Raw genomic sequence first — 72,089 nt, 5'->3', positions numbered from 1 at the left:
AATTATGTGAATTAGATATTTGTAGCATTGGTGTGAATCACGGAGAGAAAAGAAAATATAACCTTGATAGAATAGAAATTAATTTATTAAAGGAAGTTACAGCAAAAACGAATAAAGTAAGGATAATGAAGCCCATTAAGGGGGTTGGGCTCCTTATAATGAATACACTTGATTATTCTAGAAAAATGAAAGAGTTTCTAAGTGGTAAAGCTTATATTAAAGTAACTATCAATGAATTGAATGGAGCCTACAGAAAAATTAGAAATGAACTTCAGAATTTATTTATTGAGGGCTCTATTACAATAGATGAATATAATTATCTTTCAGTTCAACATCCCATGACCCTGGTTATGTTTGGCCTCACAAAATTACATAAAGATATTCAACAACCTCCTATGTGTCATATTTTGGTCCATCATATACCCTATAGCTGTGTAAAACTGAAGAAGTTTGTGTTTGATGAACCCAGATTTGTAGATATTCATGGGAATTTTTAAAACTGATCAATGAGATTACTTTTAAAAAGCCATACATTCATTACCACTGACATCAAGGATTTATATACAGTTATTCCACATGAAATAGGTGAATACAAACAGGAGAATGAGATAGGACAGGATAAAGTGAATCTTTTCACACAAATGATGGAAATGGTACTAAAAATAATTTTATACTTTTTGACAAAGAAATTTACTTACAGCAAGAAGGTATTGCAATGGGGGCAGCCTGTGGTGGTCTATATGTAAATATTATTGTTTTAAAATGGGAAAGAAAATATATGAGTCCTCATATTTTTCTTTTTCTGTAAAGTATATACCCACTTTTTCAATGATGTATTTATCCTATGGGATGGGCCAAAAGAGAAGATTGATGAATTCATCACATATATTAATACAACTACAGAATTTTAAAGGTTTACCCATAATTCTGATTTAAAAATAGTAGTTTTGGATGTTTGACTTGTAAAGGATATTCAAAATAGCAGGTTTTTATCTAAAATCTTTAGGAAAGAGACATATTGTAATGTTTTTTTTATATATTTCTCAAGTGCTCACCCATTTAAACAGAAGAGGGTGGTAGCAAAAGGACATTTTGTCTGAGCAGCCTGAATGGTGACCACTATACAATCATTTTTTGATGAATGTGATTTTTTAAAACATGTGTTTTCAAGAAGAGGATAAATGTTTGAATTAGCAAATGATGTTATGTTAGAAGTTATTAATAAAAGAGACAGATGTTATTTTGTTCCCTTATTAGGTGAAAATTGAAATAATATTAATAGCAGAATAGGAACAGATAGTATTGTGAAGGGAAGTAAGTTACAAGCTGAACAGAATTATTTTAAGAGTTCTTTTATTATTACTTATAACCTAGATTGTTATAAAATTCAGAATATTTTAGAAAAAAAATGGGAAATACTGAGAAATGAAAAAAGTATAAGAGTACATATAGGTGAGCAACCGAATATTGTATATCAAAGGGGTAGTAACCTTAAAAAATTTTTTGAAAGTAAACATAGGATAAATAGAAGAGGAGGAGTTATGAAAAAATTGGGTTTTGTAATTTTTGTAAGTTTATTTTTGAATGTAATGTCATTTGTATAAATTAAAGGGGAATTAAGTTACAAGGAAAATATAATTGCACTATCAAAAAATTAGTATATTGTGCTTTATGTGCAAAATATCAATGTTTTTATGTGGTGAAAACAGAGAGGAAGTTAAAAAATAGAATGTACAAACACCTGTGTGATATACAGATTAAAAAGGAAACCAGTGCTCTTAGTAATCATTGTGCTGAGGAGAATGACCATTTATTTAAATGTATTGTCATTGATTGTGTGGAAGTAAATGAAAGAGGTGGATCTTGGGCCTTACAACTTGAGAATCCAGAATTGTACTGGCAATTGCAGTTAAATGCAATGAACTGGCCAGGGTTGAATGACCGAGTTTCCATTAGTTCTTTGTTGAAACTTATATCATTGGATAGATAGATTTTTAACTGGTATTATAAATAATTTTCATATGATTAATAATGTCTTTTAAGTACAATATTTATATCTTATTCTGAATGATTTTTAGATTACTCAGTGTAAATGGGAAATTTGATTGGTTTAGAAGGGTGTGTGTGAATATTCTATATGATGATGTATGCTTAGAACTATTATTTAAATTTTAGGAATGTGGATAAATCATGTCTGATGAAGTTCTTAAGATTAAGAATGAACGTGCTTATTAGTAAATTAATTTTGGCTTATTGTGATTTATTTGGCGAGTCTTGTTAGTTTGTTCTTGTGGAGTGCCATTTTTGATTCTAGAAACTTCGAAATGCTGGAGATGTGGTCAAATAACCAAAGCAGATTGATACATACATTTGTGGATTTTAGAAAAGTTAATAAGTATTGGAAAGACATAAATGGTTTCTTTAAGGCAATATGGACAGATAAATGTAACCTTACAAGAGCATCAATTTTCATGAATGTTGTAATACCTCCTGCTATAAGTAGTAAACAATATTGTATGTTCTGGGGTCTCCTAGTGGTTGCTAGAAAATTAATTACTAGGAAATAGAAATTTGACTCAATTCCATTATTCACTGATTTCATAGAATTAGCCACTATTCAATGTAATAATGAAAAAGAAGTAAAATTAAGATGGTAAAATGGTATTATAAAACCTTCTTGTTGGGACAGATTGGAGATAACTGTTAAATATAATGAAAATCAGTTTTGAATTTCAGTTTTTGATGATTTGAAAAATATCTATATAATGCTTGATTGATGTGGTGGGAGCACTTCTACTAAACAAAGAAGCCTAACTTCTGATTATCTCCAGAACAGAAAATTAAGAACTGTTTTGCACATGGTTAATTTCTGTGTTGTAAGTAAATTATTTTGTTTCTTTAGAATAATCTGCCCTGTTAAAAGTACTTAACAGGCCTGTAGGTCAGGAATAGTTTCAGTGATAGAGAAAGTACTTTAATGATTATGGCCTAATTAGAACTGTATTGCACTGATATGCTTACTGATTACATTAATGTTGGTTCCTTAAAGCTACTATCACCTTGGAATTTAGTGTGGCCATTAAGGCTTGATTGGTGTGTTGGGAGCTCTTCTGCTAAACACTAAACAAAGAAATCTAGCTTCTGGTCATCTCCACAACAGAAAACTAAGAGCTATTTTGCACTTAATCTCCGACTCACTGTAAGTAAATTATTTGACTTTTTGTATGTAAATAACTTATTGATTAGATTATTGTTGGTTCCTTAAAGCTATATATCACTGTTCCTGGAATTTAGTATGGTCATTAAGGCTTGATTGGAGTGGTGGAAGCCTTGCAAACACACTTTAGGACCTGCAACCATGGATAGTTGCTTTCTTGCTATCTCTACATCTAGCTTGGTGGACATGAGCATCCTGAGGGAATGTAGCAATTGCCTTAATTACACTGACAACCACTTGTCTTTGACAGACAAATACAGAATGTGAGAGCTGTAGTCACACATTGACACTGGAGGCCAGACTTTCACATACAGACACAAAAAGCAACAAATAGGTTGTCAATTACACACACACACCAATCAGAGCACCCACAAAGGACCAGACACATTGACCCACATATGAGAAGGTGCTTACATGTAACTTACCCAAACCTAAAAGGTCTCTCAGGTGCAGTCCTCAGAAACTCCACATACATATAAACAATACAATTCCCATTACAACATCTAAAGCCACATGTCATTGTGTCTTAACTGCCAAGTCCATAAGGTGAAACAATCCAATATTTTGGTCATAGAAAACTCCATTGTGAGACACACTTATGTATCTCTTACCAGGCTGGATAAGGAGATTGTTACAATTAGTTGGCTATCAGGGGCATAATCTGCCAGATCACTCAGGGCACTCACACCCAGATACCAGTACGACTCTGTCATGGTCCATGTGGGCATGAATGATCTGAAATGTACCTCCTTGGACAATATGAAGTAAGACATGATTGAGCTCCCAGAATGTGTGTCACAAGCAGGTATGAGCCTAGCATTGAGCAGCATTCTACCATCTCTGAGGATGACACCACAATATTAACAGAAAATGATTGACTTTAACAACTGGCTTAGCTACTGGGGTCATTATAAAGGGGTCCAACACTTGTCAGCCCTGGAGGTTGACAGGCAACACAGCTTTGCCAGGGATGGTCTTCATCTGTCATCACCAGACTTTCAGATATTGGCTAAAACATTATCACCACTATGATGTCTTTTTTAAGCATTGCCAAACAGTCAAATCTTCTAACATAGCAAAAAAACTACTCAGGACAAGCTACAGGTGTTACTGCTCAATGCTAGGAGTCTCAACAGGAAACTGCACTCCCTAGAAGCACTTTTCACCCTGGAGAATGCTGACATCTGTGCAGTTACTGAAACATGGTTCAAAGCCACAGAAATCACTCTGGCTGGGCATGGCTATAATACCTTTCATACATTTTGACCACCCACAGAACATGGAAGAGCAAAAAGCAGAGGGGTCTCTATCTATCTACATAAAGGATAAGCACACCTCAAGGCTGGTCAAACAATATGACATACTTGAGCTACTCCATGCCTAACTAACCATGAGAAAAATCCATCACCATATTCTTGCTAGCTTCAGGTCCCCCACCATGAACCAGGAAATCCATGCATCATACCCAAAGTTACTAGAAACATTCACCATCCAGTCCAATACCATTCACCTGGGTGATTTTAACTACCCCTCCATTAACTGGGAGGTTTACATGGCCACAAACATGCAGGCCCAAAGATTTTTTTGACTTTGCAAACTCAAATGTTCTGGAGCAGCTAGTCTGCACCCCCACTACTGGTACCAATATCGCAGATCTGGTACTCACAGATATGGGTGAGCACTGCACCCCCCCAAATGTGATGTCTTCACTAGTAAGATTAGATCACAATGCGGGCTCTCTTGAAATAAAGGTAAAACTGGACCCCCCCCCCCACCTAACTCCAAAAAACTAAGAACTTTTCTAATGCAAACTACTTCCTATTAAATGACAGCATAGCTAGTTTCCATGCTTCTCCAAATCCAGAAAACACAAAAGCCTATGCAGATGCATACATAAAAGCCCTGTATGACCATATAAACAACTGCATAGAAATGGCAGTAGTGAATCAAAATAAGCCCAGGTCAAAATCCAAAAGCAAGCCACCCTGGTTTAATAGGTTGTACATCAAAAGAAAGAAAATCCTGTCGAGAACTAAGAGGGAATGCACACAACATAACAAAAAGTCCCTCATTAATCTAAACAAGTGAATGAGGGAACTAGTCAAGACTCTGAAAGCAGACTCTGAGGCAAAAATAGCCTCCAAAGCTAAGGGTAGCCATAAGGCATTTTTCAGTTATGTCCGCCGTCTTAAAGGCAGCAACCAACAATGTGCAGAATCAGTTGTGGACAACATCACTTATACTTAGCCAGAAGATATACCAAATCTGCTGGCTGATAAATTCAGCTCAAACTTCACCTTCCTATCACCCCCAGTTCTCCCCCAAGAAATAGCCTTCTCATTCCCCTCCCAGTTATCAGTAAACAGCAGGTTGCCACTTTGATCTCTAAAGCTAAAAACATTGCTTTGATGGAGCCAAACAATATACCAGATTACCTCTTAAACAACTTGAATCAGGACCTATCAGGCCCATTGGGACCTCAATTTAACCACAGCCTTTGGACTGGCTTTGTCACAATAGAGTGGAGGACATAAACAGTCACCCCTCTATGCACAATGGGGCACCATCAACTGACACGGGTAATTACAGACCCCATACGTTTGACAAGTCTTATACGCAAGACGATGGAAAGAATAATCATGGACTTCCTAAATAATGACACAGGAAACCTCCAAACACTGGACCCAACCCAATTTGGCTTTGTCAAGGTCAGGTCATACCTACCAAATTTGGTGAACTTTTTTGAAAAAGTCACTAGGGCCATGGATGAGGGTAAATCAGTGCATACTGACTAACTTGACCTGGCAAGGCATTTGACACAATCCCACATTCAGGTATTCTAAATAAACTCACAAAACTGGGCATAAATCCCTACACCACCAGATAGATAGCCAGTTGACTCATAGAGAAGACACTTGTGGTTAAAGTGGGTGAATCCAGATCCAACAAGATGCCAGTTACTAGTGGTATGTCACAGGGCTCACTGCTGGAACCACCCCTGTTCAGAATATACGTTTCTGAAGTCAAGGGTAATGTGAAAGGCCTCTGGATGACAAAGTTTATGACTGTAAACTGGGGGCAATTGCTGAATCCCCCAGCAATACAGATATCCTTCAGAAGAACTTAAATCAGACAAATGATTAGTGCCAGTGCCATGGCCTAAAACTAAAAGTGAAAAAAAAGCATTACAGTACCCTTTGGGAAGCCAGAGACCCCTGCAAATTACAACGATAATAGCACACCCCTAAGAGTAGATACAGAGGTGACAGACCTAGGTACACAGATAGAAGCCTGAACTTTGACTGGCATGTGTCCACAGTGATTATGGTCCCACTATACTCAACCCGCAGACAAATAATCGAGTACAATGTGCCATTTGGCATGTACTTGACTAGGGACTTACAACAGCTGGAGTGACCCCACCCACAGGCTCCTCACAAAGAAAATAAAGGGTTTCTGCAACATGTCCTATGTAGATAAACTAAAAGCCCTATCCCTTTACTCTATCTCCTACTGACTATTAAGGGGTGACCTATGCCTGACTTACTTGTTTGCTGGTAGACTCTCAGTATGATGATTCTATGTAAAACACAAACCCACCCCTGATGGAGCTGTTACACATCCACAAGACAAACAGGACAAGGGACTCCCAGTCTACAGATGTAAACCTGGTTAGTGGCTCAAGCAAAACATGCTGGAGAGACAGATATGTGCCACAGAGATTACGCCTTCTTTGGAACAGGCTTCATATTCACATTAAACAGAGCCCCTCCCTAGCCCTCCTCAAATGCAGTTTGGATTAATGGATGGGGAATTGCAAATTTACACCTGGGCTATTGGCTGTGTCCTCTTTCGACAGGGGCAATTTGTAAAATACTCAAGGCACATGCACAAACATATGGCATCTTCTAGCCCATAGGAGCCATATATGGGTAAAACTGGGTTACACTGGCTAGGTTTGTAAGGACTCTTAAGCCATTAGTAATCTCCTATGAAACTATGTAAAACATTTTTGAATCTTCCTTTCTCCTTTATGTGTGTGTGTGTGTGTGTGTGTGTGTATGTATGCATATATCTTCTTCTTTCGGCTGCTCCCGTTAGGGGTCGCCACAGCAGATCAACTGTTTCCATTTCTTCCTGTCCTCTGCATCTTGCTCTGCCACACCAACCACTTGCATGTCCTCTCTCACCACATCCATAAACCTTATCTTAGGCCTTCCTCTTTTCCTGTTACCTGGCAGCCTCATCCTTAGCATCTTTTTCCCAATATACTCTGCATCCCTCCTCAGTACATGTCCAAACCAATGTAATCTTGCCTCTCTGGCTTTGTCTTCAAACCTTCCAACCTGGGCTGACCCTGTAATATACTTATTCCTAATCCTGTCCATCTTTGTCACACTCAGTGCAAATCTTAACATCTTTAACTCTGCCACGTCAAGCTCTGACTCCTGCCTTTTTGTCAATGCCACTGTCTCCAACCCATATAACATAGCTGGTCTCACTACCCTCTTGTAGACCTTCCCTTTCACTCTTACTGGTACTCGTCTGTCACAAATCACTCCTGACATTCTTCTCTACCCACTCCATACTGCTTGTACTCTCTTCTTCACCTCTCTTCCACACTCACCATTACTCTGAACTGTTGATCCCAAGTACTTAAACTCATTCACCTTTGCCACCTCTACTCCCTGCATCCTCACCATTCCTCTATCCTCCCTCTCATTCACACACATATATTCTGTCTTAATCCTGCTGACCTTCATTCCTCTTCTCTCTAGAGCATATCTCCACCTCTCCAGGGTCTCCTCCACCTGTTCCCTACTCTCGCTACAGATCACAATGTCATCTGCAAACATCATAGTCCATGAGGACTCCTGTCTGATCTCATCTGTCAACCTGTCCATCACCATTGCAAATAAGAAAGGGCTCAGAGCTGATCCTTGATGTAATCCCACCTCCACCTTAAACACATCCATCACTCCCACCGCAGACCTCACCGCTGTCACACTACCCTCGTACATATCCTGTACCACTCTTACATACTTCTCTGACACTCCTGACTTCCTCATACAATACCACAACTCCTCTCTAGGCACCCTGTCATATGCTTTATATATATTTATTGGTGCTGCGGTAGCGTTGTCGCCTCACAGCAAGATGTTGTCCCGTTCGATTCTCAGCTAGAGCGTCTTCTGTGTGGAGGCATGTGTGAATGGGCTTGCCTTTGTTGAAGGTTGTGCGTCAGGGCTAGTAACTCGGCACATAAAAATCCACTACCACACATTAGCGGACTGGAGTTCCGCTGTGGCGACCCCTGACCGGGATAACCCGAAAGACACAACAACAATTGTAAATATGTTAAAATTAATAAAATTACTTGGAAAAAAAGAGAACAGGTGGTGATAAGAGCAAGAACTATGGAGGTACTATGTGTATACAAAACATTGTAGGTTAAGAACTTATATAAGGAAGAGAAAATATTACAAAGTTTAAGTCATACATGAGAGATGCTATGTAAGAAGGTCAAGAAGTAATGCAAGTTTGGGCATAAAAGTTGACTATTTCCATATGATGAATGGGGTAAGGTGTGAGCAAGTTGGCTGATTAAAGCAAATTACATGTCAGTGAAAAGAAATCGACATGTGGATAACCAAGACTAAGAAGTGAAAGCCATACATTTATGGAGAGGAAAGCATTTTTCCCCAGAGTTATCAGAAATGACACAGGTCAGGGGCAATGGACCTTTGCTTATGTAAATTATAATTGTATTTATTTTTATTTATTTTACATTTGTTGACCAGGATAGTTCGACTGGATACATGTCCATTTTCAGTGGAGGCCTGGGGAGAAAAGCTCCAAGGTAAGTAGTTAAGATTACAGATACAATATTACATATTGCAAATACAATATTTACATTGATTATATACTTAAACAAGTTATACAAATTCCACAGGTTAGAGATAATTCCGAGTGCAAATCAGGATAAGTAACACAAATAAGCTGAATTAACAGTTTTAACTCATTCTAGAGGAGAGTTAGTCAGGCTTGATACCTTGACATAGCCAGTTAAGTGTCAAATGTTGAGTCTGGTCTTAAATTGACACAGGGTAGAAAGTAAAGTAATATCAGCTGGGAGAGAGTTCCAGGATCTACCTACAGAGTTGTCAAAGAGAGAGTCATATGCTGTGTTATTAATTTTGCTAGTCTGAACTAGTAGTCTGAGGATTGAAGCGGTCTAGGATTGTTATAAGGGGTGATAATATTAGTGCAGGAGTATTGTCCAGATTGTAGAGAATTTTATAGGCCATAATCAGTTGGTTATACTGGATTAGGCTGGGTGGTTCTAGCCACATAAGCTGGTTTAGATTGATACAATGATGTGTCCTAATGGCAGTACAGTGGCAAATCTGACAATATGGTTGTAGCAGATTGAGAGTTTAAGAACAGACTTGTTTAAATTAGAGAGTAAAGGGGATGCATACAGAAGAGTTGAAAGAAGGTGAGAGCAAGCTATGGCAATTCTAGCAGGAGGGGTTAGGAAGGCTTTTATCCTGTAAAGGGACTCTAGTTTTTTATTGATGGTTTTGATGGATTGCTTAACATGCAGGTTGAATTTAAGATCGTTATCTATAATGACACCAAGTAGTTTTGTAGAGGGGTCAGGGGAGATTGATGTGCCCTCATTTGATTTTATGGTAAAGGTGAATGCAGCAGACCTATGTGTTGGTGAGAAAAGCAACATTTTTGTTTTTTTGGGATTTAGGATCAGACAACGATCAAAAAGCCAGTTTTCTATTGTGTTGAAGGTGGTCTGGGTAGCTGACCATAGCTCTGTTGGAGATGTGGCCGAGCAGATCAGGGTGGAGTCGTCAGCATATTGGATACAGATGACTTTTGGGATGACAGTATAAAGGTCATTAATGAAGATGGAGAACAGCATAGCCCCTAGTATAGTATACAGACACAGTGCCAATCAGCACCAAAGAAAATGGAAACAATTTTACTCAGGGAGGCGATACAAGAGTACCCATGCAGGAGGCAACATAAATAAAACAGCCCCAGAGCACAACATACCCACACTCACTTATTACGAAATATAACACCATTCAACTGCTGCTAAAACAGCACAACACAGCAGAAAGTGGAGTGGTGCTTGTTGTAGAATTGCTTAATATTATGTAGCCTTATACCCATGCTGCACACCAAGGGGGACAGCAGGAAAGTACCACTGTATGTTTTACACTAATTAGTTGTTACTTCTGTTCTAAACAGCTTAGCTGCTGCATAGAGCAAGCCTCTGTGAAGAAAGCATTCTAATGGGGTGCTCCAAATATGTTTAAATATTTTTGACAAATCCAAGCAAAACATTTTACCTCAGTGCAATTACACAAATGATGGCAATTGGCCAGAAAGCTTGATAGCAAACTTTTTAATGATTAAATGAAAGAAAAATCAATTTAAATTGAAGTGGATTAATAAACAATTGCTTCAGATACACAGAAAATTAACTGGCCTAGCCATTCTTTAGTTGAAAAGGGGCAAGTGGAAAATAGAAGAAAGAATTCTGCATTTAAAAGTGAATGAATACATGCAGCTGATCAGATTATTAACATTTTTAGTGGCAATCCTTCAGAAGGGGTCATGTTTGGCATTTTAGTCACAGCAGACAGAAGTGCACTACGAGAGTTTCCAAAATACAGACCAGTGCAAGATACCTATAAATAAGCATATGCATATGCCTAAACATATATGTATGCTTACACTTGTAAAGTTAAAGAGGCAAGAGAGTGGCTACTACCAAAGAATTACAGCAAATTTACAATAAAATTATTTAATTATATAAAGCATCATCTGCACATATTATGCACTACAAGTCTCTCAACCTAAACAAGTGTGCAAAAATGGTCAGTAAAATTAATGACAACAGCATCACACACAACAAAGTGCAGCCAACTTAATGGGGAAATCCTGCAAGTGTATATGGCAATTTCTTTTTTCATTACTCACATTTATTTTCTGATAATCAGAAAAAAATCTAGCTTTGAATAACAATCCCAGACAATGAACCATTTCAAAGTTATGTTGATTTCTTCGTTTGGTAAACATGGCAAACAGCTATTTGCTGCTTGCCTTAATTTAGCCATACCAAGCGGTTCATCATTTTAATTAATACTGGATATACTCAATCATATAGTAATTATCTAACAATGCAGAACAAATGTACTTAATTTCTGGCCAAGCCCTACAGCATCTGTTACACGGGTGTGTTCTCAAAATTACAGAACTTAAACTTGATCTTGGATTCAGCCCAGTGGAAAAGACGACTCATTGTAAAGACAAGTCATTTGCCTGGTTTAAATCTATTGCTTTACAAAGTCTATAACAAAGTTCTACTCTATGTGAGATCCATGACTGTAAGGCACGGTAAAAAAAAATCAGTTAAATTAAAGCAGTTATCTCATCCTAACTTTACCTACAGAAACAAAGCCTCAGTTCTGCATACTCAAGACTACAAAAATGTTCTAAATGACATTGATTTAAACCTCACCGTATTCCAAAAAGATGCATTAGTAGTAATTCTTTCCTTAATCATTTCTTTCATCTTTCTCCATTTTACTCTTACCAGCATTCATATAGCAACAACGCTTTAAGAATATAAAGACAACACATTTGTCTCATGGTGAATGTGTATGTTTGATTTATAAAGTACAGTTGTGTAAGATCTTACCATAACAGTAGATGTGCAACTGACCTGATGTTTGCATTGAGACAGATACTTGAGAAGAAACTAGAGAGGAGGAGGAGAGTTCAACTGAGCATTTCCTGACTTGGAGAAAGCATATGTATGACAAGGTCTGAAGAAAGCTGATCTGGGCAGTACTGTGGTGGTTTGATCTCCAGAGACACTGGTAGAATTAGTGCAGGCTATGTACAAGGACCCAATGAATCAAGTACGAACAGTGTTCTGCCTTACAGAGGGGTTCCCAGTAGGTGTATATCAGGGTTCAGCTCTGAACCCACTGCTGTTCATACTGGTGATGGACTACATTAGCAAACAGGTTGGAGGGGGTGGATCAACAAAGCTGCTGTATGCAGACGATGTGGCAGTACAGGCAGACTCTGAGCTAGAACTTTAGCAAAGGATAGGAGAATGGAATGCAAATCTGAAGGCACATGGGATGAAACTAAGCACAGATAAAATGGTGGTAATGGCCATAGGCGCCGGAACCATAGAGCGAGGGGGAGGGGGCACCCCCCACACTTTTGCAGCGGTAAGACCTATAGGTGGACCCATGTGTGCATTGCACGCTAATGTAAATTCAAACACAAAAGTGCAGAAATAACTATGTTCCACATCAAGCCTGCTGCTGTGTTCTGTTTATGCAGGCTGGAAGGCTCCATTTTATGTGTTTTGGTTTCCCCCAAGGCTGTGCTCCGTTTATGCAGGCTGGAAGGTGCAAGAGGATGATCGTACAGTAAAACTCAGCACTGTCAAGACAGAGATAAGACTATTTTGTTCTGCCGCTATTGCTAAGTAAGCGGTAGTGGATGAGTCATAACAAAAGAACTGTTTTCCCCTTCTGTTAATTAAACTCCCACAACCCACGTGCTGGTGACCTGTAAAGGCATTTTAATGAGCTTTGCAAATTGCTTTAGAATGGCGTACAAGTTTTCAGAATTACAATTGATGTTAATAAGCGGCTATGGTAAGAACGAAGCTTACAGAGTTGCAAAATATAAGCGGAAATGTACACATTAACTTTTTTTGGAAGAGGGTGTTGATGAATGCACCAACATTTCAGCTCACTGTTGGTACCTTGCATAACAAAATATGCCTCACAAAATAAGACTTTGTGAGCTTTTTTCTTGCATCCTTCTCTCCCGTCTCTCTGCTACACATTATGTTTTTTCACCAACATAACACTATGTCCGTTGTTAAAACTGGCGTTAGTTTCAGTAATTCTGTATTTGCTGGGAGAGGTGTCTCCACATACAGTATTACATTTTGTCACTTACCAAAATGTATGATGTACTGGGATGGGGAGCACAGGCCAGTTGGCTTCTTTCTTGTTACATGTCAGAACAACATTTACTAACACGTGAGTTGATTTCAGTCAGTGTCATATTGCTTAACTACTTGTTTTGGAAATGGGGAAAGTTTTTTTGGAGTTTAGAAGACAGTGTAGTAAGAAATCGAGTGTTTGTCACTGTACTTTAACAATAAATCCTTGATTGTCATCACGGACATTCTTTAAGATGTTTAACCAATCCAAAAATGCTTTACAATAATTTGCACACTTCAGTCATTCAGCCTGTTGGTTATACACGCGCTCTCAATTGTCCCTCATTTTGATCTAAAATTTTGGTCCGTCCCTTCTCCTAATCCTTCCTAAAACTGGCAAATTTAGAAGAGGTGATGAACTGCATTTATGATAATTGTTAGAGTTAGATGCGATTCTTCAACTTCAGAAAATCCATGTTCATAGGTTCATACTAGGCTATCTGCCCTAAGGCATTTATAAACCTAGCCAGTGTGTGTTTGGCTTTCGCCACCCATTTTAAATTAATTTTGCTATGCCCTTTTTCGAGGTTAGTATACTGTGCCTCTGTCTAACAGTGACACAAATTTCACATTCTTTTATTCTGCCAATAGTTGAAGTTAATAGTATTAATATTTTCAGGAGTGTTCCTGAATATTTTTGGATTTGTCCTATGTTCTGGAGTTAAGAGATTGAGAGCTATGTTTATACATCCAACCCAGGAAGTCATTTGATATTTTGGCGAGCAGCAGTTCTGAGAATGGAAGTGTGTGCCATTTGGAAATTTTGGTAATAAGCATTTTTTTTCCTGTGGAGCTGGTGGTGAGAGTTTATAGCACTGAAATTTTGTGTGTTCAAATTAGGTTTTGGATTTCATGTGATGCATGTGTAGTACCAGAGTTCCAGCATTATTTCCTTGCTTACTGTAGTTGTGTCAGTCTATCTATAGCTCCATTAACTAGTCAACTGTTGACTGATTCAGTCACTGCAATTTGAAAAGAGTACTTCTTGATGGAGTCCTGGTGGTGCAGCAGTTAGCACTGCCACCTCACAGCAAGAGGTTCTCCGGTTCGATCCTCGGCTGGGGTGCCTTCTGTTTGGAGTCTGCATGTCCTCCCTGTGTTCGCGTGGGTTTCCTCCCACATCCAAAAGATATGCTGTAGGTGGACTGGACACTCTAAATTGGCCCTAGGTGTGAGAGTGTGTGTGTGCCTTCTGTGGAAGGTTGGGTACCGGGCTGGCAACTCGACACCGTAAAACTCCACTGCCAATCATGAGCGGACAGGTGATTCACTGTGGCGACCCCTAACCGGGGAAAAAGCTGAAAGAAGACGACTTCTTGATGGAGTCCTGTTATATGAGGTGTTTTGCTCGTGTTGCCTGAAGTTCTGATATGCTTGTGCATTGTGTTAGGTTGTGTTCAAGACCATGGCCTGGGAGGTTAGGAATGGGAGTTAAGGCATGGGTGCAGCCAAACATACACCAGATAAAATGCAGTATAGTACTTTAGTTTGTTTGCAAATCTATTTAGCAATACACATACTGAGTTTTAAAGAGTTATAGTACTGATATAAAAATTAATAAGTAGGTTACAGCAGTGGAAAGCAAATCCACAAATGGAAAAATGGTCACATGTAGGCAGCCAATAGAGAGAGTATGAAAACAGTGTATTTTTTTGTATTACTTTCTGTTTAAAAATGATTAACTTACTAACTTACTAACATTGGTTATGTGTGCCGTATGTTAGTTCTGTAGTTGATATAGTTGTGTGTGTGTTGCCCCAGTTACTTATGACTGGTGTGTGTGTGATGCCCCAGTTACTTATGACTGGTGTTAGAATTAGGCTCAAACCCTGTACCTTAGGTACAGGAGGCTGCATTCTCTACCTACACCACCACTTACTTGTGATCCAGGGAGTTAGGTCTGTTATATTTTTTGGAAACACATGGTAACACAAAACACTATTGTAGCAACATAATTCTAAGATTATACAAGCAACATTGAAAACGTGTCCCTGGTTTTAGGCCTTCAACCCCCCAAATAAATGTTGGCTTTTTCCAGATTTCTTCTGCTGTGAAATTGAGAGATGTAGTTGTGTCATGTGGGTGGTGCAGTGGTAGTGTTTTCGCCTCACAGCAAGATGTTTTTGGCTTGATTCTTGGCTGGGGTGCCTTCTGTGTGGAATATGCATGCCCTCCCTGTGTTTGTCTGTGTTTCTTCTGGATGCTCTGGTTTCCTCTCATGTTACAAAGACATGCATCTGGAGCATTTCTCCCTAAGCCTCTGCTGAAAATTGGCTTTGTTCCAAGTTGGACTTTCCTAGTAAACAAATGTTAAATAAATAAAAAATGTTGAGAGCTTCAGGGGAAGAGAAGTTTAGTGCTGCTTATTCCGAGTCTGTTTGCATTGTTAGTAGCACAACAGGTAGTTGCCGCTACCCCTACAGTATGCTTCATTTGTTTCATTGCTTACTAGAAGACTGTTCAAAACTACAAATTTCAAACACAATCTAACAACTGGTGGTGTATTATACAAGGAACATAATTTAACACAATCAGAAAGGTGAATAAAAAAATGCACACGTATGCTTGACCCTAAAAATGTGTTTGAAAACAGCCCAGAGGAAGGTGAAAGGCTCAAAATTATGGGCAAATTTTAAGCTTTACTCTTGTTACCAAAGCAATCGATGAAACACTTCACACCACATAACCTTGATTTGGCCAAGCATTTTGACACAATCCCTTACTCAGGTGTAGTACAAAAGATGAATAATGTAGGAGCAAACACTTGCATTACTATCTGGATTGCCAACTTGGTCACAGGATGCAGGAGATCAAAACAGGGGAAGAGACCAGTCACCAATGGGTCCCACAGAGTTCGATGCTCAGACTTTTTCTGTTTGGCATATACATCTCAAAAGTAAAAGGGAATACCAAAGGGCTTTGGCCGACTAAGTTTGAGATGACTGCAAGCCAGTAGCAGTTATTGAATCCCCAAATTACTTAACCGTTATTGAATCCCCAAATTACTTAACCATCATGCAGGAAGGTTTGTCCTAAACAATACCTGGTGTCAAAATCATGACAATGCCCTCTGAGAACTGACACAATTGTTTGGCATTTAAGAACTTGTGTGTACAGTGACCTAACTTTTGACCAACATGTGCCCAGAGTCATAAGAAAGCCTTTCTATATTACACAGCTTATAAACAAATTGATTGTGCCTATAGAGATGTCGTTGTCCCCATTTGCAAAGCTCTCATTATGTCAATCATTTTGTATAATGCCCACTTTGGCATGCATCTGTCCAGCCCCATATAACAAGTGGAATACCTTCAGAGATACCTTATTTTAAAGGATACAAGTCCTAAACAATAGGTCTTGCATGGACCACCTCAAAGATTTATTACTATACTCAGTATCCTACAGAAAGCTTAGAGGTGAAATGTCTGGCATACAAGGCATCCTCCGATCTAATACAGATGGACCTACTGAACATCAGCAAGTCAAATGGCATCAGAAATACTCAGACCAGGTATCTAAACTGAATGTTGTGGAGAGATGGATATATATCACAGGGGCTACCACTGGTCCAGAACAGATTATCCATAAAAATAAAACAAAGCTCATCCGTCCATATTCAAATGCAACATGGATCTAAGGATGAGTAATAGAAAATGTACTCCAGGATTGCCCCTCATGCCACTAATGGATAGAGGCAGATCCTAAATGATGAATCCCTTATATGGATCCCCCAAATTATCTATGGAATGATCAGTTATTCTCAATTGGGCTAATATACAATTATCAGCCATGGGATAGGCAAGACCAATCAGAAAATGTTAATTCAAGCACCGAAAGGGAATTGGCTAAGCTTAAAAAGTCCTCCAAGTGAACCTATGTTGAAGTAGTAAGTAGTTATAAAAAATTCCCCTTTTTAGATCACTAAGTGCCCCTCTCATCCTCCACCCCTCCAGTCTTCAGCAACTTCCAGCACCTATGGTAATGGCAGCAAATTGGGGAAATCAGAAGAAGCTGAGAATAGAGATAGAAGGAAAGATAGTGAAACAGGTAAACAGCTTCAAGTATCTGGGAGGAGTAGTTGAGGAGAAGGGTAGTCTGAATGAAGAGGTCAAAGCTAGAATCAGAGGGGCTGCAGCCAACTGGCATAGAGTATTAGGTGTAGTCTATCACAGAAGAATGCCAAAGAAGCTGAAAAGTAAGGTGTACAAGACAGTGGTGCGGCCAGTACTACTGTATGGTACAGAAACCTGGGCAGTAAAGGCAGAACAGTTGAAAAAGCTAGAGGTGATAGAAATGAAGTGCCTGAGAAAGTTGATAGAATGCACACTGTGGAACAGACAAAGAAATGAGAACATAAGAGAAGAAGCCAAAGTAGCTCCAATTGCAGAAAAGATCAAAGAGAACAGATTATGGTGGTTTGGGCACATGTAGAAAAGCAGAAGACAATCTGGTGAGGAAGATTTGGGACAGACAGGAAGAAGGTAAGAGGAAGTGAGGATGTCCAGCAAAGAGGTGGATGGATTGTCTGAAAGAAGATCTGCGACAGTCAGGCATTAGTGTTGAAGAAGGCAGGAGTTTGGCACTGAATCAAGACAGTTGGCGACAGTTAACACATTACTCCAACCCCATGTAGAAAAATGGGAAAAAAGTGGGCTGATGATGATGACTATGATCCTGATGAGGATAGCTGATCATCCAGCCAGCATGCTAAAGCCTCTGCATCTTCAAGACACCGTACCTCAGATATATGTCCTATGTCCAAGGTGTTAAGGTACATAAGTGATGTACAAGCATCAAAACCCAGGAAATGAATTGCCCCAGAAAACCAGAGCAGCCCAACAGAAAAATAATAACAGATACATCCAGGAAGAAAAGAAGGAGAAAAAAGATGCAAGACAGAGCCCTCTGCCAGAAGGAAGGCAACAAAGAAGAAAAGAGAAGGGGGAAGTGGGGAGGGACAGAATACTGCAACAGTGAGAAGTAAGACACTTACTGTTATGGTAATACCTTGCAGAAGTGTACTATGCCCTTCCTTATCACTGTTGCAATATCCTTTACAACTGGGAGAGTGCAAAAGTTACTGGAGAGGATGGGAGGAGTAAGTCAAAGAGGAGGCCTTGAAAAACCATGAAGAATGGTCCTGACACCCCACCCCCGACACTACTAAGTAGCAGCTTCTAAAATGGATCTATTACCAAGACCCTTGAAAGAAGCAACAACTCTGGTACAGCGAGCATGAACGAAAGAAAAAAAGCTGTTTGCCATGAAAGGGATAGAAAAAGTAAATGGTCTTACAGATCCAGGAGGAGATGGTTTGCTTAGAAACAGGCAAATCCAGTTTTCTGGAATGAAAAGAAACAAAAAGCTGATCAGACTTCCTGATATCTTTTGTCTTATATAGGTAATACCTAAGCTGTTTATGTAAATCCAAGGTATGAAGAATGCTCTCACTAGCATTCTATGGAGAGGGGAAATATAAATTGTTTGATTCAAAGACAAATTATTATTAAGGAATAGTATGAAAACAGATCCTGTCTTTGGGAAAAACTAAAATAGGTGGGACTGCCATGAGTGCCTGAAATTCAGAGACTCTTAAGAGAGACAGCCACCAACAGTACAGTGCAACAAGGCTGAGAAAAATGCAGGTTCAAAGGGAAACCAAGTTAATTTTTCCAGAACAAAATTAAGGTCCCAAAAGGGAGTAGGTTTTCTTGGGGGTTTAATATGAAGGATACCTTTCAAAAATAGTCTTAAAAACAAGAAGCAAGAGGAGTATTCAAAGGCAGCCTAGCATAAATGGTTGACAAATGAGCTTTAATAGCTGAATACACCAGGCCAGAAGTGAGAAAGTCACAAAAATAAAAAAGAACCATAGGAATACCCACAGAAAAGGGGTCCAGCTCATGCTTGAGACACCAAACGGAAAATCTCTTCCAATTATCCACATAGGATTTTTTTATTAATGGGTTTTCTGACCTCTAGAAAAACCTGAAGCCCATCCTCATTAAACTGGTGTCTAAAAGGAATCAAAACCCCATCACTCAAAGAGTAAACTGAAGAGTGAGCAAGTGAGGGTGAATGAGATACCCCTTGTCCTGTGTTAGAAAATCCATCCTTTGAGGTAACTTGTGATGAATGCCCCTGGCCAGATGAAATAAGAGGAGGAAACAGTACTGTCAGTGCCAAAAGGGGGTCACCAACAAGATTTTGGGCCTGTCCCACATGATTTTATGCAAGACCTTTGGTAGCAGAGGACGAGGGGAGCTAGGCATACAGAAATATCCTCTTCATAAAAAGCCATGGCACCCACTTTCCAAGCCAGAGGACATGACACTCTGGAACAAAATTGGAGAAGTTGTCTGTTCAGAGGCGAGGCAAAAAGATACATTTGAGGAGTAGTCCACTGATGTACAATGTTCAGAAATACCTCCCTGTGAAGCATTCATTTATGAAGATCTCCCCCGACCTGCTCAAAGTGTCTGCCACAAGACTGCACTCTGAGAATGTAAATCACCTGAAAAAAACAACTGATGGCAGACAGTAAAATCCCAAACCTGAAGAGCCAGCCTGCAAAGAAGGTAAGACTTTGCATCCCTTTGTTTGTTGATGTACCACATGACTGTGGTATTATCTGTGCAAAGCCTTAAAGGACCTGGAACCCAAAGAGATTGGAAGGCATGAAGGGCTAAAATGAGTGCTCTCATCTCTTTGATGTTGATATGATCTAACAGTTGTTGAGGAGACCAAAGTCCATGGACCTTGAGGTCATTGGAAGAAGTTCCCTAATCTTGATCGGATGCATCTGTGTACAACTCCTGAGTGGTAAGAAGACCCTGAAAAGGTAGACCTGGATTCAATGAAATCTGGTGAATCTACTACTGGAGCCTGATCTTGAGACAGGGCAAGAGATGAACAGGAAAATATAGAGGATGGCAATGTTAAAGCCAGTCTTGAGATACCATTGAAATTTTCTCATATGGAGTTTGGAGAAGGGAACCATGGAAATAGTGGATGCCATGTACCCCAAAGCTTACAGAAATTCCCTTTTAGAAAGCAAGACAGGAGACAGCATCTGGAAAGACAACATCCTGAAGGAAGGAACTTAAAGTGTTGAGAAAGGAGAGATCTAGAATGTACCTACACGACTCCACCTTCCTTGGAACTAGAAACATCATGGAGTAAAAAACCCAGCCTTGCTGAGAAATAAGAACAAGCTGGATGGTTCCATGTATTAAAAGATCCTGAAGAACCAAAGGAAAATGAGGCAGTTGCCAAGCAGGAAGTTGAGGAAGGCCTGAGAATGGAGAAAGGGACTTCAAACCATAAAATAACCATTTTGGATAATGGAAAACACCCAAAAGTCCATGATGATCTTTTGCCAGAGTTAACTGGGATGATTGAGGAATCTGGCCAAGAGGTAGAAATGGTTGAATATCAAAAGAAAGCAGATTTGTTAGGGAAACATGCTTTTGACCATTAGTATCCTAAGAAGGCTTGGCAGGAAAAAAACTCTCTTGGATGCACAGTGACCTCTAGAAGGCTGTCTAAGTTGCTTACAGACAAACAGAGGCTTAGATGGACAAGTTTTCTGAAAATTAGGAAGAGATGAAAGAAATATTTCTTTTAGATCCTGCATAACGACACACTTATCTTGTAGGGTCTTGAAGAACTTAGCAGCTGCAGTGCCAAAGAGATTCTGGCTATCCAAAGGAGAATCCGGTAATTTAGCCTTAATGTCCTCAACAGCAGCCTGTAGGTGCAACCAAGAATACCTGCTCATCACAGATCCAGATGCAGCAGCCCTTGAGGAGGAATTGGCAACATTATAGCTGCATTTAACAGAATGATGAGCCACCTTAGAATCAGAACTCAAAAGGCAAATGGCTGAAGTCTTTGACTCAGAGTTAGGCATATCAGTCAAACTGCCCCAAGCTTAAAAGAGCCAGAACATACCTAACCATATGAGGCTGGTAGTCAATGGCCCTGAAAGCTAAGGTAGCAGAACCAACTTGGTGAATGTCTTGCAGACTGAATTCAAGGTAGCATTTGGTCTAGCAGCAAAGAAATTCTGAGGATTAGGTGCTCGTACATCACATATGTACTTAATGCCTTTGACATAGAACATACGCCTGATGTAAGCCACCTGGAAGGTTTAAAGACTTTGGTATGCTGGTTGGATGATCGGCTATCCTTGGCAGGATATCCCAGTTGTAAAGAACAGACATATTTTTGTCTCCAAGGAAATTATGTATGTACATCTCTTGCATACTGTGTTGGTTTCTTTAAGGATTAAAAGGTCGTCAGTGAACATGAGACAATTGCTACATTGTCTCAGGATGCCCATATCTATCAAGCTGGCTATAGAGACAATTGGAAATTGCATATCCATGTTGTCCGTGCCTGTATTAGGGTGGGCTATTAGAGTCCGAGGACTGGGTTTTACAGTGGTCTTCTATAGTGGTCTCTAGGGTTAGGGCCTACAGTTGAATAGTGCTACAGTATGGTATTAGTGCTATCTGATGCACAAGCTAACTGCTCTGAGCTTGATTTTGTGCAGTGCATCACTAAACAGTACCAGTGCTAGTTTTATAGGTTAACGTCTGTGTTTTACAACTCAGATAAACCAGGCCACCACCTATTGCCACGAGATAGAATATCCCAGTCCTCTTAATGTAAAACAACAAAGGGGATTACTTGAGTGTGTATGGTAGCACAAAACATCTTTAATAAACTAGCTAGACAAGTTGATTTCAAGTCAGTCAGACCAATGGTCAAGACATTTTGAGCAAATGCAGTTATTTTAACCTTAAACACAAACATAAATGCACAAATAAAACAATAAATAAGTAATCAATCATTAAAACAGCTTCTGGAAGTGGGATTTTTAAACACAAGTACTTTGCTTGTGCCTGGATGGCATGTGATGCAAGGAAATCACTTCAGAGGTTCAGGCAAGGATACCAAAAGTTGCCGAGCTCTGCGGGAATCAAGCTAAGAGCCTCTCAAACACTCCAAATTTATACAGGCACTTAAAACAAAGGAAACCGTGTAGACTCCGTTTAGCAGTGTCAAAATTCCAGGAATACAACAATTAAGTACCAACAAAAATGCAAAGTAGCAATTTACACAGTAATACTGCCAGTAAAGCTTCTCAAAAGTGCAGTTCTTAGCAATCATCAAACAGTACAATATCGGGGATACTTGAAGAAAATATCTAAACAGCAAAAATGGACAAATAAAGCAGCTAAACGAAGTGTAAAACAGTAGAATAAATCTTTTCTCTGCCAAAGAAGGCACAGGATTTATTCAGTGGCAAGGATGCTAAGCAGATGGTAGCTTTGTGAAAATGATGATTTGTAATAAAGAAAGTTAGCTAAAGAGCAATACTTGTTTATCGGTAGACTGTCAGTATGATGGATCTATGTAAAATAATGGGTGGGAAAAGTACTTAATCAGCTTACACAAGTCACAACAACAATCAAAGAGGGGATGCAGGGACTTTGGAAGTCAGATTACCTTAAGTGGTGAAAGCCAGAGCACTGGCTTCTAGAACAGCAGCAGCAAAAGACTGGGAGGGTTGGGGAAAAATTCAAGTTGATACAAGAAGCTTGACAAATCTGACACTACAGCTTGCTGTCTACAGTATATCAAGTTAGCATGTGAGCCAAAATTGCCAGGAATATGTTTTGGATCAGTGATATATAGACTTAATTAAATAAAGACCAGGACAGCAATCCATAAAACAGATCGGTACAAACCAGAAGGTAGATTGTAAATGCTATGAACTCTGACTGTCTCAGCTAAAGTACAAAACAGTTTACTTACAAAGTTTAAGTTGATGCAAGAAGCCAGAGAAATCAGACACTACAGTTTGTTGTCCACAGTACATCATGTCAGCGATTTACCTTCGTTTTGTCACACATAGTATGTACGATCATCCTGCTGCGTGACCCGTATTGCCAAAATACGGAGAACATTGAGGAATCAAATGTCAAAAATGGTTTGCTGAAAAGCCATTTCCGACATTTGATGTGTGTTTCAATGGCAAAAAAAATTTGCTTATTTGCCATTCAAACACATGGTGAATCGGTGCTGTCATTTTTTGCAGCCGTACTTTCGGCGTTATGCATGTCGGACACATGGCATACGACAAAACAAAAGTAAACCCATGTCAGCATGTGAATCAAAATGACCAGGAATATGTTTTGAATCAGTGATCTATAGACTTAATTAAACAAAGATCAGGATATAAACGAATATGTAAGACAGATCTGTGCAAACCAGAGAAAAAAAAAAGCAAACAGATCCAAGAGCTTTTACAAATCAACCACGTTTTCACCAAGGCAGATTGTAAATGCTATGGCCTCTACTTTTAACAATATTGTTTCAGCTAAATACTGTCTCTTCAACTCCTACTTTTCTTACCTCTACTGTTATCATTTCCAACTTCTTACATGTACCTTCTCACATTCTTCTATTCATTTCCTTTTATACTACATCTACAATATCACTACTACAGCCTCTTAATGTCTTTCTTAGCTCTAAATCTTAGTCATTATCTGTGTGCTTAGCATTTTATATTCATTCATACTACTATGTCAACCATAGTTGTATTAGCTGTAAAAATCGTCCCAAAAGACGTGAGCAGGCCCCCAAGAATTATTTGCAAAAAATCAAAGCGATAGAGGCAATTTGTAGTAAAAGTTCCAAGAGTTTATTATGTTAGCACTTTTGTAAACCAGTTACTTCAGACACATAAAATAACAACTCATCCTTCTAATATATATACTATAGCAATCAATCAATTAAAACTTTAAATTTCCCTCCAAAATTTCTTAAAGAGATATACAACAAATAAAAATGAACAACAGATAAAAAGAAAGACAAACATAAAAATTTTGCATTACATTAAAAATTCTTTAGCCACAAATTTAACCTACTCAAGAGCACCTATAAGGGAAAAATATATGTCATATTTATTTTATTTCCTAATGCCCTTCCTTTTTAGCACTGGTTTCAGGGGTACCATATCATTTAGACCTAAATCTCTATGTGCTCCCAGCCTTAGAATCCACTTCAGTTCTGTGAATTCTATATCATTAACTATATCTCCTAGTCTTTCACTAATTTGTTGTACCTGCAGGACTTGAAACATGAAAATGTGGTCCTCACCCATGAGCAAAGTGTGTTTGGCCAGGGCACTATGGTCATCTCCCTTCCTAATACAGTAGAGGTGGACTCTTATACGCTCTTTAAGTTGACGATTTGTCTTATCCACATAAATTCTAAAGCAGACTGTACAGTAAAGCTAGGTATATCAGGTTCTTACTGTTGCAGCTTGCTTGCACTCTGATCTCCCACAAAAAAAACTGTTCCTTGGTGCCTATAAAATCTAGCGGTATCTATATACTGGCAGTAATTGCAATTGCCACACTTCTTTGTTCCCCTATCTATGATCTCCAATCATCTAAATATCTTAGGGTAACATAATTGTTGTTTAAGACTCATAATTTTCTTATGAGTAAACTTGGGATATTCTCCCACTATATTTTGTCTCCTCACTCAGTAGCAAAATATGCCAATTCTTTTTCAACACATCCTTTACCTGTTTGACATCCTGTGTATAGGAGATAACTACTGGAACCTTATTATCTTCCTTTATTCCATTAACCCTTGTCCATGCTCTATTAGAATAATATAGCTTACCTCTACCTTGTCTCTCTGCTTTAACTTGGGCATAAGCTGCTTCTATCTCTTGGTAACTGTAACCCCTGTTCTCAAAGTCCAATTTCAAATTCTGTAAAGTATGATCAAATTCTTCATCCTGATTAGTAAGACGTGAGACCCTTAGTCCTTGTCCTTTCACTATATTAAAAAATATGTGTGGTGGATGCATGCTATTTCTCTCTAAATAGGATGGATAGTAACAGTCCTTTCTGCGCATTTTAGTGGTGATCCCTTCTTTCCCTTGCATTACTGTGACATCTAGAAAGTTGATACATTCCCTGGACTTCTCGATTGTAAAGTGCAAAAAATTGTTACTATCGATGTCAAGCAAGTATTCATTTAACTGTCCCTCATTCCCTTTCCATCCAATGAAGACATCATCCATAAACCGCCTATACATCTTAATACATTGATTTCCCCTCATATAGATGAACTGATGTTCCCATTCATCCATCACCAAATTGGCATATGTATTTGCGCAGCTGGCCCCCATGACACCACCAGCTGCTTGCCAATAACATAGATCATTAAATAAGATGATGTTATGCTCTAACACAATTTCTACAAGCATACATATAAAATCTATTTGTTGAAGTGTGTGTGTACCATGTCTTACTAAGGATGCTCTCAACAGTGCTAAACCTTCTACATTAGGTATGTATGTGGATAAGGAAGTTACATCCAATGTTACTAACCAATCAAATACTACACCATTTGTCCCTCCACATATTTCATACAGGTCAGTTAGGAATTGTTCAGTATCTTTACTGGCTTAAGCTGTTTATCTACATAAATGGAGGCTGGCTCAATTAGCCAGCCTGCTCCTGCTACTATTGGCCTAAGAATTTAATCATACTTTACAGAATTTGAAATTGGACTTTGAGAACAGGGGTACAGTTACCAAGAGATGGAAGCAGCTTATGCCCAAGTTAAAGCAGAGAGACAAGGCAGAGGTAAGCCATATTATTCTAATAGAGCATGGACAAGTGTTAATAAAGGCATTGTGACAAAGGTGATATTGCCAGCACAGCTATCTGGAATGTTGTAAATAATTATGTCATTTGTGAATATCAACATGATCTATATAAGATGCTTGTGTTACAACTGTATTAGAACTGTATATCAAACTGTTCTGTACAGACAAGTGTGTTAAGAAGGTATTTTATAAAGTGCTTGTGCTTAAGATGTAACCACAGTGTGCCCTGCTGGAAGAGAACAGAAATGTACATGCTCTATTGTAACTGTTTAAATGTTCGGTGCTTTCAGACCCAGTTTGCAACATAGTTTCTCCATCTGCCCCCTCTAAATAACCTACAAAAGATTCTCCAACCTGAAAGAATGATTCCTGAACACAGTGCCCACAAACCATCTACCTGGAGTCCGTTCTACCTCTGCTTCAGGTTAATACCTCAAAACTGCATTTAAATAGCATAGTCTGTATCTGACTGTCCTGGGTCTAAAGGCACCTCTAGTTTGTTCCTTATAGCAATCTGGCTCCCTCTAAAACACTAAATTAACCTAGCTGCCTTAGCATTCTATACCTGCACAACCTAATTTAAATCAAACTCTGCACATTAAAATGGAATTCTGACCCCTATCCTGTAACAAAGTATCCTGCTAGAGTACAACACATATATTAAACTCAGTCCATACCTAGATACTATTTGAGTTAAAACTTCAGCTTAAGAGTCTAGCATAAAACAGAACTAGATTAAACAATCAAGCATTTATTTATAAAACATAAGCAGTATTTATTTTACACTAACTACTTACCATAGCCTAACACTTGAAGTCAGTATTAGCCTCGATCCACTCGCCCTCACTGCATTCAGGCTTGCTTCATGCCCCTCACTACCCCCAATTCCCACCCACCCCCAGTGTCCACACCTTTATAGGTACTAAACCATTCCCCTGTGATTATACCCTATTAGTCTTACCATCCTAATCTTTCCTCCCTACCTTAACACCCTATCAGCTCTAATTATCTTATATCTCAACCCACTTTACTACCTTACTACCTTCTTACTAATCATCTGACCTTTGTCTGTTGATGCATTAAACAACAAATATTAGCCACCAAACTCCTTTATTCCATTATGTCATACTACTCTTTACTACCCATTCTGCTAGCCCCTTATGTACTCACTGTGTATGAAAACCAACAGCTTAATGGGTACCAATTCCCTGCAGGCCATACCACACCCCTAGCTGTAGAATATACCACCTTTAGCAACACTAATAACTATGGGTACAACCCCACATCATTTTCACTACTGCAGCATAACAACCCACAGCACATTAGCACTAAATCCAAACAATACTACAAATTGTTAAACTCCTAAGGCTCATTACTGAGTATCGACTGAGCCTTATACTCAGTGGTAATATACACCCCAACCCATGCCCATCAACCCCAAATATATATATCCTTACTACCTGCAACCTAAATCACAAAAATATAAACAGCAGATCAACTAACTCTCTCCTGGTATGTCATCTCAACATCAGGAGCATTAACAATAAGATACCAGATCTGCATGCCCTGCTAGCTGTCTACTCCCCAGAGATTCTCTGTTTATCTGAGACTTGGTTAAAACCCTCCACTGCTGACAATGAAGTGTTACCATCCAGGTATAATGCACACAGGCTTGATTGTGTTTCCAGGAAGGGGGGGAGGAGTAGCTGTACTCTATAAATTTGAGTTGAACGTAACCACATAAGTTATTCAACCACCTCAGATTAATAACTCTGAAATATTAGCCACCAAATTGCAACTCAACAAAAATAAAAGCATCAACATCATCTGTATGTATATTCCCCCAGGCAATAATGTAACCACACTTGAAGCCACTCTTCACTGGCTGTCAGGTCATTACCCCCAAAAAACCCTAATTCTAGGAGACTTTAATATTGACTGAGGTTTTTGTTCCACAGAATCCCCATCTATCCACATCCACCTGCAAGCATTTACTCAAACCATAAACACCACTACCCGACTAGGTAAACCTAACCAAAAAGAAAGTATACTCGACTGGATACTCGTTAATAGTAACCCCCAAATATACACTGCTGGTACCCTCCCCGATGAGCTAAGTGACCACCTCCTCACTTACATAGTTGAGCATAAAGCCATTAGTCCACAACAACCCTTACTTATAAAAGTCAGAAGCAAAAAAGACCTTGACCCTGTCAAGTGCCAATTGGAACTTAGCTCCTGTAACTGGTCTATGCTCAAGCACCTCCCCTTAGAGGAGGCAGTTACCTATTTTAACAATAAATTTCTCAAAAACCTGGATCTACATGCACCTGCCCGCTTAAAGTGAACAAAAGGAAAAAAACACACCATGGCTCTCTAAAGAGTCTAGACTAAAAATTACCAGCAGAAATAAACTCTGGACTACATGGTGCACCACTAAGGACCCCCATGATCATGTTAAATACTGACAAGCTAGGAATGAAACTAAAAGATTAATCTTACAGGACAAAAACAACACTACTGTAAATTACAGACAGCTAACCAGAACAATCCTCAGAAGTTCTGGGCTGGGCAGAACAAACTACTTCATCCTGGAAAAACATCTATACCTACCCCCGCTGCTGCCGCCACCGCTGATAAACCCCCAGAGGAGGTTGCAGATAGTTTTAACTATTTCTTTACTGAAACTATTCAAGCCCTAGCCACCAAGTTGGTTTCCCTTCACAATCCTGAATTACTGAATGCTCAAAATTCAGTAACTCGAGGCTGTAAAGTCAAAAATGCAGAAGTACTAATCTGCATAAGCGCAAATTCAAAAATCTTGAATTCGTGTTTATGCATGTCAATTACGGGACAGGAAGTGTATGAGTTGGGATGTTTTACGGAAGTGAAGGTAAGTGTATTTGTGTGTTTTTTAAGTTGTGCGTGTGGATTAGGGTAGGGAGGTGGGAGTATGAGTGTGAGTGTTGGAAGTGGCTATGTATGTGTGATTTGTTTGTGTGTGTGCAAGGTACTTTAAAATGTCTGTGTGTTTTTTTTTTTGTGTATTAGTGCGATCTTGGAGTTAGAATATATAAGTAGGGGGTGTGAGGGGTGCAGGGGGGCTTGCCCCCCTGCGTACATGTAGTGTAGGGCTTGTAGTGTATGTTATGTGGGTTGTGTGGTGTATGTGCTCTGTATGTTCGGGTTTTTTTGTTTTTGTGCTTGTGGGTTTCGGGATTTTTGTTGGTTCGACTTTATAATTTTGAGTTACTGAATTTCGAGCATTCAGTAATTCGATATTATGAAGGGGAATCACCCAGTTACCTCCCAGCTCCCCTGGCCCTGACATTACCACCATTAAAAATCATCTCACATTTAGCTCCAAACCACTTCACTTATCCATAAATTGATCAAAAAATTAAAACCCACCACAGTCTCTGCTGACCAACTCCCTGCTGAGTACCTGCAAATAGCAGCAGATGCCATTGCCTATCCAATTTCAATTCTAATCAACTACACCATATCAGAAACTAACATTCCCACCAAATGGCAAACATCCTACGTAATCCCACTACATAAAGGAGGTCCCTCAACTGAATTTTCCAATTACAGACCCATAGCTATACTCTCTCCTCTAGCAAAAATCATGGAAAAATGTATACAAACAATTCATGAACCACCTAATCCAAAATCACCTCTTAGCTGATGCCCAGCATGGTTTTCATCTACACCATAGCACAACTTCAGCCCTAATGACTTTTACCAATATCATAAACAATAACCGTAACAATAATCTCACATCTTCTGCCCTCTTCTTGGATCTTTCTAAGGCATTCGATATGGTCGATCACCAACTTCTTATTCGTACCCTGCAAACTTTCTGTCTAGATTCTAAAGCCCTTCGTTGGTTCACATCATACCTTAATGGGAGGCAACAGGCTGTCCTCTGGCAGAACAAGCTCTCTAAACTACTACCAAACACCCTTGGAGTACCTCAAGGTTCCATATTAGGACCCCTACTGTTTTCCATATTTATTAATGACCTGCCGACCATCATACCAAACATCAGCTGTATCCAGTATGCTGATGACTCCAGGCTGATCTGCTCAGCTACATCTTCCACAGACTTGAGGGCTGCTACCCAGTCTACCTTCTGTACCATAGAAAACTGGCTCTCCAAGCGCTGGCTACTACTTGATCCCCAAAAAAACAAAATGCTCTTGTTCTCACCAACCCCAAAGTCTGCTCCCTTCTCCTTTACCAACAATGCAAAAGATGGGACAGTTATCTCCCCCAACCCCCATACAAAATTACTGGGTGTCATTATTGACAATAACTTAAAATTTGACCTACATGTGAGTCATACAATCAAGATCATCAATAAAAAACTTGGGTCACTCTAAAGAAATTAAGGCCTTCCTTACCCCACCAGCTAGGATGGCCATTGCTCGCTCCCACCTTCTTTCAACACTTTTATATGCCTCCCCCTTCTCTACAATCTAAACAAATCTAAACTTAATAGACTCTCAACCTGTTATAACAACATTGCCAGGTTCACCACAGGCCTGTCATTTAGAACCCACCACTGCATCAACCTCAAACAGCTTGGGTGGCTAAAACTTCCCAATCTAATCCAATATAATCTGCTGATATTGGTTAACAAAATCCTCTATAACCCAGATAATACACCAGCCCTCAAACACTTTATTCTCCCCCATAACAATCCAAGACTACTACGATCCTCAAATAAACCACAAATTCAGACAGTTAAAATTAACAATGCAGCTGGGAATGCCCTCCTCGCAAACAGCAGGTAGAGCCTGGAACGTACTTCCAGCCGATATTACTTTGCTTTCCTCTCTAGGGCAATTTAAAGCTAAAATCAAACATCATCTGGCATTAAACTGGCTATGCCACTGCAAAAAAGCCTGGCCAAATGCTCAATATGATGATGATTTATCCATTTAACTAGCTACTGTTAAATTTCTCCTGACTACAATCAGGGGTAACTTTTATCCTGTAATCATGTCTTTTCAAGTTTACCTTTGTATTTGTTAGAACTACCATATGTGTAATTATGTCTTATCAGTCATTTAATGTAATTGTATTCATTGGAGCCTATCTCCCCGGGCCTCCGCTGAAAATGGACATCGATCCAGTCGGACTATCCCGGTCAACAAATGTAAAATAAATAAATATATTTTAACAGTAGAAACTGGAATACAGGAGGTTAACTTCATAAACATAGCTGAAATTAAATTACTTTATACGCTAGGCCAGAGACATAGTCTGTTCTAGGGAGCTTTCTTTATTGTCCTTAGGGTGAAATAATTACTAGTCTTGAAATATGGAGGAATGTAATTGTTTTATGACTTCCGCCATCTGACAAAGATCTGATGTCTATGTATTTTCACAGGAAGATGCTAAATACTGCCAGATTCCAGCAGTGAGAGTTTCACCTGGGATAGAGTCAGATGACAAAAAATGATGTCATTCTGCACGCTATCCCAGCAGTGATATTTGAGATATTAATTTGAGAAGTCTCTTAGAGATACTGGGCATTCTGTATTCAGTCATGGACCTGACAAGAACCATTCATCACATCTGCCTTTCTCTGATGAAGTAAGTTTCTAGGGAAGAGTACATTTCTCTTGGATATAGTCAGGAATATAGCACAGCTTAGTTTAGATATTAGTCTTTGAGACTGTCCTGCAATGTTGTTTTAAATATTTCCTGTGATTTTGAACTCTGAATATGTACCAAGTACTTTCTTGTTCTTTCATTATTTAATATTATATTTAAACCTTTCATTGTGGCTGATCTGTCTAGAGATATTTAAGTTTTTAGAGCACTTGCATATTTATTTGGTGACACTGTGTGGGCAACTCCTAATAGCCTTGCTTTTGATCAAACTACCATTTGTATTAATATTAATATTACACAGTAAGATTGGAACCCTTTAAGGCCTTAAAGTAGGTGATAACAAGTTGGTTGGTGCCAGTGATAACTACCTTACAGTCTGGGCAAAAGGGGGCATAGCTAGTACGCTTGTACCAGCCTTTCCCAGGTGTGTGTGTGTCAACTACTATGGCAGGGACACAAAGAATTGGTTAGAGAGAAAAAGAGTGCTGGAGGTCTTTGCTTGGCCACTCAGCTATTTCAACTCTATAGCTGTGCCAGTGGGGAGTCTTACTGTGGATCGGAATAAAGTGGGAGAAACCAGCCCAGGACTAACTGTGGTCTCTGTATGCTCTTAAGTGAAATTGCACTTGGTGCAAAGAGCTGCATCTGGAAATACTGTGGGTGTACCTGTTATACTCCCAGTGTACATCCGCCACTGGTGCCAGTGGTGAAGACTGAGTCTCCTTGATTACTGGGCCCAGTGGTGGGTCATCGCATATTAACTGGTGAGCAGTGGTGGGATATCCACATATTGGGAATCAGTGATGTGGATATTGAACAACTGTAGCCTGTAAACAGTGGTCACTAAAGAAGGTGTTTGTACTCTCAAGCAGCCACATGGTAGACATTCAGAGTTCCATACCACAAAAGTTTTATTTATGGTTTTCTTAGCTTAGTCAGTCAGGGAGAGCAGGCAAGGATGCCAGGGGAGGATTATGGCAAGCTGACAAGGGAACAGTTGGCTGAGATGTGCCAATCCAAAGGACTGCTGCATGCCATCCTGACTGAAGCAGAAATTATTGCAGCCTGAGTCACAGCTGCATCACAGACCAGCAACCAGGAGGACAACCACACCGGCCTTGGGAATGAAAAACTCTCAGAAAATGGACACTTCAACTTTGCCTCAGAGGACTTAAAAACCCATCTGAAGTTAAAGAGACGAACTGGAGGCCAAATGGTTGGAACTAGAATCAGCAGAGACACTGCATTTGGAGGCTGAAGAAAAGGAGAAACAGATGGCATTATAATCAGCAGAGTGACTGAGATGTCTGGAAGCCGAAGAAAATGAGAGGCAGAGGCAACACGAAAAGGAGATGCTGACTCTTCACCAGGATCATGGAGGTACTGAGGAAGGGAATAACCGAACCACAGAAGCAATAAAGGTCAGTAAATTTCTTCCACAATTTAGAGAGTGATAATTTTAATAGTTTTATTAATTTGTTTGAAAGGGTTTTTAAACAGTATAATGTTGACCAAGGGCTCTGGGTATGGTTCCTGACCCCTTTACTCCATGGTAAAGCTGTAACTGCTGTTTCTAAATTGTCTGATACTGATTGCTTAAATTATAATACAGTTAAAAATTATTAGAGTGTTTTAAGTTAACACCTGAAGCTTATAGAAAAAAGTTTTGTAAGCATAGATGTAAGGCAGATGATGAAAGTATGTGTGAATATATTGCTGAACTAAGTACTTATTTTCATAGGTGGGTGAGTGGGTGTCAGGTCAGCCCTTTTCAAGGGCTGGCAGACCTTTTGATGAGGGAACAAGCCCTTAGCCCTTTGCCTGAGGACATGAGAGTCTGGTTGGCAGATGGGGAATGCAATAACGCAGATGAGTTGGGGAAAAAGGGAAATCTATACCTAGCAAGCAAGGCATCACTGCACAGGAAAGGGATACCCACTTCTGCTCATGGGTCTAAAGGAACCCATGGTGGGCAGCCCAAACCACCTCAACACAGTCTGTCAGTAACAGGGGAAGCCACTAGTTCAGGTACATGGCCAGGATCAAGAGTTAAATGTTTTAAATGTAACCAATGGGGCCATGTAGCATATAGATGTCCAAGGAGGCAAGGTGGGGAACAAAAGTTGCGGGAGCTAGTAAGTGGGAATGCCAGCGGTAAGTTGTCTGGAGACAACAAGGGTACCAAACTACCACAACAGGTTATATTCTTAGTAGATGGAAAACAGGCCACTGCTAAGAAAAACACAGTCTCTGACCTAACCATTGTGAAGCCTGCAATTGTTAAAGAGGAGCACTACTGGCTTAGGCAGTCTACTCCAGTCAGAGTTTCAGGAGGGACCCCATTCCAAATACCTTGGCTAGGGTTCACCTTGACTGGGAGGGTAGAAAAGGAAGCAAGTATGTGTGTTTGAGGATTTCCCTGCAGATGTCTGGATAGAGAATGATTTTGATAATGCAGTACCTTGTGTGCATGCAGTTATATGCAGTCAGGCCTGGAGACAAGGATGTGGATCTGGTATTCTGGGGATGGCCCAGACCGACCACACACTTGAAGCAAGGACTGGTGAGGTGGCTACTTCAGGGAGGAAGCTACCCTGTAGCATAGCAGTGAGACTGAAGATGAGCCACAGCTGCTTATGGGTATTGATGTTTCCTTGGACAAAGTGACTGCAAGGGCAGAAGTCAGTAGTAGTACCCAGGCTAACAGTGAGGCACCGCTGTCAGAGGATATGGGACTTCCTGTGGAAGGGGAGCTGGGAAGGGTTACAAACAGAGAGTTGAGACAGGCTCAGCTCTCAGACCGTACATTACAAGGCTTGAGGGAGGTAGCCAGGGAGGCACCTGATTCTCAAGGAAAGGGAGAATTTGTACAATGGGACAAAGAGTTACTGTACAGAAGAGTTGACCCCAAAGGGAGGGCTAGAGGGTGAGAGAATACAAGAGTTGGTAGTGCCCAGAGCCAACCATCTGGCACTTCTAGCCATATCCCGTTACATTCCCTTTATAGGTCTTGTGGACATAAAGCGTAGCAAGAGACACATTTTGCAGAACTTTTATTGGCCTGAGATTTCCATGGAAGTAACAGGGTACTACAGGGCCTGTGGGAAGTGCCAAAAAGTAGGCAAGGCAGGAGATAAGGTCAAGGCTCATTTGATGCTTTTGCCTGTGATTGAGGAGCCATTTCAGAGGGTAGCTATCGATATTGTGGGGCCTCTGAGTACCCCAAGTTCCACAGTGAAGTTTATCCTAGTGGTAGTAGATTATGCTACCAGATACCCAGAGGCCATAGCTCTGTCCTGCATTGAGGCAGAAAAGATGGGAAATGCATTGTTAGATATTTTCAGCATGGTAGCTTTCCCAAAACAAATACTGACCAACAGAGGTGCCAATTTCATGTCAGACCTGCTGGCTTGTCTGTGGAAGGACTGTGAGGTGAAGCACCAAAAGACCACCCATTACCATCCCCAGACTAATGGTGTGGTGGAGAGGTTAAACTCTACACTAAAGACCATGCTATGTGTATTTGCAGACCAGTTTAAGAGAAAATGGGACAAATATTTGCCCCATCTGTTTACTTGCAGAGAGGTTCCCCAGGAATCCACAGGTTTTTCACCCTCTGAGTTGATGTATGGGCATAGGGTGAGGGGATCTCTAGATCTGATTTGCGATGAGTGTGAGGGTGAGTGTGAATCTCTCAGGGAGTCTGTTGTGGCATATGTCCTAAACCTCAGGACAAGGCACCAGTAACTCATCAGGTTGGCCCAGAAGAACCTGAAAGAAGCCCAACAGCAGAAAAAGGTCTGGTATGACAGAAATGCTCGAGCTAGAGAATATGCTTTGGGGCAGCAGGTTATGGTTCTCATTCCTGTCAGACACAACAAGCCGAAGACAGCTTGGGAGGGACCCCTCAAAGTGGTAAGGAAGGTCAGTGATGTTAACTACATGGCAGAACTGCTAGGCAGGAGGGAGGCGCACAAACTGTACCATGTTAATATGATGAAACCTTACCATGATAGATAAGCCCTTGTGCTGAGTATTTGCAGTGGATGGCAGGAGGAGTCTGAGGGGGATCTGCTGACTGATCTCCTCAGTGAGGCTCAGGCTGATAGCTCAATGGAAGGGGTAGCAATGTCCCAGCAACTATCCCCTACCTAGGTTCAAGAAATCCAAACAGAGTTACAGGAGTTTGGGGCCATGTTCACTGGGAAACCAGGGTGTATCCACCTGGTACAGCACCATGTGGATACAGGACCCCAAAGGCCTATTAAGCAGGTCCCCAATAGGGAGCCTGAGAGTGTCAAACAGACTCTGAGGAGGAGATACAGGAAATGTTGGAACTAGGGGTAATCCAGGAGTCCAGCAGACCCAGGGCTTCCCCAGTGGTGCTGGTACCATTCCAAAGAAGGATGGCAGCACCAGGTTCCGTGTGGACTTCAGGAAATTAAATATTCACACAGAGTATGATGCTTACCCCATGTCTAGGAAAGATGAAGCCCTAGAGCAGCTGGGAGGGCCTAAGTATCTTACCACTATTGATCTTACCAAGCGCTACTGGCAGGTACCCTTGACTCCCAGCGCTAGAGAGAGGTCAGCCTTTGTGACTCCTTTCGGCTTATATGCATTCATGAAGATGCCCTTTGTGATGGAAAAGGCCCCACGGACTTTCAAGAGGCTGGTAGATCATAGCCTTGCAGGAGCAGGAGATTTTACCCTTTCTTAACTGCATGGTATTGCCATCTACATCCTTTCCTGGCAAGAGCACCTTCAGCATGTCAGGGAGGTGCTGAGCAGCCTACAAAGGGCAAGGCTGACTATTAAGCCCAGTAAGTGTCAGGTGGGTATGTAGAGGTCTCCTACCTGGGACACAGAAAGAGTGGTAAGATCAGACCAGAATCTGCCAAAGTGGCAGGCATTCAGGCATGGCCTGCCCCTGTTACCAAAATGCAGGTGAGGGCATTTCATAGGGACAGCAGGGTACTACAGAGAGTGTGACCCCAATTATAGTACAATAGCTGCTCCCCTCAAAAACCTGACAAGGAAAAACATGACATATAAGGTAATGTGGACCAAAACATGTGAGCAGGCATTCCAGAAGCTTAAAGGAGCTTTGGGACGACTCCCTGTGTTAGCCAGTCCAGATTTCAGCAAAGAATTTCTTGCGCTGGTCGATGTTTCAAACCATGGGGTGGGGGCTGTACTCAGGTTTCCTTAGAGGGAGAAGAGCACTCGGTGGTAAATCTCATCTGTAGGCTCCAACTCAGGGAGAAATGCTATGCAGCTGTAGAAAAGGAATGCCTAGCCATATTGTTGGCACTGCAGAAACTTCAGCCTTATCTGTAAGCAAGGAAATTCACTGTAGTTACAGACCACAATCCCTTAACATGGCTACATCAAGCCGGCCAGGAAAATGCTAAGCTAAGTTGGAGCCTAGGGTTACAGGCATATGATATGACAGGGCAGCACTGTAGGGGGGTTAGCAATGCCAATGCAGATGGGCTCTCATGACAGGGGAATGGGGTAATGTATTTCCAGTTAGGCTCATCCCTCTCAAGCAACATTTTTCAAGGGTCACTTGAAAAACTAGCTTTAGTCTTTGATGGGAGGAAGAAGTGTGACAAAGGGGGATACTGCCAGCAGAGCTATCTGGAATTGTGTATATAATTATATGTAATTTTTGAATATTAACATAATCTATATAAAATGCTTGTATTACAACTGTATTAGAACTGTATATCAAACTGGTCTGTATAGACGTGTGTTAACCAGGTATTTTTTAAGTGCTTGTGCTTAAAATGTAACCACAGTGTGCCCTGCTGGAAGAGAACAGAAATGTACATGCACTATTGTAACTGTTTAAATGTATTTATTTTAACAGTGGAAATGGAATACAGGACATTAACTTCAGAAAAATAGCTGAAATTAAATTACTTTATAGGCTAGGCCGGAGACATAATGTCTATACTAGGGAGCTTTCTGTATTGTCCTTCGGGTGAAATAATTACTAGTCTTGAAATGTGGAGGAATGCAATTGTTTTATGACTTCCAGCAACCGCCAAAGATCTGAGGTCTATGTATTTTCACAGGTAGATGCTAAATACTGCCAGATTCCAGTAGTGGGGGGTTCACCTGGGATAGAGTCAGATGTCAAGAAATGATGCAATTCTGCAAGCTATCCCAGCAGTAATATTTGAGATACTAATTTGAGAAGTCTCTTGGAGAGAGAGGGCATTCTGTATTCTGTCATGGACCTGACAAGAATCATTCAGCACATCTGCCTTGCCCTGATAAAGTAAATTTCTAGGGAACAGTAGAATTCTCTTGGATATAGTCAGGAATATAGCAAAGTTTAGTTTAGATATTTGTCTTTGTTTATTTGAGACCGTCCTGCAATGTTGTTTTAAATATTTCCTGTGATTTTGAGCTCTGATGTCACTGTGAATATATACCGACTATTTTCTTGTTATTTCATTATTTATTAGTAAACATTTTTAAACCTTTCATTGTGGCTGATCTGTCTAGAGATATTTAAATTTTGGGAGTACTTGCATATTTATTTGGTGACTCTGTGTGAGCCACTCCTAATAGCATTGCTCTTGGCCAAATTACCATTTGTATTAATATTAATATTACACAGTAGGATTGGACACCCTTTGTTAACTCATTAACCCCGAGTAGCTTCTCATGGCGCCTGTGTGCTTAACACCGAGCGTGCCATGAGAAGATACTCATTTCAAACTCTTAACCCAGAGTGCCTTCCTGAAGCGAGAGAAACTGTAGTGCAAATCTGTAGTTGAACCTAATGTAAAACACACTGAAATTGTAACTGAACATGTAAATTACATTATATAGTTATGATTCAGTGTGTTTTTATATTAAGTTCACATTCAAGTTTTACTTCTAATTCAATTTAAAAGGTTTTTGTTTAGCAAGGGGTGGCAGCCAATCGGATTCTTGCAATCCAAAACACCACTTGCATACAGCTCCACCCCCAACTTAATTTTCTTTTGTTTTATCCCAATGAATAGAGGGTCCAGCAACAGGTATTTCTTTTCTTTGGAATAATATTTGGAGACCGTACCTGCTACTGGATCCCTCTATTTTATTTCTGCACTCACAGATAGCCAGAGATAGCCATTGATGCTCACCGGCATTTGCTGGAAGGAGTTCCTGGTTAGACTGCCCGAAAGAACTGCTATTTTATACCCCTTCAGGTAAGCTGTTGCTTCATATCCTTCAGAAAATGTGCTAACACTAATGGATAGTTATAAGTGGAGTTGGATTTTAATGTTACAGCGTAAGAATTTACAATTACTGCTGTAATCATTGCATTTATTTGTTGCAGAACACTGCAGTCTATAAAGTAATGCAATACAACTGTCATCAGTTTTTGGAAGCGCTGTTGCTGTTAGATTGTATATGAACATTGTCAGTTTCTTATTTAAATACTAGTGGCATTGTGTTTATATACTTATTGCCCTCTTCCGTCTAGTGCCAGTTAACCTACACTTTGCCAGCACTCAGAATTTTTCCCTTCTAACTTGCCTAAACAGGTTTAAAATTCCATTATAGGCTCATTGCATCTAGCACTCACTCCAGGCTTTAATGACCAATTAATTTTTACAACTCCGAACACATTCACTTTGAAAAAGAAAATGACTGAAACATAGACCGTATTTTCTCAGCATAAAGACATTATCTAAAAGTTACAGTGACAGAACACAGAGTCATGTCGAATGTATTAGTGTAAAACAGACAGGTTGGCGCCATCTGAGCGTACTTGTCAGATGATACCAGGTAACCTGAAGGAGAGTGAGCTGTCCTAAATGTTGGTAGGAGGCATTCTTAACATTTCACCCAAGATACTGTACTGGGCTCAGTATCTAATTACATTTAGAACCTCAACAAATGCATTAAGCATGAAAAGTACAGTTGTGTACACTTACCATAAATGTAGATGTCCGAGTGTATTCACTGTTGTAGCCATTACATTTGGGTTATCTGCTTGCAGGTAGCCCTCAGTCGGCCTGATTAACAAAGTCTTGGGTCCTGCGTCAGTTGCTGTCCCTTCTTCCATGACGTCAGGTCGTCAGGGGTATAAAACATGCAGCCGAAGCCATTACATCAGCATTTCTTGCCCCATATGTCAGGTGCCCCCCTAATGGGGAGCAATTAAATATAAAAGTACAATTATATAACTCCAACAAAAAAAGCAAATACACCAAAAAGGCTTTTAAGCATAGTAAAGGAAAGTAGAGGTATAGTCAAAAGAAGTTAGGGGGCTGGAGAGAGGATAACCAGGACTGTAACAGTGAATACACTCTAACATCTACATTTATGGTAAGTGTACACAACTGTATTATGTTCTTCATGTTTCACTGTTGCAGTCATTACATTTGGGTAGATTCCCAAAGCTATGGTTGGGAGGAGGAATTTAGATAGCATTAGGACCAGCTATAAGGCCCTGCAAGACTGCAGTGGCAAAGCCAGCTCTGGATTTAGAGAAAATTGGCAAATGATAATGCTTGGTGAAAGTATGCACAGAACTCCAGGTAGCAGCTTCTAGGATGTCCCTGGTAAGGACGCCTCTCAGAAAGGCTGTAGAGATAGCTGCAGCCCTGGTGGAGTGAAGTCTGATCCCCTGGGGGATAGGTTTTCCATGATGCTTATAACAGAAATTAATGCAATGACCTATCCATTTAAAAATGGTTTGCTTTGAAACAGCCTTCCTCTCTGCCCCTGCAGCAAACGCCACCAGCAGTTGTTCAGATTTCCTTTGAGGTTTAGTCCTGTCCAATTAGAATCTAAGTTGTCTGTGCACATCTAAGGAATGCAGTATCCATTCCCCTTTGTTCTGTGGATTGGGAAAGAAGGTTGACAAATGAATAGACTTATTAAGAGCCACACTGGATACCACCTTGGGCATGAAGGATGGATTTGAGGGCCACCCTGTCCGCCTGAAAGATGATGAAAGGCACCACTGCCATAAGGGCCTGTAATTCAGATATCCTTCTAGCTGAAGTGATTGCTAAAAGGAAAGCTGTTTTCTAAGAAAGAAATTTTAAGTCTGCAGTAGCAGCTGGCTTGGAAGGAGGTAGAGTGAGTTTCTCCAAAACAAAGTTAAGGTCCTAGGCTGGGATTGGAGCTCTCCTGGGTGGTCTCAAATTTTTGGCCCCTCTGAGGAACTGCTTGAGCAGTGGATGAGAGAAGAGGGGAGGTTCTGTGCTATAATGAGCTGAAATGGCTGAGGCATGGATTTTAATGGAGGAAAAAGACAGGCCCTTGTGAAGCATCTCAGTTAAGTATTGTAAAATCTGAGTTAAATTGGGTGCTGCTGTGCTCATCCCTTGAGATTGGTTCCAGGCACAGAATATTTTCCATTTTTTGGCATAAGATTTTCTAGTACTAGGCCTCCTTGCCTCTAAAATGATATCCATTACAGGTTTACTGAGGGATGGTAGAGGAGAGATTATGTAATTAGCCAGGCTGAAAAGTTCAGTGTTAGAAGCTGAGGGTGCAGAATCTGATTCTCCTGCTGAGACAACAGGGAAGGAGAGTCTGATGCAGGTGCCATGGGGATAACCATGACACACTGCGCAGGAGGGGGTACCAGTGTTGGTGTGGCCAGTCTGGAGCAATCAAAATCATCCTTGGTTTGTCCTGTTTGATTTTTAGTAGTACTTGGGGAAAGCAGAGGCAGAGGGGGGGAAGGCATAGACTGATAGGTTTTTCCAGCTGAAGGACAGAGCATCCACTTTCCAGGCTTGCTTCTGGGAAGTCCTTGTGCAACATTTGTCCAATTGGTAGTTCTGGGGAGAGGCAAACAGGTCTATATCTGGGCTCCCCCATTTGCTTGTCAACATGTTGAAAATCCTTGGTTCCAGTTTCCACTCGTGTGGGTCCGTGAGGTTTCTGCTTAGTCCGTCTGCCAGTGTATTTAATTTTCCTGGCAGGAATTGAGATTGTAGGTGCACCTGGTAGGTCAAGGCTGTGTTCCACAATGCCATGGCTAGTCTGCAGAGGGGGTAAGAATGTGTACCCCCTACTTGTTTATGTACCACATAACAGTGGTGTTGTCCGTCTTTACCATAAGTTGTCCTGGAAGAATGTGGTCCTTGAAGGCTGTCACAGCATTCTGTACAGCTAACATTTCTTTCTGATTGATATGTAGGTGCATTTGACTTGGGTTCCATTTGCCCTGAATGCACTTCCCTGCCAGGTGAGCCTCCCATGCATAGTCTGATGAGTCTGTTGTTAGGGTTTGGGTGGCAGGGGGTGGTGTGAAAGGTAGTCCCTTGTTTTGGTGGCAGGCCTCTGCCCACCAAAGGAATTCTAGGCGTAGGCAAGGTATGATAGGAATCATTGCTTCTAGATCCTGAGAATGTTGACACCATAGGCTTTTTAGATACCATTGTAGTTTCCTCATATGCAGTCTTGTATATGGAATTAGAAGAATGCAGGAGGCCATGAACCCCAAGGCTTGCAGTATATGTCTTGCAGATATAGCAGGCTTTTTGTGGCCACTTGTTTGAAGTAGGTTGTCAAATGAATTTGTTCACTGGCGTGTGGTAAACCATCTGGGAAGTTGTATTCAACTTGCTCCCAGGAATATAATTTGTTGATAGGGTACCAGGTGTGATTTCTTTTCGTTTATGGTGTACCCCAGACAAGTTAGAACTCTTTGTACAAAGGCCATACGAGTCAAAAGTATGCCCTGGCTTTCTGCCTGAATTAGACAATCATCCAGGTATGGGTATATCTGAAGATTTCTTTGCCTGCAAAATGCAATAACTGGAGCTACACACTTTGTGAATACCCTGGATGTAGTAGATAAGCCAAAGGGCAGTGCAGAGAACTGATAGTGCATGTAGCCTGCTTTGAAGCATAGGTATCTTCTGCAAGATTCCTTGATTGGGATGTGCAGGTATGCTTCTTCTAAATCTACTGTTGCCAACCAGGCATCTTTGCCTAGCATAGGAAGTAATTGGTGAAGTCAGCATCTTGAATTTTGGAATTTCCAAAAAGGTGTTTAGAGTAGACAGGTCCAAGATATGATGCCATGAATTGTCTTTTCTGGGTACCAGGAAAAGTCTCAAGTAGAAACCTTGTCCCTTTTCCTCTTCCAGTACCAGTTGAATAGCCCCTATGCTTGAGAGAGAAAGTACTTGTTTGGGACACTTCAGATAACCAACATTTGTAGCCCCATGCCTGTCCTTGGCATATTAGTGGAGCGGCGGTCCTTACCCTGCTTTTTCTCTTTACATGTGCACTTTCTATGCCCCCTTGTCAGTTTCCACATTGTCATTTTGTGTGGTTTGATATAATTCCTCAACAAATATGGAAAACAGCAAACAGTCAATGGGCAGCTCAAAAGGCCAGACGTTTACAGAATGGGTTCATGCATGGCTTGATGCACAGGGTCAGTGGCTCTACAATCTGCCATGACAGCATCACCGCGGAAGATGTTCACCTTTTCAGAAAGGGTGGCGTTCACCTAACCGAGGAGGGCATTGCGTTGTTGTTGACCAACCTCCACAATGGGGTGAGGAGAGCTATGCAGGATTGCTAACATGCAGCTTGTGAGAAGAATGGAAAACACCCATGACCAAGTAGGACCAGTACAGTAAGTAAAACACTATTATGAAATGTGTTGTGTAAAATATATTTCCCTGAGCTTAGCAAATAACTGTGGTAAGGAGCTAGAGAGGATGCTTTTATCAGGCATGTGTAGAGTTTAGAGGACAGGAAGGGCTTACTAATACAGAAAGTTATCCCTTGGGTCCATTGCTGAATGAACACATGTAAAGAGAAAAGGCATAGGTAAGGCAGACTGCTGACACTGAAGGAGGTCATGAGACTGCAGTATTATCAGCTGTCTGAGTGGGTAGCCAGCACAGTTATCGGACCAATGAGATGGCCTTGCCTGCCACTGTCCCATGACTGCCCTGGGTTCATTAGTGGAGTGGCGGTCCTTACCTTGCTTTTTCTCTTTACATGTACCCATTCAGCAGTATGTTGGCTAAACCAAAAATGTGTACATTTACAATCATATGTGTCTACATGGTAAAATACCTGCTTCTGAATGCTGTACACATGTACATATATCAGTTTTGTTATGACTTAGGTTATGGAAATTATGATTTGTTTCATATTTTGGTAAATAACTTTGCAAGGGAACATCTGAATGTGCTAAGTAATACCTCATTTTGAAAACAGTATTGATATTTCTAACATGGGAAAAGAATGGTGCTTGTATGTTGTACTCATATGCAGATATCAAAATTTGTTTCGGACTTAGGTTATGGAAATGATTTTTTTCATATTTTGGTAAATAACTTTGCAAGGGAGCATCTGAATGTGCCAAGTAATACCTCATTTTGAAGACAGTATTGCTGGTTCCAACATGGTATAAGAACTGTGCCTGTATGTTGTACTCAAGTGCAGATATCAGTTTGTTTCGGACTTAGGTTATGGAAATGATGAATTTTTTTTCATATTTTGGTAGATAACTTTTCAAGGGAGCATCTGAATGTGCCAAATAATACATAAATTTGAAGACAGTATTGCTGGTTCCAACATGGTAAAAGAATTGTGCCTGTATGTTGGACACGTGCAGATATCAAAGTTTGTTTCGGACGTAGGTTATGGAAATTATGATTTTTTTTCATATTTTGGTAAATAACTTTGCAAGGGAGCATGTCAGTGTGCCAAGTAATACCTCATTTTGAGGACAGTGTTACTCCTTACAACATGGTAAAAGAACTGTATCTGTGCACTGTTCACATGTACAGATATCAGTTTGTTTAGTCTTGTACGATTATGAAAATTATACATTTACAATACTTCTTATTATGCCCATATCTTTGAAGGGAGCATGTGATCACACAATTTTTAAAAAAATTTTTTTTATTTTTAACATTTGTTGACCAGGAAAGTCCGACTAGGTTCCACAGAGCCTGTTTTCAGCAGAGGCCTGGGGAGAAATGCTCCAGATGCATGTCTTTGGAATGTGGGAGGAAACCAGAGTACCCGGAGGAAACCCACGCGAACACAGAGAGAACATGCAAACTCCACACAGAAGGCACCCCAGCCGAGAATCGAACAGGAGAACCTCTTGCTGTGAGGTGACGATGTTAACCGCTGCACCGCCCAAATGATGCATCATTTTGAAGCTGACATTCAGATGCACAACTTCTACACTGATATGTAGGCTCTGTCTGTTACAGGTGATGAGATATCATGCTTTATCAATTATGAGAAATAATATATTAATCATATTTCTGTGAATATCTCAAGAAAGGAGAATCACACATTAATGGTTAAGATATCATTTTAAAGCTGACATCCATACTAACAAATTAAATTCAAATTGTATGGGTCGGCAAGGTACATTGACCAAGATATTGTGCTTTGCTTTTCCAAAAAGGTACAAAATATGCACAATAGCAGCATTCCTTGCCAAATATTTAATAATGACTTTGATATGCACTATCAGCATTTACACTGCTGGAAAAGTCAGTGTCTGCTGAACAAGTTTCGCGTTTACATTTTTTGTCTAGCTCTTACAGTTAAAGAGTTATGAACATTTGTTTTCTGTATGGTATTACAAATGGATTTTCTGAAAATGAGCTTAGGCTGCAGTGTTGTTCTTAAGGTGGAATTAAGTAGGCAGATTTTTCTGAACTGCTCAGGAGTGAATTAGTTAAGGACCTTAAAGTAGCTGATAAGGAGTTGGCTTGTGGCAGTGATAACTACCTTATAGTCGTGGCAAAGGAAGGCATAACTTGTAAACCTGTGCCAGCCTTTCCCAGGTACGTGTGTGTGTGTAAATCAAACCTCAGAGTGTGAGTGTGTGTGTGTGTGTGTGTGTGTGTGTGTGTCAGCTACTTGGGCAGGGACATGAAGCCCTTGTTAGACAGAGGGGTGCTGGAGGTCTTGGCTTGGCCACTCAGCTGAAATCTCAACTCTATAGCTGTGCCAGTGGGGAGTCTTATTGGGATCTGGAGAAAAAGGGAGAAGCCAGCCCCCCTGACTGCTTGTGGTCTGTGTGTGCTCTTATGGGAAACTACACTTGATGCACCTGGAAATACTGTGTGTGTGTTTACCTGTTATCCTTCCAGTGTACATTCCCCACTGGTGCCAGTGGTGAGGACTGAGGCTCCTTGATTACTGATCCAGTGGTGGGTCATCAAAGGCATTAAAAACAAAAAAGGAATCCATAAAGTTCCCACCTTCTAGTTATCTGAGCTATAAAGCTACCTGACCAAGAAATGCTATGAATGGAGGCACATGTGTGGAGGCAAAGCACCCCCCCCCCCCAACCAATTCAGACAGAACAGTCTAAAGGGCTTTCAAGAAATGTTTCCAGAAAATAGAAAGAAAAAAACAGGTGATGGATTTTGGTGGCCAGGAAGAACCAACAATAGGCCTGATTCAGAAAGGTTACCACAAATTATGTGGTATGTGTACTCTTTGGGCACACTTTCTGACTTCAAGAAAATCCCTGCCAGAATACTTGCGCTGCCTATTCACTCAAAGTTACATGAAGTGTACACATGGTGTATACGTTTTGGTAACTTTTATGAATCTGGCCTAATGTCTTTTCAATACAAGATAAAATAATGCAGAACCTAAAAGTAGACCAACATCACTATATTTTGTTCAATTAAAATGAAATAATGTACAATAAAAAAAAGCACAACTTGAACATGTTATTCTTTTTACCCATCACTTTACATTAGGGGATTAAAATAAATAAAAGACAGAATGTTTACAATGCAGAAGTCAGAAGGAAAAAAATGTAGAGAAGTTTAAAACAAATATGGAATTCTCACATGAAAACACCAGTTCTGCATCCTTGTGCAAGTATTTACTTCAAAGAAAAACTTGTGACAGTTAAAGTAAATTTTCTTTGAGGTACCCTGCATAAATTATAAATGTGTTGCCACTCGCCACTGTCAATTAACCTCTAAAACGACATTCTGCAGTGGGATTAAAACTATGAGCTCTTGTTCCTTCCCTCTTGTACCGGAAATCAAATTTGGCACACATCCTCATACCTGGGGAAGGCACATTTCATACTGCCCATGTTGGCTCCTAACTATGATTCCTCTCAACCAGGTACCATCTAGAAAGGAAACACATCACAGAATCAAATTTATACCTGGGATTTATACAGAAATCTACTTGGGGCAGTGTTAGTCTCCCACCAGTACTGGGTGATGTGTCTTGAGACTTTCAAATGGTCTGCTTAGAATATTTTAACAAAGAACCAATGGGCATTACATAATTCCAATGAATCCATACTTTTCAAAACTACAAGCAGTAAGAGGTGAAGACTCTTCCCACTGCCCAAAAGAAGGGTAGGAGAGTGGCTAAAATGTACACCGTGCAGATGGATCACTCAAACATGAACGGACAAAGTCAGTACTTGCATATCTGGGACATCTTACTTTGTGGGAACCCCTGCAATGAGATTATACTCAAGAAAAATAAACTGAAGAATAAAATGTCCAGGGAGGAGGACAAGCATCAGGGGATGATGAAAGTAAGCCTAACAATAGTGAACTTCCTCATGAATGTACATCCAGCCCTTCGTGCTCGGTGAAAGTGTGAAATCAACAGTGGCCATAGCACAAACACCAAACATAAGATCATGGTGTAAGGAATCATTACAGGCAGAAGCCTCTTTGGCAAAGTAACCTCTGATTGCATTATGTAGAAGGTGACCCACCAGCTAATGGCAGAAAACAATGCAGTGCACAGGTGGGGGTTTACTGAGCAAGAGAACCACCATCACAATCTGGTATAAATGAAACAAGCAAAGGCCATGCACGTATCTAAAAGACCCAATTCATGATGGATGTATAGATGGTGCAAAGTCCAATCCCCTCGGTCCTGCGTACTTGGAACAAAGACTAGAAGGCAAACACATTAAGAGGTATCTCTAATACCACAGTAAGGAGAAAGGATGAGTTGTTCTTAAAGGGATTCCCAGCCAATGAAAAAGGCTAACTACTAGTCTTTTTACATTAGCCCTTTCAACTCCAAAGTCTGGCATGCCAAAATCATGGTCACATAAAGGGTTTTTCATGATACAGTCTTCTTATAGTCTGAGCCAGCTAGATTGAAACATGGGTGTGGCATGCAAAGCATGAAAAAAGTCCATAAGGCAAAGGCCTCATGCAGAATTACAGGACATTTCCATGGAACTCCTTAATCATCCTGTAATGTCCTTCAATGGGAGGGGAGGCTGGAAGAACCAAAACAAGTGCATTAAAACTGAACAGAAAATACCAAAGTCAAAATTTTCTGGTATGTAAGACATTCATCTAGTGGAACTGTATAACCTGATATTTAAGCATGTAACCAGTGTATAAATTGTATTAAGTAGTCTTATCTGCTTGTACCTTAGAGCTTTTCTCCCCGGACCTCCACTGAAAATTGACTTGAATCCAGTCAGACTATCCTGGTCAACAAATATAAAATAAAAATAAATAAATAAGAACTCATGGAAGCTTAGCAGAGCAGAAAAACAGACTCTTCCATTTTACTTTGCAGGCAGCTATAGGTCCTTCACAGCAGCAACTAGAAGAACTTCAGAGAATCCAACTTTTAAGTATAGTGGCAAACAAATAATTACTGAAGCAGTCAGGGCCTGAGGCAGATCCACAGGAATGGGCCATCAACAGAACTGGATGTGAGACTGCCAGAATCAAAAGTAAGAACTTGTAGTCTTCCCAGAAGAGATCATAGTTAGCCAAGGCTTGTCCACTTTGATCTTCATTAGATCATAAGACAAAAACAGAACAGCATGAGTGGACAACTACATCCATTATGGTAGGACTATTATCTACAGTTGACTTGCCCATGCCTTGCACGATGTTTGAAGAATGACTCCAGTGCTGTCTGGTTGCATATTTGTAACTTGGGCTGAATGCATGACTATGGCAACTGGACCACAGGTTGGGTCTGACAGTATTTAAACACATCAAGAATTTCAACTGCCACTACAAAGATGTAATGACAGATAACCTAGACCCCTACTCTTAAGTTCTCTGCAGGGGAGGTAAAAGTGCATCCACTTATTTAGGCACCAGACTGTTGCAGTTTGACAGCATACTTTACAATCTTTTTAGACTTAAACACATCTTTAGCACAGAACAAAGATCATCCCAAAAAATCAGGTGCTAATATGAAGTTTCCCATCCAGGCCACTCTAGCAAACCTAAAATAAATGGGGACAAAGATGAGCTCGCCATTTTCTCAATGAAGCATCAGTGATCAGGAACTACACTGTAGAGGGAAGGAGAAAGGAGAGAATGTTCTCCAGATTTTAGTGTACAGTCATGAAAACTAATGAATGTTAGTATGAATCTGCAGCAGAGAAGGCATTCCAGAATAATCTTTAGTAGCCCAGAAGATCAGAAGCCTGTAGGTTCAATTCCCACACCAGGTGCTTGGATTTGTTTTCAGTCTGGCAGAGCACAGGACAAAGGCTCTGACTTGTTAATGAGCTGCTTCCTGTTCCATGGGTACAGATCTTGAATCTTACAACTTTCATTTGACTACTGTGTGAGCTTGACCAAGTCACTTAACCAGACTGTGCTTAGGGGTAATTGGGAATTTGGTCTCAGCTCCTTAATAGTCTCTTGGACTGCATGACTATTAATTTCTATGAACCTATAAAACAAAAAGTTAAGTATAGACTTCATAATCTTCAAGGTCTATGCCAAGAAGTGGTCTTGGTGGCAGGGCATCTCTAGGTCCTTTTTCTTGTCAGGGCACGATTGCTAGATGGTGAAAACCATGAAGACAAAGAAAAAAATGAATCTAGAACATTTGTAAATGAGTCAAACCTACTGTTCACCTCTGTACTACCCAAGTATGCCTTTGTGCCTTTAGTCATAGGAATCTTGTCCTGTAACTAAATGAAATAGTACAGTAACTTTTTTAGAATAACATCATAACAACAAGCTATTACTGAATGTACTTTGCGAGTGATTCCAGGTATAGCGAGGCAAACATTCTATCTTACTAGACTGTCTAGTAAGTCATCCAGAACTTTACATCTGGCTTTACTTGATCTAGAGCTATGCATGTAGATAACACTTACATTACTGTGTAAAACTCTCCAGCCCTTTCACAACTAGGTCACAGACACCCATACTAAATCCTTCCCTTACAACCATCTCCACTTCTAACAGGTAAAGGTAAACTGAATGATTTAGTTTCTGATTACCTAAAAATGGCATCTGACACTTTAAATAACTTTTCATAAATCAACTGTAGTTATTTTGGCATTCTCATGGTAGCGTGTCATAAGCTAAATTATTTAAGCAGTCGAAATTTTTAAAGGCAACCTCTACAGAAGTACAATGAAAGTAGGATTTCCTGAATGCTATGACCTTGGACTCTTACTGCTCACACAACTTAATAGCTTCCTATCTCCAATATAAAGCAGTTATTTTCTATTCAAATTATTTGGTCTTCTTTAGAAAATGTTCCTCGCTCTCCAGCATATATTCTAATAGAGAAGATGTTTAATAAGACTTGCACATGTACACTTCTTAATCGTCCACCAGCTACTCCAGCAAAATGCACTAGTAAGTCTGAGGATGTAAAAGTAGTGTTGTTCTTGGGTGATATAACCAAGAAGAGAGAGATAAATGTAGCTGTTAATCCAGGCACAGAAGTGACTTCTAAACTGCACCTACTGTTTTGAGCTGCAATAAAGGGACTGGGTCAAGGGGTACAAGATGCCATTTGACAGCTGTATGCTGGCATTATAGCACAGTCTAGAAACATGCATTTCATTCTCATTAGGGATTTGTCTTCATTTAGATTTATTTTATTTACTTGCTTAGCATTTAACTTTAGAAGCAAATCCAGTCCACAATAATCTTTTTTTAGCTATGACTTGGGAAACAAAGCAAATGGGAGTTGAAGACAATCGGTTAAGGAAATTGGTGTGTGTGTGTGTGGAGTGTGTATGTATGTATGTGTATATGTATATATATATATACATATATACACACACACACAGGCAAACATGCATACATGTAGGTGTACCACTAATAAGTGAAAATACCCACCAAAGTCGACTGCAAGAACATCAACTACATATAGTCAAAAACATGGAAGTTGACACATCAGTACACAGTCACCAAGAAACAGCTTAAACACTAAATGAAGCATCATTTTTTGCAGAGGGGAAGTGCACCCATAATCCCCCACACCCCCTGCTAACAATGTATACTGACTTTGAGATAACACAAACATGGGATAAAGGCAAATTTCCCCAACTCCTGGATTTGTGTGATTTTGCACACCTGTCAATTAGCTGCTTAGTCACCCATATGTAGTTAACCAGGCATCTTTCAACCTAACACTCATTCCACCAGGTGACTAGCACCCAAATGTGTGTGTGTGTGGTCAAAGGTTTATGCTCAGGGAGCTTCAAAAGTTCTGTTCTCTAACCCTCTTCTTAAACTGTGGGTAATCCTGAGCTTCCCAGTGAAAATGCTCCCTCATTTTATGGAGTGTTTTGCCAAAAGTGAAGTCTTCAGGTGGTGAAGCTGAGGCAAAGATGTCCTCTGAGGCAGTATCAGCATATGATCCTGTGGTTAACTAGTCTACATAAGCCAACTCATCCTCGTCCCTCTCTCTCTTCCTACAAACAGATTCTGTAGTAGCAGGAAGTCTAGTAGAACTGTGCTGTCAGGGAGCTACAATCTGAAGTAAAGCCACAGCCAGTCTAAGTAGGCCCTGCTGGTAGACCTGTAGGGTTTGAGAGCCAGAAGACCTAGGCTGAGCAAGCCAGGAAGAATCCTTTTCGACTTTGTCTTAGGCTTGGTCCTGGGTGTGACATCTGAGGTACTTGAGTAGCCTGCTGGTGGGGCAGCTGCTGCCTGCACATGGTTAACTGAGGATCCTTTGGAGTATATTGGAATTTCATCCTCCCTGAGTATCTATCTAGCATCAGAGTTACACCCAGAGGCCTGCAGAGTGACCTAGGACTGACAATCCTTGTCCTTCAGCTTGTGCAGATGTGGGGAGGTCAGGAGGCATGTCAGACTCCAAAGGATACTTGAGAGATCTCTGACACTCCCTCAGTCATCAGAAGGGACTGCAAGAGAGTCTCTTGTCCTCTGACAATCACAAGCCTGTGTGGACTGGCTGATGATGAAGCTGTGTCATCTGTCACCCTTGTAAGTTTCAGATGCTTCTCCCTGTATTTACAAGAAGGGTTTATAACAAAGTACCAGAGGAAGCCATAGTGCATGAAGATTCCTGATGTCCTTTTTCCTTTTCTAAGTACTGTGCAAAGGATTCAGACATACAACAGAGAGCACTTGTTAAAATGAGCACAATGAGGACAATTAGGAGGATTGTGCTATGGACCCAAGCAGAGTAAACAAAGTCTCAATGTGGATCACTTTTTCACAAATGAAACAAGTATTTGTCCTAGAACTTATCTCACAGAGCAGACCATGTAGAGGAGAGGAAAAAAATAAAAAAAAAAACTTTCCTTGAAACGGCACTTAGCTTTATGATGCACTCTGGTCTTTGTACCAACCGATGCAGTCTACCGATGGGAATGCTCTGGGCTCCAATGGCACGAAAGTGCTGTAAGATGCCACTGTCCAAACACCTTAATACCAAGACATCCTGATGTCATATGCAGGGTGTCCACCAGCTGAGGAGGAGGGAATTAAATCTTGGTACTCAGGTACACCAAGGGCTACCACTAGAAGAATAACCCATACTGTTTTACTTCAACAGTGAATCACGGATGAACATCTGCGTAAGAAACATACCTAACAAAATAACCATTCTACCCCCAACTGTCCATGACCACTCATTAAAATTCTTTACCATCTTTAAAAGTTTATATAAAAAACTTCTGCCTCAACAAATACTCTACAGTTCTAGGATTCCAAGAAATTTCTCCTAATCAATCAATAAATAAAGGAAGACTTGGCAAATATGGGGTGGGATCCAAATCAAGCCACTACTTTACTGACACACATACTCTTCCTACAGCACAGATTCCTTGCCATAAACAGTAGAGGTAATGAACTATAAGACCCTTGTAAACTGCATCTAGAACAAAATTAAAATCTGATTTCAGAACCAACAATTCTAGAAGCAGCACTTGGTCCTCTGTGCATACTTTTACAAAGCATATAACCTGGATTACTTCTCCAGGCCTAGGACAGGCTTTGCTAGGACCACTCTCCAAGGGTTGCTGAACCCTTATCCTTCCTCCTCCCATTGAGTCTTAGCTATAGCAATCTACCCATATAATTAATACCACTGCAGCAGTAATCATAATGCTGAACATAGTATAGCTATACAAATAAACTTACCGCAACAGTAGGTTTTTGAATGATTCACTGTTGAAGTAGCCACATCGTTCAAACCCCCCCCCCCCTTATTTTTGTATGCCTTTGGTGCCAGGGTGAGAATCTATTTTTCCTAGTGTTAATCTTTTCAGGGCTTTAGCCCCCATCTCTCTGCTGGCATGAAAGCTCCAAAAAGTGTGGCACCCATACCACTGTTTTAATCAGCTCAGCTGAACAATTTGGGCATGTGGAAGGTGCCCTTGAAGCTTTGGAAGCTGGCCAGCTACTGTATCCTGTGCAAGATACAACCCATACAGCTAAGGTAGTGATCATAATGATGAGCATCACTGGATCCTACAGTGCCTATGCCATGAATGTAAACTCTGCATTCTAATCCATGAGTAATATGAATAAAATTTAACTAGGCAAAACAGGAGGAAACTGTAATGCCAGGGATAATGCCAAACTGAAGAAAACAAAATAATGTGTTTTCTGTTCTCTCTCTCATTTGCAGTAAGTGTGTTGTTCCCTTGGCTTAGGAATATGAAAATATTTTTCCTTTTGAATACAACAGAACACAGACCATCTTTTGATGTGTGGAGGATCTCAGGACTTGCTGTCTTCTAACAACAAATGAAAGACCAGGATCTGTTTTTTTTTTTTTTTTTTTTTTTTTTTTTTTTTAGCTTTAACTGCTGTAATTGCTAATAGACTTATTGGATGTACATTGACAAGTTCTATTATTGCTATAATGTCAAAACTGGTTTTACTAGAAGTATTTATTGGTTTAATTTCTTCAAGTCTGTTGGGTTTTTTAATACTATGATGGGAATAAGCCCCATTCCTAAGTCTGTGTATTTGAAATTAATATTCTTTCAGTCTTTGATGTTTAGTCAAGTGCTCTTCGCAGCACCCACAATGTGCCAAGAGCTGACTCTTCCTGCAATGTATATGGAGTTACATGTAATGGAAGCATATCTAAGTAGGACTATATATTCTTTTTAATTAGACCCATTGCTCCTACAACTACTGGAGCTGTCTATATATATTTCTTCCACATTGCTCTCACCTCTGCCTGAAAATCCTGGTATTTTATGACTTTGTCTAGCTCCCTCTACTTAAGACACTTAATCAGTAGGTGTATCATTTTAGTGATTGATGCTACTTTTGCCTTTTCTTTTTTCATGGACTACTATATCTGTTTTTCCTCACATCTATTTTTTAACTGTTGGTAATAGGTCATCCCATGTGATGTATGCTTCTTCATTCTTTATAGTTCACATTATCAATGCTTCTGTTACTTCTATAATGCAGTGTTTGCACAATCCCCAGTGCTACAGTCTTACCATATTATCACAGTCATCACACTTGGGTAGAATCCCAAAGCTAAGTAAGGGTGGCTGGTACTAAGCAGAATTAGGAGGGGCTAGAATGCCCTGCAGGACTGCTGTGGCAAAGCCCGCTCTAGATGTTGAGTATAGTGGAAGGTGGTAGTGTTTGGAGAAAGTGTGGACTGAACTCCAAGTAGCTGCTTCTAAAATGTACAGGCCATTTGCCAGGACTGTATCACATCCAGCAGCAAGATGTGCAATGGTTTCCAATTATTTTTGTACAAAACCTACATCTGTCTGTTTCTCCTACATGTTCGATGGACTCTGTAAAAAGTACAGTTTTGTACCTACCATAAATGTAGATGTTCGAGTGCACATACAGCTGCAGTCATCACACTTGAGTTATCCTGCCGTCAGGTGGGTCCTCGTTCGGCCGAATTCCAAAGTCTAGGTCTGGCGTCGGTTGTCGTCGCTTCTTCCCTGACGTCAGTGCGGCAGGGGTATAAAAGAGGCAGCCGATGCCATTTTCTTCAGTTTTTCTTGCACCAGATGTCAGGTGCCCCCAGAAAGGAAGGCAAAACATGATGTCATGCAAACATACATAAGTAGATAAATCAAAAAAGTAGTTGCAAGCAAATACACCATAAAGGAATACCCCAAATAGGTTGTATGTAAAAGGTGTTTGTCATAAGTCCTGTCCTAAGAGGGGATGGAGGGAGGGTAACCTGGACTGCAGCTGTATGCGCACTCGAACATCTACATTTATGGTAGGTACAAAACTGTACTATGTTCATCATGCATACAGCTGCAGTCATCACACTTTGGTAGAATCCCAAAGCTAAGTAAGGGTGGCTGGTTTTAAGCGGAATTAGGAGGGGCTAGAATGCTCTGCAGGACTGCTGTGGCAAAGCCCGCTCTAGATGTTGAGTATAGTGGAAGGTGGTAGTGTTTGGAGAAAGTGTGGACTGAACTCCAAGTAGCTGCTTCTAAAATGTCCTTGGTAGTGACCCCCCTGAGGAAAGCTGCTGAGGTAGCTGTAGCCCTGGTGGAGTGGGATCTGATGTATACAGGCACTGATTTTCCATGGAATGAATAACAAAAGCATATGCAGTGGGCTATTCATTTTGAATAGTCTGTTTGGAAATAGCCTTTCCTTGAGCACCTGTAGCATAGGACACAAAGAGCTGCTCAGATTTTCTGAATGACTTTGTTCTGTCCAAGTAATAACGAAGTTGCCTGTGAATGTCTAAGGAGTGTAGAAGCTTCTCTCCTTTGTTCTGTGGATTTGGATAAAAGGTAGGTTAATGAATAGACTGATTCAAAGCCACACTGGATACTACCTTTGGCATGAAGGTAGGGTTGGTTCGTAAGGAGACCCTGTCCTGATGGAAAATGATGAATGGTTGCACAGCCATGAGGGCCTGTAGCTCCGAAACCCTGCGTGCTGAGGTAATAGCCAGTAGGAAGGCTGTTTTCCATGACAAGTATCGTAGCTCTGCTGAAGAAGCCGGCTCAAAAGGAGGCAGTGTCAGCTTCTCCAATACGAAGTTGAGGTCCCAAGCTGGAGCTGGTAGTTTCCGTGGGGGGTTTATATTTTTTGCCCCTCTGAGGAACTGCCTTAATAGAGGATGTGAGAATAAAGGAGGATCCGTATTGTATTGTGCTGAAATGGCTGAAGCGTGGATCTTGATGGAAGAGGAGGAGAGGCCACTGTTTAACATCTCAGTTAGGTACTGTAAAATCTGAGGTATATTTATTACCGAAGGATTCTGACCCTTTGCTTGATTCCAGGTACAAAATCGTTTCCATTTGGCAGAGTAGGTTTTTCTAGTAGAGGGTCTCCTGGCCTCCAAGATGACATCCTGTACCTCTTTGGTGAGGAGAGTTTGTTGGTAAACTAAGGTATTCTCCATGCAGTTAGATTTAGAGTTCTGAGCTGGCTGTGAAGGGTCTTGTAGTTATGCTGGGACAACAGAAGAGGAACTTGAGGAAGGATCCATGGTGGTGTGTGTGACAGGCTCTTTAGGAGAGGATACCAGTGCTGTTGTGGCCAGTCTGGAGCGATGAGAATCATTTGTGGCCTCTCTGCTCTGGTTTTTAATAGGACTTTGGCCAGTAGAGGTAGAGGCTGGAAGGCATAGACTGCCAATGTTGTCTAATTGAAAGAGAGTGCATCCACTTTCCAGGCCTGTGGATGATAGGTCCTTGAGCAGAATTTTTCCAACTGATAATTTGTGTGGGTAGCAAATAGATCTATGTCTGGCAGTCCCCATGCCTGAGTTATCTTTGAGAAGACTTGAGGATGCATCTTCCATTTGTGTGGGTCTGTCATATTTCTGCTTAAGTTGTCTGCCAGTGTGTTTTCCTTCCCTGGCAGGAATTGTGCCTATAGTTGAATTTGTAATTCCAGTGCTGTGTCCCACAGGGTCATGGCTTGCCTGCACAGGGGGTATGAATGTGTTCCCCCCTGTTTATGTACCACATGACTGTGGTGTTGTGTCCTTATTAATAGCAGGCCTGGCTGCAGTAGGTCTTTGAAGGTCATAAGAGCATTTTGTATGGCTAGCATCTCCTTTTGGTTGATGTGTAGGTGCATCTCTTTTTGGGACCATTTTCCCTGAAAACACTGACCTGCCACGTGTGCTCCCCGGGCGTAGTCTGAGGCGTCTGTTGTGATTATTTGAGTTGCTTGTGGTAAACAGAAAGGAAGACCTGTGTTTCCTTGGCATGCTTGACCCCACCACAAAAATTCCTTTTGAAGGCATGGAATGAGTGGTATAATTGTTTACAAGCTGTGGCTGTGCTGAGACCATAAGTTTTTTAGGTACCATTGTAGTTTCCTCATATGCAGCTTTGCAAATGGTATTAGTAGGATGCAAGATGCCATGAACCCCAGAGCCTGCAGGATTTTCCTTGCAGTTAGCCTGGTTAAAGTTGCCATTTTGTTGTAGTATTGAGACAGTTGCCGTTGTTTGTCTGGTGTGAGGTAGGCCATCTGGGTTGTTGTATTTAAGCTGGCACCCAGGAAAATTATCTGTTGAGAAGGTATTAGTTTTGATTTCTTTTTGTTTACTGTGTACACCAGGCAGTTTAACAGTTTATTACAAACGCCAAATGTTGCAATAGAAGGTCCTTTCTGTCTGCTTGGATCAGGCAGTCATCTAGATATGGGTAGATTTGGATTCCTCGTTGTCTGCAGAAGGCAATTACTGATGCCAGGCATTTTGTAAACACTCTGGGCGCAGTAGATAAGCCAAAGGGCAATGCAGAGAATTGATAATGGGTTGAACATGCAAGAAATCCGAGGTATCTTCTGCAATCTTGTCTGATAGGGACATGCAGGTATGCCTCCTTGAGGTCCAACGTTACCAGCCAAGACTACTTGCCCAGCATGGGAAGAAGCTGCTGTAATGTGAGCATCTTGAATTTTGGTACCTCTAGATGTGTTTAGAATGGATAGGTCTAAGATGGGTCTCCAATCTTTGTCCTTCCTTGGTACCAGGAATAGCCTTGAATAAAACCTTGACCTTGTTCTTTTGCAGGTACCTCTTGAATTGCTTTCATATCCATGAGAGCGGAAATTTGCCTTTGTGCCTCTGCCCATTGATTTTGTGGCAGGTTTGGCATGCCTCTCATTTTTGGAAGGGTGTGAAAGTGGAACTTGTAGCCTCTGTCTATAATATCCAGAATACATTTGTCTTGTGTAACAATGTGCCAGTTTTTTGAAAATAAGGCCAGTTTTCCACCCAAAGGTGCTGCCATTATATCTTTGTTTGGCAGGCATAGGGGAAAGTCATTGCATCTGTTTTCTAAATGACTGTGGTCTATCTTCTCCACCTCTGGGGGCTGGTGATTGCCACTGTCTAGCTCTGTAAGATCCTTGAGGTTGTCCTCTACCCCTTGGGCATCTGTATCTGCCCCTTTGGGGTCTGTCTGTGGTTGGAAAGGACCAATTTTTTGAAGGCCAGTTTCTGCTGAAGCGTGGAGGCTGTACCTGCAAGAAGTCTTTAACTGTCTGCATAGATTTTGCTTTTTCCTCCATTTTCTTTAGTAACTCCTCAACTTTAGCACCGAACAATACATCTTTTTGTAGTGGTGCATCTAATAACTTTGCTTTGACATGATCTGGTAAGGTTTTCTCTTTGAGCCAAGCATGTCTACGTATGACAGACCCCGTGACAGCAGCTCTACATGAGGCCTCTAAAGCATCAAAACCACACTGCAAGGTATGTTTCCCCACTTGTTCTGCTCCATGCAACAAATCGTGCAACTCTTTCAAGTCGGGCTGTTCTGTTTGTGTCATTTTTCCTTTCAGCTGAGATAGCAAGAACTGTTGGTATTTTAACATATGAAATTGACAGTTTAATGCCCTCATGGTTAAAGTGGCTGATATATACACCTTTTTCCCCCCACCTTTCTAATGCTCTAGCATCTCTCTCTCTGAAGGCAAAGGGTTTTTAGCAGTAGAGGCCTTAATCCCCTTGGGACCCTGTGAGATTGTTTCTGGGTCAGCAGTATGGCCTTTATAGAGGAACTGGTGAGAATCAGGAACCCGGTAATACCTGTCTGGTTTAACAGGGGCTGGAGGTAATGATTCTGGATTAAGACTGGCTTCTGCGTACACATCATCCAAAATATCTAAGACATGAGGAATAGCCAGGGGCCTATGCTGGGGAAGTAGTAGAAATTCCCTGAGCCTTTTCTTGGAATCTGAGTAATCTTGGCCTTCCCAGTGGAAGTGTTCTCTCAATGTATGCAGGATTTCCCCAAAAGAGAAGTCCTCGGGGGGGGGGGGAGACCGAGGGAATAGACTCCTCAGCATCAGAGTCTTCAAATGGGGAATAGGTGTAATCCTGGTCCTCAGAATGGTCTGAAGTAATAGAAGCCTGGTCTGAGGAAGGGTAGTCTTCCTCCAACCTGGGTCTTTTGTCTGGGGGGGGGGGTTGAGAACCCCTGATGAGAGTAATCAAATCCTCAGCCATTATAAGCATCTGTTTTTTAGGCATGGAGCCTTGAGAGGGGGTCTGAGGCCGTTGTTTTTTAATTTTCATTGCAGCTTTAGACTTAGTGAATAATTTAATAGAAGAGGTGGTAGGTTCTGAAAACGCCTTCAGAAATGGCAGGCCTCACTGAAATTTCGGTTTCCCCGCCAAGAGTGGCGTCGGTATCTGCAGTGGGAATGGAGACTGAGGATCCTGCGGCCTCGGGTACTGAAGTCGCTGGTAAAATAGTTTCATCGGTAGTCAGGGGCTGCGTAGGTGCCTCGCTGAGAACTGGAGAACTGGTAGTTGGCCTAAGCGTGATCTCAGTACTCGGTGCAGGCCTCGGATGTCTATCCTTATCCTTGCGTTTTTTGCCTAAAATTGGCGTCGGTGTATCCGACGACATGATATAATTAGATTTTTTGCCAAAATAATGAAGGGCGAACTCCGCCCGGCACTTAATAGTGCGCTTGTTAAACCTAGCACAAAAACGGCAGGCCGAGATGTCGTGGTCTGGCCCTAAGCAAGGTATACAGTAAGAGTGAAAATCCTTATACGGTATTAGCTTCCCACAAGAAATGCAATTATTAACTTTGTCTGACATCGGTCTGAGGCAAGAAAAGTTTCCCCAACGGGGTACTTAGCTTTAAAGAAGACTTCAGCTGAAATACTGTTCATAAATCTCAGGAGCTGGCCGACCGGCACTTGCGAACTGCTTCTGCTTCGGGCACCGCGCGGCAAGAAAGAAAATGGCGTCGGCTGCCTCTTTTATACCCCTGCCACACTGATGTCAGGGAAGAAGTGACAACCGACGCCGGACCTAGACTTTGGAATTCGGCCGACCGAGGACCCGTCTGATGGCAGGATAACCCAAGTGTGATGACTGCAGCTGTATGCACGATGAACATCAACATGCATGTGTAAGTCCACTATCTTGGGCTATTAAACTTTCATCTTTTGGGTTCAACTCACCTTTCCTTAACCATTCCTGCATCAAATCCTGATCAATACAAGGTTGTTCCAGGACATCTCTATACTTGCGACAATAGTTATGCCTTCCACATTTCTTTCTGACTTATCTGATCTTTCTCCTTATGTTCTTCCTTTTGTTTTTTTGGAACATTAAGTTTTTATCTACTTTTGGTTTGGTTTCCATTCCCATTTGACACTGGAATGCTTCAGCTAAACCAAGCAGATAGGTTACATTAGAGTTTCTCTCCTCATTTTTTAAAACTTTCACTATGTTTGGATCTGATGATTTCAGTAGATATGTATACAGTTCCACAATTGCATATCTACAAGTAATCAATTTTGAGGGGACCTATACCTCCTTCAGAGTGAGGAATATTTAACCTTGGTATACATTGACTTTATACATCATTTGATAAATGTGAAGCATTTTTCTCATTTTCTTGTCCAACTGATGCAATACATTTTGGGGCCAATCACCCCCAAACTATTAAGTTAGGACAGGAAAAGCAAATTAGTTTAAAGCTTGGACTTCATTCCTAGATGTCAGAGCTGTTTTCAACATTAATTTTAGTCTTCTGTAGTACTACTTACTGAATTTTATTTGCATTTGTTCATGTTTTATTGATGATCCTTCACCAATTCCTAAATATTTATACACTCCCTCCTGCTCAAATTTCTTTACATCACATTCCTGTCTCAGACCATTTTCTTGTTACTGCAACTCTTCTGTTTTTCAACATTCCTTTTACACATTTTCCAAAACCAAATGACATTCATCTATCATCAGAGAAAGTTTTAATCACTTGAAGTTGTGCTTTTAACTCCTTTCTTAAGTCAATCACAAAAAGCAGATAAGAATTCTTTAAACAAGGTAATATTCTGGTATCCAAATTGTAACCATGGACTATCTGTTAACAACTTAGTGGGTTACGGGGAAGAGAAAACAGTAGCAGTGGTAGAGAATCATCCTGGAATACTCCACCTTTGAATTTTTTATCCTGGGAAAATAATTGGCCTTTTGCCATGGCTTAACTGCATAGTGGTTTGCCACTGTTTCATGGTCACTGTAATGTAACTGATCAGTATAGGATATACATTATACATCTCTAAGCACTCCTTTATCCATGAATATGGGATGCTGTCAAATACTTTTTTGTACTCTATCCGTGCCATACTTAGATTCTTCCTGTTTTTACAATTCTGTTATAGCTTCATTATGCAACAAATGATCATTTGTTCAACAAGACTGTCTTTTGTTGCCCTTTGCTCTATTGTCATGATTGATTTTTTTCCAAAATGACTACAAACTCTGTATGCATTAACTCTAATATATAGGTTGCACATCATCAAAATGCAAGTTATTAGTCTATAGATTTTAAGGTGAGTTGCAGGTTCACTCTTAAGTAGCAGTATTATTTTGCCTGTTAACCAGGTTGGTGTCTGTTAGGGATGTGTATACGTGTAATTCCTACTCAGGGCTAAATCTTTGTGTAAAGATATTAATACGTTTAGCCAGTAGTTTGGTACGGTATCTGGGCATGGTGTTTTCCAATTTTTTTTTTTTCAATTTCTCTGGCCAATACTCCATCCATTTTATATCCTCTATACTTGAACTCCTTACTGTTTCTTTTATTTTTTTCTGCCCATTCAGCATATTTGTTATGTTCTACAGTGTCATCATAAATATTGCTCTAAAATGTGTCAATTTATTCTTTATTTGGTAGTGTTTCTATTCCTTTTGCTTTGTTTTCCTGTTCTCTATTAAAAAAAAAACGTTTGGGGTCATCAATGAGTTGCTTTTTGCACTTTTCCTTTACATTATCTGCAAATCTTTCAAGTTTTTCTGACTGTGCACATAGCCTTAGTTTATTATTTGCAACACCATATGATAGATCCTGGTCTGTGTTGTGCACTGCTTTTACCATTGATACCCATTTTTGTTGATCTGTTCCCTCGTCTATCAGTGACACTTCTTGTTTTAATTGCTTTAGTTTTCTCTATTTGATGCTTCCATAGCAGCATTTTATTTTATCCTTTCTTTTCCTTTATTGCTGTATGTATTTGTGGTAAGACCATCCATTATCAATTTAGCTGCACAATAAAATATATATATATATATACTCTTCTGTTATATCAAAGGAATTTCTTTTAGTTGGTTTTTTGCACTTCCAGTGCTGGTATAAGCTTGGCACATTTGCATGGAGCTGTTCACTGTGGCAGTGCCACGTACAGATAAAAACACCTGGAAACATTGCTTATTTTCATTATACCATGCTAGTTACCTTACTATAGCACCCAGGATGACTGCTAATGCACAGACAGCATCTGATTTGGCACTGGGCAGCATCGCTGGTTAGTGTAGCTGCAGATTACATCATGTAAGTACACCTCCCACATCCGGCTACAAACACCCTTCACTCCTTTCAAGTACACATTAGGACCTGCAACCATGGATGGGCACTTTCCTGTTATCTCTGCATCCAGCTTGGTGGACAAGGGTATCCTGAGGCAATGCAACAACTGCCTTATGTGCAATGATAATCAATTTTCAAACAGACAAATACAGTATGTGAGATGTAGTTACACATTGACATTGGAGGCTAGAGTCTCACATATAGATACAAAAAGCAGCAGTTTGTCAGCAACTCACACATCACTCAACACACCCACAAAAGACCACACAGACCCACATACACAGAGGTGATCACATGTAATTTACCTGAACCTCAAAGGCCACTCAGCTGTAGTCCTCAGAAACCTCACATGTACACAATTCCCCATCACAACACAAAGCCACATCTCATTGTGCCACAACTACCAAGCCCATACAGCAAAACACTCCACAACCCAATATTCTGGTCTTAGGAGACTCCCTTGTGAGACACACTGATGTCCCTCTTACCAGGCTGGGAAAGGGGAAGGGTGCAGTTAGTTGCCTGTTCGGGGCCAGGTCACTTACTCCCAAGAACCATCATGAAGGAGTCATAGTCCATGTGGGCATGAATGACCTGAGACATACCTCCTTGAACTATATGAAGAGAGACATAATTGAGCTCTCAGAATATATGTCACAGGCAGGTAAGAGCCTAGCATTGAGCAGCATTCTACCATCTCAAAGGATGATGCCACAATACCAGTAGAAAATGATCAACTAACTGACTTAGCTACTGGTGTCATTCCAAGGGGGGTCCAATACTTGTCATCCTGGGAGGACACAGTTGATAGATCACGCTGCTTTGCCAGGGATGATCTTTCATCTGTTATTTCTAGGCTTTTAAATATTAGTCAATTATTCACCCCCTCTAGGGCCTTTTGTTTAGGAATTGCCAAACAGACAAACCTTTCAAGATAACAAAAGCTATTCAGGGCAAGCTAAAGGTGTTACTGCTCAATGCTAACAGCTTCAACAAGAAACTGCACACTCTGGAAACTCTCCTCAACCTGAAGAATGCGGAGATCTGTGCAGTTACTGATACATGGTTCAAAGCCGCAGCAAGCACTCAGGCAGTGCAAGGTTATAACACTTTTCATACATTCCAACCACCCACTGAACATGAAAGAGCAAAAGGCTGAGGTATATCTATCTACATAAAGGATAAGCACACACCTCAAAGCTAGTCAAACAATATGACATGCTTGAGCTACTCCATGTGCCACTAACCATGGGAAAAATCCAGTACCATATTCTTGGCTAGCTACAGGTTCCCCACTATGAACCAGGAAACCCATACATCATATCAGAAGTTACTAGAATCATTCACCATCAAGCCCAATACCATACTCATGTTTGATTTTAACTACCCCTCCATTAAATGGGAGGCATACCTGAGCATTAAAATGCAGGAACAAAGACTTCTTGACTTTGTAAATTCAAATGCCCTGGAGCAGCTAGTCTATATTCACAATAGGGGAACAAATATCCTAGATCTGGTACTCACTAATACAGGAAAATGTTGCACCCTCCCCAGTGTTATGTCCTCACTAGTAAGATTAGATCACAAAGCGGTCTCCCCTGAAATAAAGGTAAAAGTTAGTCCACCCACCTAACCTCAAAAAATGTAAGAACTCCTTTTAAGGTAAATTATTTTACTTTAATTTATTTATTTAACATTTGCTGACTGGAAAGTCTGACTGGGACAGAGCCTATTTTCAGTGGAGGTCCGGGGAGAAATGCTTCAGACGCAAGTCTTTGGAATGTGGAAGGAAACCGGACTACCCGGAGGAAACCCATGCAAACACAGGGAGGACATGCAGACTCCGCAAAGACACCCTAGCAGAGAATTGAACCAGAGAACCTCTTGCTGTGAGGCGACCGTTAACTGCTGCACCACTATTAAGGGACGGCACAGCTAATTTCCAAGATCCTCCAAATCTAGAAAAAGAAACCCATGCAGAGGTATACACAAAAGCCCTGTATGACCATATAAACAACTGCATAAAAACAGCAGTATCAGACCAAAATAAACCCAGGTCAAACCACAAAAACAAGTCACCCTGTAGACCCCTGCACAACAAAAGAAAGAAAATCCTATTGAGAAGTAAGAGGGCATGTGCAAAACAGAGAAATAAGTCCCTGATTAGTCTAAATAAGCAAATCAGGGAACAAGTCAAGTCTGTGAAAGCAGACTTTGAGGTAAAAATAGCCTCCAAAGCTAAAAATAACCAAAGAGGCATCTTTCAGTTATGTCTGCAATCTTAAGGGTAAAAGACAAGAATGTGTGGAATTAGTTGTAGATGACATCACCTATACTCAGCCAGAAGACATAGAAAATCTGCTGGCAGACAAATTCAGCTCAAATTTCACCTCCCCATCACCCCAGTTTTCCCCCAAAAAGTACCTTCCACCACTCCACTGCCAATTACCACCAAAGAACAGGTTGCCACTGCTCTCTCTAAAGCTAAAAACACATCTTCAGTGGGGCCTGACAATACACTAGGGTACCTCTGAAACAGCTTAAATCAGGACTTAAGACCATTAAGATCTCAATTAGCAAAAGTCATCCCTCTGCATAAAGGGGGACCATCTACTTACCCAGGAAATTACAGATCTGTAAGTTTGACTAGTCTTATATGTAAGGCCATGGAAAGAATAATCATGGACCTGATAAATAATGGCTTAGGAGAACTCCAAATACTCGACCTGATGCAATTCAGCTTTGTCAAGGGCAGGTCATGCTGAGGATAAAACAGTACATACCACCTACCTTAACCTGACCAATGTATTTGACACATTCCCCACTCAAGTATTATAAATACACTCACAACACTGAGCATAAATCCCTATGTCACCAGATGGATAACTAAATGGCTCATGGACAGGACATGTGGTTAAAGTGGGTGAATCCACATCCAGCAAAAGGCCAGTTACTAGTTGTGTGCCACAGGACAGAGCACTTCACTGAAGTCAAGGCAAATGTGGAAGGCTTATGGCTGACAAAGTCTGACAATGACTGCAAGCTGGGGTAATCATGTACTCCCCCAGTGATGGAGATATCAGTCTGGATCAGACAAATGATTGATGCCAGAACCATGGCCTGAAACTAAATGCAGGTAAGTCAAAAAACCCTGTGTATGACATCAATAGCACACCCCTTAGTGTAGACTCAAAGGTGACAGATCTAGGTACACAGATAGGTAAATAGCCTGAACTTTAACAGCCATGTTTCCACAGTGGTGAAATCCTTTATGTGGCACAATTTATAAGTAAAGGAATGACATCCAGATCTAAAGAAATTATAGCCTTACTGTACTCAGCCTAGACCAATAGTCAAGTACAGTGTGCCATTTGGCATGTAACTGAGTAGGCACTTACAGCAGCTGGAGGGACCTCAGAGGTTTCTCACAAAGAAAATACAGGGTGCAAACAACCTGAACTATAGAGACAGACTAAAAGACTTTCCCTTTACTCTGTCTCCTACCAATTATTAAGGGGTGACCCATGTCTGACCTACAGGGCACTCACAAATCCAGCACTGATGGAACTGCTACACATCCACAAGTCAAACTGCATGAGGGTCACCCAATCTAGGGATCTAAACTTAGTCAACGCCTCAAAACATGCTAGAGATCAGATATGTCTCTCGGAGATTGCCCCTTTTTTTGGAATAGGCTTCCTATTCACATTAATTAGAGTCCTTCCTTGGCCCACTTCAAATGCAATTTGGATCAATAGATGGGGAATCACAAATTCACAGTTGTGTACAGCCTATGCCCCTTATGGACAGGGGCAATCTGTAAGATACTCAATGCACAAGCACAAATTCATGCCATCCTCTTGCCCCTACAGGCCATATGTTGGGTAAAATCAGGTTATATTGGCTAGGCTTGTAAGGACCCTTAAGTCACTGGCCTAGTATACTCCTATGAACCTATAGTCTTTTGAGTACTGTGTTTCTCTGTTTTAAAAGTCTCAACATTTTGGTCTATTTACTTTCTGTAATCTATTTCTTTTGTTGAATTTAATGTCTATCCATCTCTATTAAGTCGCTTTTCCCTTAGTTAATTTTCTTCTAAACTGAGAGCACATTCTATAGAATGCCTATATGAAATGGAGAGAAAAGAAAGTTACATAAAATTTGGCTTTGACATATCCTATTCAGATACATCCTGCGTCATCTGCTGCTCCTCCATATGGGAACTCATTACCCCCATTACTTCACAGCATAGCCTTCATCAGAGTTGCCACCATTTCCTTCTCCACTTGCTGTACAACTTCAGCTGAACTTTTGTACAGGTTTCCTATAGAAGGCTTAAGAGCATTATGTGGAAAGTCTTCAGATGCTTTCCATTTCACCTGTTTCTACCTAGTTTGAGTACTCATTGTTCCATCATGCTGCAACAGTACCTGTGTTTGGAATTTTTACACTAACGTCTTCACTTTTCTTGTAATCCATATTTAACTTCTACCTTATTAATCCTCTGTAATACATTCTCCCTTTATTTTCTTATTTTTTGCATTGGGAAATTTTCCATATATGGGTGCCTTTGCTTATATTTCTCTCCAAATATTTTGTAGTTGCTTTTTTATATTTATTAGTTTAACTTCCTCCTTTTCATGAATACTGCACCATATCATATCTCTTGTTCTTTCTATTTTCACATTTCCTCTGTCGTTTCTTTTTCCAGTTTCTTTATCTATGTAATCTTTTTCATGGACCTGTTCTACTAATGAACACACATTTGCATTTGAAGTTTGACAGTTTTTCTTGTGCAGGTAGTTTTCTTTCCTCTTATTTTTCTCAAGCTTTCCGAATTTCTTCTATCTGAAAATTCTGGGCTCCTAGCGTAATAGCAATAATGCATAATTTCCTTATTCTCAATTCTCATCTTTATGGCCTGTATGTTTTTGTGGACTACTACTACTTTCCACAAGAGGGGTCCATCCTCCCCTTGAGCCTGATCTAATCCCATTGCCCAATGTCAAGGAAAATACTGTCATGTGATGAACGCTGGGGGGCTATAGTGAAAGAACAATATAACTGTGCAAGCAATGGTATGGTAGAAGATGTTACTGTTGTTTTTGCTGGCACAATCTGTGAGCACTAGTTTTTAATGTGTCTAACTTATGACAGGGACAGTATTTCCTGAGTAAGTGATAGCCAGAAACTTGTGTATCTGGAACTTAATTTTTCTGTATGCATCCTGTCTGCTTTTACTGCCTTTTATTTTATCTGCATGTGCTGACCTATATGCACATTTCAATGTGCATTTGTTTTTATGTTCTTCATTATTTAAGTTAACATAAACTTTTAAGCTCTTGTGGCTGTCATATATTATTTATTATATTTATGCACAATGATCTAGCAATGAAGAGGGTAAGCATTGTTTACACTGTTGATTAATAAGCTGTATGGCAGACAGCTTCCATTAAACTGCTTACACCTACTACCAGTGAAAGAGATTATTTGGCTTAATTTCTATCCATTTCCCTTTCCTAAGTGCTTGGTGAATATACCTACATTGTAATATTTAATAATTACGCATTTTAAAATGCTTGCAACATGCCTGTAATAATAGTTACCTTACACAATCTTGTATTTAACATTTTTTTTTGCTTGTGATGTTTTGGCCACATGGCCCAGGGAGTGGATATAAAGTAACCTTTATCAGCCCACCTTCCTGGTTAATGTGCAAAATAAAAAAAAGAACAGGTAACTGGAAACCCCTGACTATTCCATGGCAGAAGCAGTAATACTGTGCAAGGAAGAAAGCTACTGGGAATATGAGACTTCTGCCATCCTTCCTGGGAACTATACATGTGTGAAATAATTATTTATGTGAACACTAGTTACCATGCATAAAGGGAGAATTCTGAATCGTAAGATTCACAAGTTAGAGAGGGACTTAAAGGAATATAATGAAGGGGTGGCCTACCCACTGCCAATTAAAGCCAAACAGTTTAATTACAACAACAGTAGTATACATGGCAATTTCAATAGAGGTCATAGAACAGAAATGAATCATGAGACACCAAGGAATAACCAAAGGTTTGTGGAGAGAGATAGAGACACCCCCCATCAGGATTTTCTCTTTCCCCCAAACAGGGAGGGGGAAGGGGTAACAGATTTTTTTCAGGGGTGGGGGGAACAAGTAGATCAGGATATGCAAGCTACTTTAAGTACTCCATCAACGAACAACACTGTAGCCAGCACGGATGTTTTAAATAAGGTTACAGTGGTAACAGAAAACAATTTTTCGATTTACAATTACACTAATATTAGTTTGGGAACAGAACACTTTGACTTATTTACGAAGGGATTGCACTTTGTACCAGCATTTTTTAATAGAATGGAACAGGAATTAATAGACCTAAAAATGTTTAGTAGGCAATTGAATTTAATGCTTTATTTTAAAGGAGAACTTCCTATAAGCATGGAACTTTCTCATAAGAGTACATTCAACCCGCCTATGGATCCAATAGTGAAAATATTTGAAGAAATGATGGAAAAGGATATCAGGATGTTTAATAATAAAAAGCAGAAGAATGATCTCCAAAACATCAGTAGGAAGGAGATGAATTTGATTAACGTTCTTAGAATAGCTGCAGGGCGATGAAAACAGACAAGGGGGGGGGGGTTAGTTCTGATGTACAATGTTGCTTACACCCAGTACATTGAACGGATGTTGCAGGACCCGGAGCAATATGAACAGGTGTCTAGTAATGAGTTACACATGGCATATTCCAGAATCAGTTTTGTTTTATATGATCATCTCCTGCAAGGGGTTTTCAATGAAAAACTTTATAACTTTTTAACTGTTGCCAAACCAAGAATCCCTGTAATATTTGGCATCCCGAAAACACACAAAGGTCTGGACCCCTTAAACTTTAGACCCATAGTATCTGGACAAGGGAGTATAACAGAACCTATTGGGAAATTTATAGACCACACTTTGAAGCAATTTGCTGCTTCTTTAAAGTATATTTGCAGGGATTCTTGGGATTTTCTTAGGGGTCTGCAATCCCTACAATACCATCCAGATTTATTATTGGTAACTATAGACATTGTTCAATTGTTTCCTAGTATACCACATTCTACAGGATTAAAATGGTTTAGTGACGTTTTCCAAAGACATGCATCTGGAGCATTTCTCCCCGGGCCTCCGCTGAAAACAGGCTCTGTGGAACCTAGTCGGACATTCCCGGTCAACAAATGTTAAATAAATAAATAAAATAAATAAATAGTTAACGAAGCGAAACTTACTCCAAATACCACAAACTTGTTGGTGGAGTTTATGGAATTAATCTTGGAAAACAATTTTGTATGCTTCAATGGTCATTTTTACAGGCAAAAGTCAGGTGTTGCAATGGGGGCAGCCTGTGCCACAGTTTATGCAAACATAGTGTTGCATAAATGGGAACACACATATATTTTTGGCACAGAGTGGGCACGGCACATTAGGCACTATGTTAGATTTCTTGACGACATTTGCCTTATATGGAGTGGCACTAGGTTAAATATGGAGGAATTTATTCATTATATTAACACCACTACTTCCTTTTTAACCTTTACGCATTCATTGAGTCTGGATAGCTTGGATTATCTGGATGTGCATTTGGTTAAGGACAATGTCAATAACAGGTTTAATTCCAGGGTGTTTAAGAAGCCCACCTATTCAAATGCTTTTTTACACTTTCAAAGTAACCATCCTGAATATCAGAAAAGAGGAATAGTTAAGGGGCAATTCATCCGTGCCTCTAGAATGTGCAACACAACGCAAATGTTCATGGAAGAAATTAATTTCCGAAAAGAAAGATCCCTTGAAAGAGGATATCCAAGCTTTTTGATTGAGGAATTAGCAGCAGAAATTATCACCAACAGGAGGACTAAATACCCACCCCTGCTGGATACTACAGGTACACCAACATGCCAAGTAGGCAGTGGCCTGCAAAATTTGGAAGAAAAGGGATATATCCACACCTTTGGCATTGACCATGATGTTGTGGAAAATAGTGTAAAGAAATATTGGCCAATTTTAAGGTTGGATGATAGGTTGGGCAGTATGATCCCAGAGTTTCCTAGATTCATTAGACGTAGGGGTACTAATATAAAAAAAATGTTAGAAATGAACCAGATTAAACCAATGGTATGTAGTGGGAACACAAAAGAAGGCACATATAAGTGCGGAATGTGCAAACAATGCCCAGCTATATTTAATGGGCACAGGTTATATTTACCATCAAGAAAATTCCTGTGTCAACCAAGGGGCTATTATAATTGTAATGCTAAATTCATCGTCTGTTTGGGTTTATGTACAAGATGCAAAAGTTTCTACATAGGAAAGACTGAGAGAACTCTCAGAAGACGCATTTATGAACATCAGTACGATATAATTACATCAGTACGATATAATTAGGAAAAAGGAAACTAATGCTTTTTATAGACATTCCCTTTTTTGTCCCAACATGGAGATTAAATTTATTATTTTAGAACAGGTAAAGATGGATGACAGGGGTGGTGACTGGGGGTCCCTTTTAGAATATAAAGAATTAATATGGCAGTTGAGATTAGACGCGAGAAGGTGACCAGGACTTAATGACGCTTGTAGTATTAGTAGCGTCTTGAAGCTAAGGAAGGCAAAATTATGATCTTGGATTTTTTAATGTTTTTCAGGTTCAATTAATAGAAACAACATTTTGTTATATATTTTACATCCAAACATTTTTTAAAGTGTATTACATTATGAAATCATTAATAGATTTTACAAGCTATAAACTCATTAGTTAATGCATCATAGTATTTATTCCCTTATTATTGTGATATGGAAGGGTAGAATATTAAATATACAAATAGGTGTACAGAATTGATATTTAAATATTGTTTTTAATACTGTATATTTTATGGTAAACTATGCGCATATCAACAATCGATTATTGCATTGTTTTATATTTATATATATACATTTTTCCATACTGTAGCATGTTGTGCTTAGTAAAGGTTGGTTACAAGTATGTTCTGTGTAAGAAAGGGAATTGAAGAGTTAAATGGAGCTTATTCCCTATTAATTGAATAACTGACTGCATTCTAAGTTTGTATATAAAGAGTTGCTAGTCTGAAATGATTTTATCTTGAAAAAGCTCAGCACCATGCAGAGCGAAAGCGCTTGATGAGATTGTTGGTTTGATCGTTTTATTAAAGCAAGAAATTTTCATTCAACTTGAAGCCTTTCATTTTCTGCTTCAGCGGAAGAAGGAATATTAGCATTTTATCTGCCTTTTTTACTCTTGGATTTCCAGAGCCACCTTCTAGGTCGTGGATCTATTTTGCTTTACTGGTATTGTTTCCTTGTTGGCGGTTTCTTTATACATTTTACATACATTAGTGTCCTAACAGTACAGAAGGGATACGGTTTTC

This window comes from Protopterus annectens, chromosome 6.part0 (assembly GCF_019279795.1).
Source record: "Protopterus annectens isolate FY-2018-M chromosome 6.part0, PAN1.0, whole genome shotgun sequence".
In the NCBI taxonomy this organism is placed as follows: Eukaryota; Metazoa; Chordata; order Ceratodontiformes; family Protopteridae; genus Protopterus; species Protopterus annectens.
The sequence above is the reverse complement of the archived record's forward strand: the minus strand, read 5'-3'. Positions refer to the sequence as shown.